The 72089-nt window shown below is 42.9% G+C and overlaps 2 protein-coding genes and 1 non-coding gene across 3 annotated transcripts in view; 2 read left to right on the forward strand and 1 right to left on the reverse strand.

The window, feature by feature from the left end:
• Positions 1–3635: 3635 nt before the first annotated feature.
• On the reverse strand, positions 3636–3751 carry LOC115144628 (U5 spliceosomal RNA). The gene has a single exon (XR_003865848.1). It is a non-coding gene; the product is annotated as a U5 spliceosomal RNA (small nuclear RNA).
• A 7921-nt stretch (positions 3752–11672) lies between these two features.
• LOC115143929 (serine/threonine-protein kinase BRSK2-like) lies at positions 11673–40258 on the forward strand. The gene is made up of 19 exons (XM_029684403.2): positions 11673–12680; positions 13754–13848; positions 14819–14904; positions 15549–15689; positions 16246–16362; positions 16460–16493; positions 16692–16760; positions 17080–17226; positions 17729–17760; positions 17928–18092; positions 19884–19981; positions 24913–25066; positions 25293–25353; positions 26620–26890; positions 30080–30128; positions 30309–30432; positions 35658–35868; positions 36204–36287; positions 37968–40258. The coding sequence occupies exons 1-19, from the start codon at positions 12596–12598 to the stop codon at positions 38177–38179; spliced, it is 2235 nt and encodes a 744-aa protein (XP_029540263.2). The 5' UTR covers positions 11673–12595; the 3' UTR covers positions 38180–40258.
• A 15247-nt stretch (positions 40259–55505) lies between these two features.
• LOC115143930 (potassium voltage-gated channel subfamily C member 1-like) overlaps positions 55506–72089 on the forward strand; it is a 28426-nt gene continuing 11842 nt past the window's right edge. Inside the window, exon 1 of the mRNA XM_065002297.1 lies at positions 55506–56042. Coding sequence (XP_064858369.1) covers positions 55506–56042 — 537 coding nt within the window. The remainder of the gene's footprint in view (positions 56043–72089) is intronic.

The raw sequence follows: 72089 nt of genomic DNA on the forward strand, positions 1-72089 counted from the left end.
TAAACGGTCTTAGAAATACATCAAAATGCAAATGTTGAAGCCCCCTGCAAACTAATATCAACATTTACATTTCGTTTGCATAATAAATCCTAGAGGATTTAGGGAGAAGAGGCGAGAGGGATGAAGTGAAGGAGAGACTGTTATTGAGAAAATAAGGTAGTTAAAGGGACAGTGTTCAACAGGAATCTGCCTTCTGTAAGTTTAAGAAATACTGCCTTGTGTCTTGTCTTTCTGTTACCCAAAACCCACATATCTTTGATATATTTTTGAATTTCTCTCCCTCGTGAGGAGAGAGGGTTATGAGTGTTCACAGAAGTAACACAAAGGTAGACCTACCAATGAGTTAGTGTTTTTACTGATAAGAATTTTGTTTATTAATTATTAAGTGATTGAAACACATTACTCTGATACCAAATTGTTAGCACAGTCAGTGACCAAAAAATCTGTAACAGAAGGACTGTAATTGATTTGGCCACAATAGGAAATCATAGTAGTCAAACCACAGTTGCAGTAGAGAACAGTACAGCACAGTACAGTAGAGCACATTAGAGTACCATACAGTAAAGAAAAATAGAATATAGTACAGTACAGTAAAGGACACATGAGTAGACTAGAGTTCAGTATAATGTAATATACTCTACTGTTCTTTACTGTACTCTACTCTTCTGTGATGTACGTTGCTCTACTGTACTGAATTATACTATACTCTATTTTTCTCTGCTCTACTGTCCAAACTTGTGAAACATAAACATAGTCCGGACCAAGCAAATTTGGTCATGTTTGGGGGTGGCGCTCATTAGAATAATGGCCCGTGTGTAGAATAATACCCAAACATGATAACATTATCTACCGTTGTCTACCTATTCAGGATACATCACCATGAAGAGAATGACATTCATAATTATGCATTTCTATATATGCTGAACAAAAATATAAAAACAACATGCAACAATTTCAAAGATTTTACTGAGTTACAGTTCATATAAGAAAATCAGTTCATTGAAATAAATAAATTAGGCCTTAATCTATGGGTTTCTCATGACTGGGCAGGGGTGCAGCCATGGGTGGGCCTTGGAGGGCATATAAGCCACTGGGGAGACAGGCCCTGCCAATCAGAATTTAGTTGGATGGAGGAGCGGCTTATGGTAGAGAAATTAACATTTGATTGTCTGGCAAAAGTCTGGTGGACATTCCTGCAGTCAGCATGCCAATTGCACGCACCCTCAAAAATGTTGACATCTGTGGCATTGGGTAGTGTGACAAAACAATCTGTTCCCGGGTTTTGATCCACTTCACTAACTGTAGGTCAATAACAAATATATATATTTTTTCAAACTCAAGGGGTCATATCATAGCTGACATCCCATTCTTTGAATCCTAATTCAGAGTAAATATTTAACAGAGTTTTTGGAAAACGTGGTCACATAAAAACCTGATGATTTTACCGTCAATCTGTTACCAAACATTGCATCTGCACTGTTCCTCTAGTAAATGTGTTTTAGTGAAATTGTCAATCAGTAGAACCTGTCCCGACCTTCACCTCTCCCGAGTCCTTTAGGGGAATTGCAGCAGTGGAAGCCTGGAACGGACCGAGTGGGGCAGCGGTCTAAAGCACTGCATCTCAGTGCTAGAGGCGTCACTACAGGTCCTGGTTCAATTCCAGGCTGTATCACAACCGGCCGTGATTGGAAGTCCCCTTATTACTATTTTCTACATTGTAGAATAATATTGAAGACATCAACACTATGAAATAACACATATGGAATCATGTAGTAACCAAAAAAGTGTTAAACAAATGAAAATATATTTTATATTTGAGATCCTTCAAAATTAGCCACCCTTTGCCTTGACATTCTCTCAACCAGCTTCATGATGTAGTCACCTGGAATGCATTTCAATGAACCTCTCTGGGATATGTGGGAGCATCCCACCTAGCCAAAAGCCAGTGAAAATGCAGAGAGCCACCAAATTAAAGCTACACGTGTTGTGAATCCAGCCAACATGTCAGATTTCAAAAAGGCTTTTCGGCGAAAGCATAAGATGCTATTAGCTGAGGGTAGCACCTCCGTAAACAAAAGAGAGAAAACATATTTCAACCCTGCAGGCGCGACACAAAACGCAAAGATAAGCTTCTTTTGTTGGCACTCCAATATGTCCCATAAACATCACAAATGGTCCTTTGGTTCGATTAATTCCGTCGATATATATCCAAAATGTCCATTTATTTGGAGCACACAGGCTTCAGTGTGGGAAAGATTCCAGAAAGCTACTGCAGTTTGCCTTACCACTGACTGCTGGACATCAAGGGTAACCACTTCTTACATGTCGGTTACATGTCACTTCATTGAAGATTTTTCGATGTCTATCTGTCTTCTGGACTGCTTTGAGTTCACAGACAGACACACCTCAGAGAATGTGGCAGAGGAAGTTGCTGAAAAACTAAAGACTAAAGTCTACACAATGCCAGATGGGGATGCCTGAGCTGAGGCCCAAACAAGACTGCACTACAAGGTGGAATTCAACGTTTTATATAGGTTTCTTGAGTCAAACGATGCCATCATTTCTACCCTGGCCATTGTCAATGCACCTGTTGATGCTCTGACCCAAGAGGAATGGGAGGTGGTGGAGGAGATGAGTCCTGGAACCCTTTGAGCAGGTCACTGTGGAGATCAGTGGAGAGAGGTACAGTAAGCAGTTATTACTACATCATTATTTAATCCAGTATTATATATGTAGATGAGAATGTAGTATCAGTAGACAAAGCATGAACCTGAACTATGTGACATCCTCAAAAATGATACTCCTGTGTAAGGGTCTGCAGCGAATCACAGCCAGTCGCCAGAGAGAAGCAAATGTAACCACAGGACATGTGACAGAGTTGATGGACACCCTATCTTCATCAATGAACAGAAAGTTCCACAGAATGGAATATAATCACGTGCTATCAGAAACCGCGGCACTTGACCCCAGGTTTAAAAAGTATGGAGCAATATTCTATTATTATGCTGCTCAGATTATATTCATTTCGAAATGTTATATTTATATGCACTTTTGTTTATATACATTAAAAAGTTATACTTTAAATACACATGTGTAATAGCATCCTTCTTTCTTACATTTATTTCAATTTTGGGATGCTGCAGATTTGCAAATTGTTATTTATTTTTCCTTGATATTGTGCAATGTTCTATTTTGTTGTTCAGATTGTAATCCCTTTTGAATGGTTAGATTTATATTCACTTTGTCTATATACATTAAAAAGTTATACTTTAAAGGCAAATGTTTAATAGTATTATTTTTCATAACAAACCAATGCATTTTTAAATACATTGTGGTTAAGTTAGAGTATGATTTCACTTAATAATTTAATTGTTTTAACACCAATCACACTCAAACTATCGAAAACTGTTTGACTTGAAAAAATACAAAACATATATTTTTCAAAAGAGCCGTTTGGGAGCCAAAAGAGTCGGCTCTTTTTGGTGAGCTGAGCTGAACAAACCGGTACAATGAAAAAAGCCGGAATACCCATCACTACTTTGGATCCAAATTGAGGGTAAATCATCTAGACAATTTGGAAACCACACCACCTAGAACAAATAGAACGTCAATATTTTTCTTCCACAATGAAAGGAAGCCCCGCCGTAAAACAGGGCATCAAAAAATTAGTTAATACTCATAATGTTCCTCTCCACGGAAATCTTTAGTAAAAGGCGAAAGATTTATGCGATCTGAAGAGAAACCAGAGTGTACTACTTTTAGAAAAGTCAAACTGGATAGGGATTCACGGACATGACATTCCCTATAGCGATAATATTAATATCGGCACCCCGAACCAAATATTGTGTCCCGTTCAACGTGTCCAGTCATAACCATGTATTGCATAGTATTAGGATGGTATAAATATATTCCTGTTTTAAAATATGATAGTAAAGAAATAACATTATTTCACGTCAAGTGCATGATGGGTAACGTCGTACGCATGCGCAGTTGAATTTGCACTAGTGAATCTTGTCAGTAGGTGGCACTCTGGTGCTGATTTCGCCTTGGATTACATTAGAGCGTGAAAAAATTCCCTGTTTTAAGTCAGTTAGGATCACCACTTTATTTTAAGAATGTGAAATGTCAGAATAATAGAAGATAATTATTTCTTTCAGCTTTTATTTCTTTCATCACATTCCCAGTGGGTCAGAAGTTTACAAACACTCAATTTTGTATTTGGTAGCATTGCCTTTAAATTGTTTAAATTGGGCCAATGTTTCAGGTAGCCTTCCACAAGCTTCCCACAATAAATTGGGTGAATTTTGGCACATTCCTCCTGACAGAGCTGGTGTAACTAAGTCAAGTTTGTAGGCCTCCTTGCTTGCACACGCTTTTTCAGTTCTGCACACACCTTTTCTATAGGATTGAGGTCAGGGCTTTGTGATGACCACTCCAATACCTTGACTTTGTGGTCCTTAAGCCATTTTGCCACAACTTTGGAAGTATGCTTGGGGTCATTGTCCATTTGGAAGACCCATTTGCGACCAAGCTTTCACTTCCTGACTGATGTCTGGCTTTTTTATGTCTGCCTTTTTTGTGAGGTGCACCAGTTCCTCCTGCAGAAAAGCACCCCTCACGTGCTTCACGGTTGGGTGTTCTTCGGCTTGCAAGCCTCCCCGTTTTTCCTCCAAACATAACGATGGTCATTATGGCCAAACAGTTCTATTTTTGTTTCATCAGACCAGAGGACATTTCTCCAAAAAGTACGATCTTAGTCCCCATGTGCAGTTGCAAAGCGTAGTCTGGCTTTTTATGGCAGTTTTGGAGCAGTGGCTTCTTCCTTGCCGAGCGGCCTTTCAGGTTATGTTGATATAGGACTCGTTTTACTGTGGATATAGATACTTTCTTACCTGTTTCCTCCAGCATCTTCACAAGGTCCTTTGCTGATGTTCTGGGATTGATTTGCACTTTTCGCACCAAAGTACATTGATCTCTAGGAGACAGAACGTGTCTCCTTCCTGAGCGTTATGATGGCTGCGTGGTCCCAAGGTGTTTATACTTGTGTACAGATGAATGTGGTACCTTCAGGTGTTTGGAAATTGCTCCCAAGGGTGAACCAGACTTGTGGAGGTCTACAATTTTTTGATTTATTTTGATTTTCCCATAATGTCAAGCAAAGAGCCACTGAGTTTGAAGGTAGGCCTTAAAATACATCCACAAGTACACCAATTGACTGAAATGATCTAAATTAGCCTATCAGAAGCTTCTAAAGCCATGACATCCTGTTCTAGAATTTCCCAAGCTGTTTAAAGGCACAGTCAACTTAGTGTATGTAAACTTCTGACCCACTGGAATTGTGATACAGTGAATTATAAGTGAAATAATCTGTCTGTAAACAATTTTTGGAAAAATTACTTGTGTCTGCTGTGGTGAAACCCCTTCTGAAGAAAAGTAATCTAGATTCTTAAACTCTAAGCAATTTACGGCCAATCTCCAACCTTCCATTCCTAAGCAAAATTCCTGAGAAATTGTTTTCAAATAGCTGCATTTTTGTACTGTATTTTAAAAAAACAATACCAATCTGGTTTTCGTGCCCACTGAAGCACAGAGACAGCCTTGGTTAAAGTGGAAAATTGTCTTAGAGCCAACACAGATGCCAAACAGTTCTCTGTCCTACTATTGGATTTAAGTGCTGCATTCTGGACAGACTGGAGAGGTGGGTTGGCCTCTCCGGTCCAGTTCTAAATTGGTTTAGGACCTTTTTAACCGGTCCAGAGATTTTGTCGCCCTTGGTGAACATAACTCAGAAAAACTAGATATCACATGTGGCGTTCCACAAGGTTAGATTTGGGGTGCAGCAGTGTTCAGATTATATATGGTACCCCTTGGCAGCGTTCTTATAAAGCTGTATTCTGATAAGGCTGTATTAGTTATTTAAATACTTGGATGGCTGCTTCCTCCAGCTAAATCAAGATAAGACAAAGGTACTTATTATTGGAGCCAAAGCACAGAGAGAGAATCTGTCCACACATTTTAAATCATGGGCAATAAAGATAAAATACCTGTTAAAAAAACCTAGGTGTCATTTTAGACTCCGAACTCAATTTCGAATCACACATTAGGATTGTGACCAAAATACATTTTTACCACCTGAGGAACATTGTCAAGATGCCACCATTTCTATTTCAGGCTGACACAGAGAGACTCATCCATGCTTTTATTACAAGCAGGCTTGACTACTGTAATGCTCTCCTATCTGGTCTAGAAAGCTGTTGGTCAACTGCAAAACATACAGAATGCTGCAGCACGGGTACTGACCAAGACCAGACGGAGAGAACACATTACACCGGTGTGAAAGTCTCTGCACTGGCTGCCTGGGAGTTTTAGATCCTTTTAAGATTCTTCTATTGGTTTCTGAGTCACCAGACATGCTTTTGAGTAATGTACCCATTAGGTCCCTCAGGTGCTCTGGCACTGACCTTTTAAACTATCCCAAAGCCTAGGACCAAGAGACATGGAGAGGTAGTCTTTAGTTACTATGCCCCCCAACTCTGGAATAGCCTGCCAGAGAACCTGAGGAGGGTGAAAAACTGTGGACATATTTAAAAGACATCTTACAACACACCTTTTTAGCTTTGCTTTTCTTAGGGTTGTTTTTTAGTCTTTCAGTTTTTATTGATAATTCTTTTTTTTTTATCCTCTCATGTTCGTTGTAGTAAATATTTTTTTATTTTCACTGTTTTTCATTAGCTTCTTTCTGTGAAGAGCATTGAATTGCATTCATGTCTCAAATGTGCTATATAAATAAAGCTTGATTTGATCATTTGCAGTGATTTGGTGAGGAGGATCCCTCAATTAAGAAGGCAGAAGGAGACTCCGTGCCCTCATGCTCCAGGGTTAAGCCATGGGAGAGACCAATATTATTTGTTGGCTTACGTTGTAAAGAGTCATCCTCACCATCATTACTTGGTGGCTTGTGCTGCGTTTGAGTCTTTTGCTTCTTGATAGCAGTGGCACAGGTTCTTCTGGTGTGTTGGGGAATATGTTGGTGGGGACTTGGGTAGACCTTTGCCTGAAAATTGTAATACAACATCCTGTCACACCCTGACCATAGTTTGCTTTGTATGTTTCTATGTTTTGTTTGGTCAGGGTGTGATCTGAGTGGGCATTCTATGTTGGATGTCTTGTTAGTCTGTTTCTGTGTTTGGGCCTGATATGGTTCTCAATCAGAGGCAGGTGTTAGTCATTGTCTCTGATTGGGAGCCATATTTAGGTAGCCTGTTTTGTGTTGGGTTTTTGTGGGTTTTATCTCCTGTGTCAGTGTTTGTACCACACGGGACTGTTTCGGGTTTTCATGTATAGTTTCATTGAAGTGGAAGAAGACTTAGAAAGTCAACCTAAACACATTACCAAACTTTAAACCAAAATTCTACAACGTTCCAAAGTTAACCCAGCAAACGGGACGTCCTGAGGACATTCAGTGAGGTTCCCATTAGGTCCCTTAAGGGTTTTGGCGTGACGTTATCCCACTGACATTCTGAGAAATACCATATATATATATACTATAATATACTGACAACAATATCAATGCATCATGCAACAATTTCAAAGATTTGACTGAGTTACAGTTCACAGAAAGAATTTATTTCAATTGACTGATTTCCATCTATGGATTTCACATGACTGGGAAGGGGTGCAGTTGGGATGAGTTTTCCCCAACAAAAGGGTTTTATCCTCAGACAATCCCGCAGGTGAAGAAGGTTGAGGTCCTGGGCTGGCGTGGTTACACATGGTCTGCGAAGGCTGGTTGAATGTACTGACAAATTCTCTAAAATGACTTTGGAGGTGGCTTATGGTCGAGAAATGAACATTCAATTCTCTGGCAACAGCTCTGTTCGACATTCCTGCAGTCAGAATGCCAATTGCACACTCTCTCAAAACTTGAGAAATCTGTGTCATTGTATTGTGTGACAAAACTGCACATGTTAGAGTGGCCATTTATTGTCCCCAGCACAGGGTGCACCTGTGTAATGATCATGCTGTTTAATCAGCTTCTTGATATGCCGGACCTGTCAGGTGGATGGATTATCTTGGCAAAGAAGAAATGCTCACTAACAGGGATGTAACCAAATTTGTGCACAAAATTTGAGAGGAATAAGCTTTTTGTGCGCATGGAACATCTCTGGGATCTTTTATTTCAGCTCATGAAAAATGGGACCAACACTTTACATGTTGCTTTTATATTTATGTTCAGTTTAAGTGGAGTGTCTCCGATTTAGGTATAGAATAATATGAAATGCTCTGAGACCAGGTTGTGTGAATGGATCAGTTGTTCACCAATCAGGGCCTTGATGCGCTGGTCAACAGTAACAAGGGTAGACTAGGGTGCACGTGACCTGGGTACAACAAACGTTCATTTGCGCGCATCAGGTGATGTCCCCGGGACAAACCGGGAGCTAGACAGAACATCCCAAGAAAGTTCAGGGGAATATGACACAATGTCCCAAGAAAGTCTTAAAAACATACTTGGGTACATCCACGGGAACTAGACAAAACCTTCAGGGGAACATAACACAACGTCCTGACGACTTTAGGCGACCATTTTGTGATGTCCTAACTACTCATTGTTGTTTGCAGGAAACATGGGGTGATTCTGTCTGGGTTGAGGCTACCTTCCCACTAGGCACACACTTGTAGATTCAAACAGATCAGTTAAAAGTAATATGGTTAAAGGTTCTCCCAGTTCAGTGGCTAGGGTTTAGGGCAGGGTTTCCCAAACTCATCAAGCTTAGATAATTTGAATCAGCTGTGTAGTGCTAGAAAAAAAAACATGCACCGTGTCCCTGGTCTGTCATTGAAAGAGGTGTTCCTAATGTTTTATACATACACAGTATATTTCTTATTTAGTCATACAGAACGTGTGTCACATTGCGGGAAGTTTAAAATGCATTCTGTTATTACTAAATGTGTATTGTGATATTTTTAACAAAGAAAACATTTGATTCATAAATGATTTAATCAGTCGTCTTCCTCAAATGAAGGGGATGATGGGAATCTGATTTAATTGGTCCCCAACTCACAGCTCAGTCACTTCATTCAGGGTAAGTGAAGTTAACTGTGACTTGGCCTGCCCTGGAGCAGGTTAGTTCTGTAGGATTCATTGCCGTAGAAATGTACCTGGCTAAAAGGTGAGCCACTTTCGTATGACCGATTATCCCTAGTTGAACTCAAAGTTGACCAAAGAGTACCGAGCTAACTCCTCAAACCTGCTTTTCAGGGTCAGTAGCGGTGCGTGGGTAAAATCACAGAGGAAGCTAAGCCAGGAAAAATAGTCATATTACAACCTATGTGTTGTGATAAATATGTTGTTTGCTTTATAACCTGTTATATCCCTTGCCACATGATAGATAAGCCTAAAGCAGAGACAATGAGAAGACACAGTAGCAGAATCAATTTGACTACACCTTTGTTTCATCACAAAGCCGGAAAGCAACATCTGTCAGCTGAAGTCCATAGGTACTGACCTACTACAGCATGGTCAAGCAAGTTAATGTTTCTGACATTTTAAATAAATGTAAACAACTACTGGTTTAGAACTACGGGAGTTACCGCAAGTCACCAAGAAAACCGGAGCTGCCTCCACTATTCCAGCACCATTTCAACTTCAATATTTCAACATCAATTTCACCTATGCTTAGTCTAATACAGCGACAATTAAAATACCCCAAACCATTTCCAATCAACATAAGCTAAATATCATATGGATGTCCATGGTACTTCATTCTGTGTGTGTGTGTGTGTGTGTGTGTGTGTGTGTGTGTGTGTGTGTGTGTGTGTGTGTGTGTGTGTGTGTGCAAGTAGAACGAATATGTTGACTCACCCAGAAACGCCAATGCCCTCCTCCTCTCTTTCATGACTCTGTCATACAGTACATGCTTTTAGTTTGTGTTGTCTACCTGGCTAAATTGCTTGCTCGCAAGTCTAACTTCCTTTCATGGACAACGATGTGCCAGGCCAGCTAGATCTAGCTGCATATTGAACTTAGGCCAGGGGCACAATGTATGAATTCATGGTTAGATCAGAATCGCAATTATAAGCATTGGCCAGTATGGAGAATTAAGTAAAACCACAGCAAAATCATTATCTCCATTCATGGCTAACTTAGGAAATGGACAATTTTAGCTAGCTAGCTAGCCACCAGAGGACAACGACATAACGAGATAAAACAATTCAGTTTTTTTTCTGTAAATGACATTTGGCTAGTGATTGGTGTGAAGCCAAATCCAAACTGGCTTCCCTTGACACATTGTTTTCCACCATAATTTGCAAATAAATTCATTAAAAATCCTACAATGTGATTTTCTGGATTTTTTTCTTCTCATTTCGTCTGTCATAGTTTACCTATGATGAAAATTACAGGCCTCTCTCATCTTTTTAAGTGGGAGAACTTGCACAATTGGTGGCTGACTAAATAATTTTTGCCCCACTGTATATTTTAAACAAATATCAGGGAAGGCATATGCTCTCTGTCTTTCCTTGTATTCAATGCTATGGGTGGCAACAATGTCACTCTTTTGGACCTGACAGCATCAGATAGCACCCCTTAGTATGTGTAGGCCATCTGTTTCGCTCACTAGGATTCTTCCTCCGGTAATATAGCCAGCCTCTTGCGAATTGAGAGACAATTATGAAACACAGTGAGAGGAAAGATTAATAATTGTATTTTTTTCTTTAAAAAAATTGGGGACAGCCTGGTTTCCCTTGGCATCCATGAATACACGGCAGTGCGTAGGATACCCCTCATCAATCCTCTGAAAGTAGCAAAGATACATCAAACATCAGAAAACAAAAATTCTGCAAATATTCAGTTGTTGATACAACACTTTAGATAGAACATCTGTACTTCAGTAAAGTTAAAGGGGCAATCTGTGTAACCGATAGCTATTTAGTGGTGGTGCGCGCCAATAGCATTTCAATCGGTGACGTCACTTGCTCTGAGACCTTGAAGTACTGGTTCCCCTCGCTCTGCAAGGACCGCGGCTTTTGTGGCGCGATGGGGTGTTAGTTGTCTATGTGTGCAAGGGTCCCTGGTTCGAGCCCGGTTGGGGAACGGACTAAAGCTAGACTGTTACATCTACAAACAATAACAAAGCCACCGACATGCAATAAAACAGTGTAATTGTCCAATACAATAGGTATGTTGTTCATTAGGTCAGTAAGGAGAAATTTGGTGCAAAGAAAGATTATCTTTATAATCCTGGTAAGAATTTATTCCATAATTCCGTGAAAATGTGCTTGAAAAAAGGCAGTCGCGCATACGGTGTATGTGTTGAATTTAGAGAGAGAGCCCATTGAATTGAGAGAAAGACGCGTATTTGACGAATATGAGAGGGAAGGGTGGAGAGAGGAGGGAGTGGGACCCGGATGCTGATGCAAATAAGGCAAAGGAAGAGGAGAGAGAATATATCGATTTACGGCAAGAAAAGCAAACGGACTATAAACGGGGAGGCCCTCTCACGCAACGTGTGCAATTATATAAAAATGAGTATATCTAGTCAAATGTCAATACATATGTAGTTATTTTTCACTAGCAAATCGTTGAATGATTGAAATTGGAACCGACAAGGGAGACATGTCAAAGGAGAGAGAGAAGATGCTGTGATACGCCTACTGGCTGTGATAGAGCAAGAGGGAGGGAGGGAGGGGGTGATACGGTAAAGATGGTTGTTTTGCAAGGGGTGCATCTTTCTTCAAAACAAATCGCTACAATGTAGCTGTTGAACGTAACATATATTTTCACTTTACAAAGAAACTTCAAAATGATCCGTTTTTGACAGACGTGGATAGATACAGGCTAACCACAGTGTATGGCAGCACTTGTGCGGCTAACTCGAAGAAAACATGCTGCTCCACTTGTGATAACCGGCCTGACAGTGAATACCATTTACATCAGTCTTTATTGAACTATAAGGACGTTTTATGTTGCAATACATTGTTTGAATGAATGGATGTAGCAGGTTGAATATAGACAAGAAATGGTGCAGTCAACACGAACGTTGATAAATATCTATAAATGATTGTTGCTGTCAAACTGAAATAGCAATTAGTACTTGTTATGCTATGTGGATTGACCAATGTATCATAAACGAAGCTAGTTAAAACCTGAAAACTGACATATAGGCCAACCATGTTATCAATCTTGTCATACTTGTTATCATGATAGGTGTCGCTATTTTGAGTTTAGGCTAGTGCATAACATGATATTTGTTCCATCCAATCCATTTACTCAGCTGTTGATTGTTCAGTTTCAATATAAGACGTCTATATTCACTAAGAAGTAAAACCTCACAAATCAGTGGAGGTAGTAGGTTTTGTCTGGGAAGGTGAAATATATCCCACAATTCTTAATTCAGGATTTATCCTGCCTTTAACTCAGACTGGAGTTATAGGTCTACATCTCAAAGTAGCATAGCAATCTTTTCCTAACCATTACTTGCCATTGTTATACAGACTTCCTTTTTTATTTGGGGAAAATAATTCGTGAAATTCACCAAGATATAGAGCTAGTTATCAACATTGGTCACTATAAGTTCTAGTCGATAGTTAGAGCAGTATGAGTAAGGAACTGTCACTAAGTCAGACAGCTCAATATGTTGGGCCATATCGAATGGAAAAAACACTGGGAAAGGGCCAGACAGGTGAGTTCTGAATTGTTCGGCTCAAAGTGGCTCACTTGTAAATAATAATGTGTTTGTGTGTGTTCATCATGGGATGGAGGGCTGGATGACAGGTGGGTGGGTGAATAGATAGATGGATGTAATATACACTCACCGGCCCGTTTATTAGGTACACCCATCTAGTACAGAGTTGGACCCCCTTTGCCTCCAGAACAGCCTGAATTCATCTGGGAATGGATTATTCAAGTCGGAAATGTTCCACAGGGAAAGTTGGTCCATGCTGACGCGGTGGCATCACACAGTTGCTGCAGATTGGACTGCGGTACACCACCGCCACCAGCCTGTACCGTTGACACCGGGCAAGATGGGTCCATGGACTCATGCTACTTACATCAAAATCCTGAATCTGCCATCAGCATGACACAACATAAACTGGGATTCCTCCTCAATTGTCCAGTGTTGGTGATGGCGTGTCCACCGGAGCTGTTGCTTCTTGTTTTTAGCTGATAGGAGTGGAACCCGGGGTGGTCGTCTGCTGCAATAGCCCTTCCGGATTGACGAGTTGTGCATTCAGAGATGCCGTTCCGCACACCACTGTTGTTCTGAGACATGATTTGTCTGTTTGTGGCAAGCCTGTTAACTTGCACGATTCTTGTAATTCTCCTTTGACACCTCTCATCAACAAGTTGTTTTCACCCACAGGACTGCCGCTGACTGGATGTATCTTTTTCTTCTTCGACATTCTCGGTAAACCCTAGACACTGTCATGCGTGAAAAGCCCAGGAGGGTGGCCGTTTCTGAGATACTGGACCCGGCAAGCCTAGCACCAACGATCATACCGCACTCAGTCACTTAGGTCACTCGTTTTTCTCATTCTAACTCGTTTTAATCGAACAGTAACTGAATGCCTCGATTCCTGTCTGCCTGCTTTGTATAGCAAGCCACTGCCACGTAACTTACTGTCTGTAGGTACGATCCATTTTCGTGAATGGGGTGGTGTATCTAATAATCTGGCCGGTGACTGTATATGTTTTCTGACTGTGTTATGAATGCATAATACTTATATTAAAAGGGTGAACATGTGACTCCCTCAGGCTTGGTGAAGCTTGGAGTTCACTGCATTACAGGACAGAAGGTGGCCATCAAAATAGTCAACAGGGAGAAGCTGTCAGAGTCAGTTCTGATGAAGGTAAGACGTTGATGATGATGATGATGATAATAATTATGATGAAAATAAGGATATCCCAGTATGATGCCTACTTTTCTAGACTGACAATTTCATGATTAACTGTCTGTTTGCAATAGTTACAATAGGCGATGTACATAGTAAAGACAATTTCAAATTGTAATGAAATGATATGCATACATTGGCTTTCTCACTCTGTAGCAAGACACGTTTCATCAAGTATGCCTTAATAAGAGTGAACACTGGAATGTAAATTCCTCTCAAATTACAATTTGTATATCTTTCTCTTCCCCCTCTCTATTTATATTCCCCTCTCTTTCTATCCCCATCTCTTCTCTCTCTCCCTCTACCCTCTCTTTCTATCCCCATCTCTTCTCTCTCTCCCTCTATCCCCATCTCTTCTCTCTCTCTCCCTCTACCCCTCTCTTTCTATCCCCATCTCTTCTCTCTCTCCCTCTACCCCTCTCCTTCTATCCCCATCTCTTCTCTCTCTCCCTCTACCCCTCTCCTTCTATCCCCATCTCTTCTCTCTCTCCCTCTACCCCTCTCTTTCTATCCCCATCTCTTCTCTCTCTCCCTCTACCCCTCTCTTTCTATCCCCATCTCTTCTCTCTCTCCCTCTACCCCTCTCTTTCTATCCCCATCTCTTCTCTCTCTCCCTCTACCCCTCTCTTTCTATCCCCATCTCTTCTCTCTCTCCCTCTACCCCTCTCTTTCTATCCCCATCTCTTCTCTCTCTCCCTCTACCCCTCTCCTTCTATCCCCATCTCTTCTCTCTCTCCCTCTACCCCTCTCTTTCTATCCCCATCTCTCTCTCCCTCTACCCCTCTCCTTCTATCCACATCTCTTCTCTCTCTCCCTCTACCCCTCTCTTTCTATCCCCATCTCTTCTCTCTCTCCCTCTACCCCTCTCTTTCTATCCCCATCTCTTCTCTCTCTCCCTCTACCCCTCTCTTTCTCCCGCTCTGTCTAGGTGGAGAGGGAGATTGCCATCCTGAAGCTGATTGAGCATCCGCATGTGTTGAAGTTGCATGACGTTTACGAGAATAACAAATATCTGTGAGTTCATTCATTGTACCTTCAGGAGCGACCCTCTGTTCTGCCTGTACCCTATAGCTCTAGAAAGAGGACTGTATTAATCCGCTCTGTCTGTCTCTTGAAGTCTGTGTAGATTTCTGTTATCAAATCTCCTATTGATCTCAATGTATGTTCTATGCAAAAATCCTGATTACACAGGCCTATCCTCAGGTTAGGATTCAACCCACTTGAAATGCTTGCTCAATTCCTCTCTCTCTCTCTCTCCTCAACCTTCACCCCTTTCATTGTATTTCTTCCGCTCACCCCTCTCTCTCCCCATCTATACCACCCATCACTCTCTATCTCTCTCTTTCTGTCTATCACCCGTCTGTCTCTCTCTGTCTCGCTCTCTCTCTCTCTCTCTCTCTCTCTCTCTCTCTCCCATCTGTCCCCCTCTCTCTCTCCCGTCTGTCCTCTCTCTCTCTCTCTCTCTCTCTTTCTGTCTATCACACATCTGTCCCTCTCCGTCTCTCTCTCTCTCTCCCGTCTCTCTCTCTCTTTCTGTCTATCACACGTCTGTCCCTCTCTGTCTCTCTCTCTCTTCTCTACTCTCTGTCTCTCTCTCTCTCTCCCGTCTCTCTCTTTCTGTCTATCACCCGTCTGTCCCTCTCTCTCTCTCTCTGTAGGTACCTGGTGTTAGAGCATGTGTCAGGTGGGGAGTTATTTGACTATCTGGTGAAGAAAGGTAGGCTGACACCTAAAGAGGCCAGGAAGTTCTTCCGACAAATCATATCGGCCCTGGACTTCTGTCACAGTCATTCTATCTGGTAAACGACTATATTCATGTACAAAATCATTGTGAGTCTGTGAGGGGCCTGCGTGGTCGAGCGGTTAGAGCTGCTGACCCTGGCACACATTATGCCAGAGTTGGCATGGTTTTGAATCCGGCCAACTGCTCTTTGACTCATCCACCCCCTACCTCCTTTCCTGTCTTTCCTCTACGATCCTATCTTTTCAATAAATGCACAACAAACCTTAAACAGTTGGGACTGCCCACTTTAACAATTTGTATCAGTTTTTTCTTCTTTCAAGTAAATTAGTGGCACCTGATTGAGCTTGCCTGGTGCAATGGGACCACTGGAATTGTCCAAAAATGCAATCTCCGACCATATAACACTACAGGCAGGCTCAATCAAATGGTCTGGTGGGGTCTAAATGTCTTTATGCTTCCTTAATTATTAAGTCATTATATTCTATACATCCGCGGTCTCAGTGTTGTACTTACATCCGTTGATAATTCAATATCTCACTAATAAAGTCATTATATTCCAATGTATTCTATCCTGCTCTTCTCTAATCTACTTTATTCACTCCATCCTACAGTCACAGAGACCTGAAGCCGGAGAACCTGCTCCTGGATGAGAAGAACAACATCCGCATCGCAGACTTCGGCATGGCATCCCTACAGGTGGGGGACAGCCTGCTGGAGACCAGCTGTGGGTGAGTATGCTGTGTGTGCGTGCGGGTGTGCGTGTGTGGGTCTTATGTGCTGGTAAATGCTTACATCTTCTCAATGCCTCATTTCTAACCATTTCAGATCCCCACACTATGCCTGTCCAGAAGTGATCCGGGTAGGTTCCTGATCATCTTCCCTTTTCATAATTCTAAGTGGCTAAGATCATTTAACCAAGTGAGATAGAAATGTAATGATTGGTAAGACATAAGAAATGTAAGTATTTGAGTTGGCTATTACCAACAATGTGTAAGTAAGGAAATATACATGTTGGATAGTTAACTGTTGTTGCATAGTTGACATCTGTCTCTCTTAGGGAGAAAAGTATGATGGTCGCAGGGCAGATGTGTGGAGCTGTGGAGTCATCCTTTTTGCTCTGCTGGTGGTGAGAAAGTATCTTCTGATATTATTTGCCTTATGCCCTAACATCTACCTTGGGTGGAGGTGCTAGGGGTCAATTTGGAATTTAGTATTCATGGAGTTGGGTTATAACCTTGTGACCCAACATTACTGCTTGCTTTCCTTGACACAGATTAAGCCTCGTCCTAGACATGTTCAATGGAGATTTGCCATTGAAGCTGCTTCTTAGTCCAGGACTAGGCTTAATCTGTACGGAAAACCAGCCCTACGTGTTCGTAAGTGTAGTCCTGCCTCCCATTCTTTGTAAAAGGGCTTATTAAACAGTAACATTCTCTTCTCTGTAGGGCGCCTTACCATTTGACCATGACAACCTGCGTCAGCTCCTTGAGAAGGTGAAGAGCGGGGTGTTTCACATGCCTCACTTCATCCCACCAGACTGCCAGGCACTGCTCAAAGGCATGATCGAGGTTGACCCCGACAAGAGACTTAAGGTACAAGAGAGGGGGATAGGGAGGCAGAGGGGAGGGAGCAGTCAACCCTGACAATTTTTGTATTTATTTTTACCTTTATTTAACTAGGCAAGTCAGTTAAGAACAAATTCTTATTTACAATGACAGCCTAGGAACAGTGGGTTAACTATCTTGTTCAGGGGCAGAAAGACAGATTTTTTACCTCGTCAGCTCAGGGATTCAATCTTGCAACTTTTCGGTTACTGGCCCAACACTCTAACTACTTGACTACCTGCCATCCCAAGATAAGAGACAGGGCGGGTCGGGGTAGGGCAGGGGGAGCCATTTGGGGATGAATAGGGTGCCATTTGGGGCACACTAAATAAGATTTAGATGCCCAAAATGTATGCAAAACTGATGAGGATGTATTTTCCAATTGCAAAAGTCAGTCAGCCTAGCAGGAATTGTTTACACCTTGTGCTAGCAGACATCTGTGTGTGAACAGACTGGCCTAATTGCTCCATCTGCCCTCTCGCCCTTCCAGCTAGATGCCGTCCAGAAGAACTCCTGGTATCAGTAAGCATAGATCCGTTCTGTCTGCCTTTGAATTATATTGAGAATTTGAAGTAGATGTCAAACGTTGTGTATTGTGCCCAGTTTTTGGGTCACTAACATGGGGTATTGTGTGTGTGCGCATGTGTCTGTTTGTTTTTTCTGTCTGTCTGCGTGTTTGTTTGTCTCAGGTCGGGTCGTAATGAGCCATGTCCCGAGCAGCCCCCTCCCAGGCATGTGTATATGGGGCACATCCTGTGTTTGACCGAGCTGGACCCGGACGTGCTGGACAGCATGCACTCTCTGGGCTGCTTTAGAGACAGTGGGAAACTCACGTGCAACCTGCAGTGTGAAGAGTAAGTGTGTGTCTGTTCATCTGTGTGCCCAGGTTCTTCTCTCTAATTTCTAGTTTTTCCGTTGTTTTGTCTTGCTCAGGGGTCTGCAACCGCGGCTCCCTGGCTATTTATAGATTCCCCCCCAAAAAACAAATACATATGTAACATTTTTCAATCGGAAATAGATGGGTTTGGAAAGATTGGGACTATCTGAAATAGGCTCCATTAAAATCTACAGGACAATACATGTTAAAACCTAATCTTTAAAAAAAAACAGCCTGTTCCATGTTAAGTTTCTGTTGCTGAAAGTTTGCAGACTAGGCCTGTCTGAATGGGCAAGTTTCTCATTTATTAAAGTAAAGTAAAGAAACAAACTACACTTAAAGCAGTAAAATAAATATGGATTATAATCAAACCTTCTGTTTCATTATAACACTTGTGTATCTGTGTATGTATTTCAATTATTCACTGGTGGTTTATAAATCAAAAACTAGTATCACCAGGAGTATCACTCCTGAGGCATATTTACTGTACAAGATGCGATGCTCCCTGTAACTTCACCAGACAGCTGCTGTGGCCGCTGCTCTGGGACACTGAATGTCAGATTTGAGCCGACTTCTATCCGTGGTGCTGAATATCAGATATATTGTGCTTGAAAGAGGCTCTAGTTTCTTGTGCAACTCCCTTTTTTGTCTTCTTTCTCCTTGTTTGTAACCAGTCTCGCATCTTGCTGCCTTACTCCACTTTATATTTATTTACATTTTTACCCCCTTTTCTTGCTGCCTTACTCCACTTTATATTTATTTACATTTTTACCCCCTTTTCTTGCTGCCTTACTCCACTTTATATTTATTTACATTTTTACCCCCTTTTCTTGCTGCCTTACTCCACTTTATATTTATTTACATTTTTACCCCCTTTTCTTGCTGCCTTACTCCACTTTATATTTATTTACATTTTTACCCCCTTTTCTCCCCAATTTTGTGGTATCCAATTGTTAGTAGTTACTATCTTGTCTCATTGCTACAACTCCCGTACGGGCTCGGGAGAGACGAAGGTCGAAAGCCATGCGTCCTTCGAAAAACACAACCCAACCAAGCCGCACTGCTTCCTAACACTGTGCGCATCCAACCGCACCAATGTGTCGGAGGAAACACCGTGCACCTGGTTAGTGTGCACTGCACCCAGCCCGCCACAGGAGTCACTAAAGCAATGAGACAAGGATATACCTACCGGCCAAACCCTCCCTAACCCGGACGACGCTATGACAATTGTGTGTCGCCCCACTGACCTCCCGGTCGCGGCAGGCTGCGACAGAGCCTGGGCGTGAACCCAGGGTCTCTGGTGGCACAGCTAGCACTGCGATGCAGTGCCCTCGACCACTGGACCACCCAGGAGTCCTTACTCCACATTTGAATCCTGAATTGAAATCTATGCAAATTTCTACACACATTCTCCCTTTGACTCAGTATAAAAATCAATTCATTTCTGGGTAACAATTAAGTACCTTACTGTGATTGCTTTCAATTAAAATGGTTAAAAAATAAACAAAAATAGCTTATGCGAAGCGCAATATCTCAAGCAAGAATTTTGCTAGGACTTTCTGGGAGTGGTCTGAGTGGGGCGGGAAACTAGCTGTTATTGGCAGAGCGGTTTGGAATAATTATATAAAACATAGGAAAATCACTTTGTTGACTGCAATGGGCCTTTAGTGTATGATTTTTGAGAACATTCATCTGCATATCTCAAGATAGGATTTCATTTTCTTTGAGCACTTCCCAAATCCCCTCCCCCTCTCCCTCCCTCCCCCAGAGACAACCAGGAGAAGATGATCTACTATCTCCTGTTGGACAGGAAGGAGCGTTACCCCAGTTACGAGGATGAAGATCTGCCGCCCCGAAATGACGTAGGTGAGTCCCTAGGTGGCAGGAGCGAGCCACTGACCACACTGACACTCTCCACCCCTGTCTGGTCTACTGTCTTCCTCCTGACCCCGTCTCTGTGTCTGGGCGTGTACCGCTCCCCTGCTTCTCCACTGACACGTGTGCCATGCACACTACCCGGACCCACTTTTTAAACTGCTCAATTTGGTGTCTGACAGTGTGGGGGGTGCATGTATGGGATGTCTGTGTGTGTATAGGGATATTTTTTGTATTTATGAGAGGGTTACTATTAGAGGTCGACCGATTGTGAGTTTTCAACGCCGATACCGATACCGATTATTGGAGGACAAAAAAAAGTCGATGCCTGATTAATCGGACGATTTTTATGTATTCATTTGTAATAATGACAATGACAACAATACTGAATGAACTTAATATAATACATCAATAAAATCAATTTAGTCTCAAATAAATAATGTTCAACATGTTCAATTTGGTTTAAATAATGCAAAAACACAGTGTTGGAGAAGAAAGTAAAAGTGCAATATGTGCCATGTAAAAAGCTAACGTTTAAGTTCCTTGCTCAGAACACGAGAACATATGAAAGCTGGTGGTTCCTTTTAACACAAGTCTTCAATATTCCCAGGTAAGAAGTTTTAGGTTGTAGTTATTATTGGACTATTTCTCTCTTATACCATTTGTATTTCATATACCTTTGACTATTGGATGTTCTAATAGGTACTTGAGTATTGCCAGCCTAATCTCGGGAGATGATAGGCTTGAAGTCAAACAGTGCAATGCTTGAAGCACAGCGAAGAGCTGCTGGCAAACGCAGAAACGTGCTGTTTGAATGAATGCTTACGAGCCTGCTGCTGCCTACCACCGCTCAGTCAGACTGCTCTATCAAATCATAGACTTAATTATAATATAATAACACACAGAAATACGAGCCTTAGGTCATTAATATGGTCAAATCTGAAAACTATCATTTCGAAAACAAAACGTTTATTATTTCAGTGAAATACAGAATCGTTTCCATATTTTATCTAACGGTTACATTGCACAACCTTCAATGTTATGTCATAATTATGTCAAATTCTGGCAAATTAATGACGTTTTTTTTAGGGAAGAAATGCTCTTCACACAGTTCGCAACAAGCAAGGCGGCCCAAACTGCTGCATATACCCTGACTCTGCTTGCACAGAACGCAAGAGAAGTGACACAATTTCACTAGTTAAAAGAAATTCATGTTAGTAGGCAATATTAACTAAATATGCTGGTTTGAAAATATATACTTGTGTATTGATTTTAAGAAAGGCATTGATGTTTATGGTTAGGTACACACTGGTGCTCCAAAAGTGCTTTTTTCGCGAATGAGCTTGTTAAATCACCCGTTTGGAGAAGTAGGCTGTGATTCAATGATAAATTAACCGCATCGATCATATGCAACGCAGGACAAGCTAGATAAACTAGTAATATCATCAACCATGTGTAGTTAACTAGTGATTATGTTAAGATTGATTGTTTTTTATTAGATAAGTTTAATGCTAGCTAGCACCTTACCATGGCTCCTTGCTGCACTCTCATAACAGGTAGTCAGTCTGCCATGCAGTCTCCTCGTGTAGTGCAGTGTAATTGGCCATAATTGGTGTCCAAACATGCCGATTACCGATTGTTATGAAAACTTGATATCAGCCCTAATTAATCGGCCATTCCGATTAATCTGTCGACCTCTAGTTACTATGTACAGACAGGTAAAAAATGTTTGCCACTGTTGATAAAGATGAGCAAAAATACTGTATAAAACAGAGCTGCTGGAAAACGTGTGGCAACACAGCATTTGCCCCAGTACTTTTCAATCTGCCACACCACTTTCAAAGCAGCAGCACCAAACGTGTTTACCAGACATATTCATTAGTTCACGTCATAGAAACATTTAGAAAAACGTTTTGCAACATGATAGAAAGCAGCAGTTTCTTATTGGACAAGTTGACCTGGTGCCACCCCTCAATTTCATCCCGTTTGCCACACATTTCCATGGGAAACAAGGTATGTGTTAATAACATCAGTTTAGTCATTCTCTAAAACTAGCTAGAATGACCCAATATATAGCTAACTAACAAAACTACTAATGTTCAGCTTTAGTAGCCTAGCTAGATAGCTAACAGTATTTAGCTAGGTTAATGCAACAATGTAACCAGCAGCTAACGTTCACAATTTAGACTCACTGAATAAATGTGTTTGGCGCAGGATAAAGAAGATTAAATGACCTACTGCTGCTATCCAAGGCCATACTGAAGTTTCTGAAAGGTTAGTCAGCGAGATGTCAGTCCAGTAATGTTGGAATTTTTATTTTATTTCCACCTCTGGTGTTTGTGGCGCAAATTTCACAGTCTTAAAAGTAAAAAACCTACACATTCTGTCAAAGAGCAGTCTACACAGACAATATGCACACATTTTTCCAACCATAACAGAATTGCAGAAAGATAATTTTTTGATGGTTACTACCATAACTTTCACAAATACAGAGACAGGTAGCCATCATGGTGTCAGTCTTTTTTGACTAGCTAGTGCATTAGTGACACTTACTGATATGAACTGGTAATGCAGGTTTGGTTAGAATAGATTGCAATAGAATGAATGACGTTCAATAAAATCTACTTAATGAAAAGGGGGTTATTATTTAATGAATATGTTGAAAGTAGTTGATTTAAGATTGAATATATGGATTTGACAGGAAATCAGTTCCTACAGTGCGCGCCAGGGAACCAACCTCTGGTGGGCCAGATGGAGACCAGGACAACAACACAAGTTTAGTGGTTTTATGACTTAGGCTACACATAAAACATGTTTTGTTACAAACTCTACTGTGTATATGTAAACCTGCCTCCTTACATAAAGTGTACATAATTAATAATTGCAGAAGAGTGCTGTAGTCAGACAAACAAATAATAGGTTTTATGACGTACAATTAAAATACTTTTCAACATTGAAACCTGTCTATCTTTTACATTTTTCAAAGTCCACTGCTTAACGTTGTGTGTATATAGAGTGAAATTCATATTTAAAGACATTGTAACCATTCTTTGCATAATGCTCAGCCCTGCTATAGTAGTTCACCAAACTATGTTGTTTGTTGAAGTTGTTGTCTCTAGCTCTTTTGATATCAGATTCAGAATGAATAATAACAAAGTTTGTGGTAGTTTGAAAGGGTTTGACCCACCGTAGAGTAGGAATTAAAATGACCTAACAAGAAAACCACAAGCCCTATAGTCATAGCACAGATGAAAAGGGAAGCTGTCTATAATAATAATATTTTGTCATAGTCGATGAGTAGGACCCAGAGTTTTACCTGCCCGGGTCATGAGATCAGGAAAAACTCCAGGCCCCAGAAAAGACACGTACAAATTTTGCCACACCACATTTGAACACGTGGTGCCACCTCTGGTATAAAATATATAATACAAATACTGAGCTATATTGTATGTTAAAAAAAATGGGAAAGTATTATTTTATGGGGTTACCTGGTGTGTGTGGCCGAAGAGCTTTATTTTCCTGTCATTTGACCATAGCACCGGTTCCAATCCAAATGACAATGCTGTTTACATTTGTTGGATGACATGAAAATAGAGCTGTTTGGCTATTCACACCAGTGGTTCATTTTGTATCGATAGAAAGATGCAGAAAAAGGGGCCTCCCGAGTGGTGTAGTGGTCTAAGGGCTTTAGGTGTTACTACCGACCCGGGTTCAATCCCAGGCTGTGTCACAACCGTCTGTTACCAGTAGTTCCATAGGGCGGCGCACAATTGGCATAGCGTTGTTAGGGGAGGGTTTGGCCGGGCCGGGGCCCCTCTAGCAACCCCCTGTGTCAGGCCGGGCTCCCTTTAAGCTGTCGTCAGTTGAACAGTGTTTCCTCCAACACATTGATGCAGCTGGCTTCCGTGTTAAGTGGGCGGGTGTTAAGGAGCGTGGTTTGGCTGGTCCTATTTCAGGGGACGCATGACTCAACCTTTGCCTCTTCTGAACCCGTGGGTGAGTTGCAGCAATGAGACAAGAATGTAATTGAAAAATGGGGTGAAAAAAAATAGTAACCCCACACATTCCATTTGAGTAATATAGCATACACCATTATCCAGAGCATCTTACAATACTGAGTGGTTACATTTTCATACTGGTCCCTCGTGGGAATCGAACCCACAATCCTGGCGTGGCAAGCATCATGCGCTACCAACTGAGCCACACATGCCTAGTGTAAAATATGGTGGTGGATCTTTTGGGCCCTTGTCAACGACGTCATTAACTTTACCCAGTACCAGGTCATTTTAGCCAAAAACCTGGTTGCCTCTGCCAGGAGGCTGAAACTTGGCCGCAAGTGGATCTTCCTGCTTGACAATAACCCCAAGCACACATCAAAGTCCACACTTCTTACATTTTTTTTATTGACCACAAAATCAACATATTACAATGGCCATCTCTCCGAACTTGAATCCCATTGAAAACCTGTGGTTTGAATTGAAGAGGGCAATGCATAAGCGCAGACGAAGGATATCAAGGATCTGGAAAGATTCCGTATGGGGGAAATGGTCAAGGTTCCCTCCCAATGTGTTCTCCAATCTCATAAAACATTTTAGAAAAGGCTCAGTGCCATTATCCTGTCAAGGTGAGCTATTGAAAATTTTGACCCCTATCATTTTGACCCCTATCTTTTTGGAGAAAAAAACATCATTTAACAGGTAATCTTTCTTTGAGCAATTGTATTAGTGTAAAGTAATATACTTTTCAATTTTTTGGGGAGCATACAATATAGTATTGGTATTATTTATTTTATACAGTCTTTTGCTCATCTTTATCAAGGGTGTCAAATTTGGACCTGACTGCACGTGGTATGATCCGATTTAAGGGGAAGTTGGGGTTGGTGTTACTGCATGCTGTGCTAACTCCACCCTGGTGTCCCTCAGCGGACCCCCCTCGTAAGCGTGTGGACTCTCCCATGCTGACACGTCACACCCGCTGCCGCCCGGAGAGAAAGAGCCTGGAGGTGTTGAGTGTGACCGAGCAGGGGTCTCCCACCCCACCACGCAGGGCCCTGGACACGGCCGCAAACGGCCATAGGTACTGGGGGTCTCACACACACAGTCCAGAAACACACACAAAGACTGAACATGCTTACTCTACAAACAAACATTTTTCTAGCCACATAGAATACACAGAGTACAGATTATAATACATATACTAGTAAATAAGCCAACAGTGGACCTACTTAATGGTGGAATAATTTCCTTTTCTTCACCTCTAAGATGATGACATTTAACCTTATGACCTCGTAACCCCTCTACAGGTCTCGCTCAGTCAGTGGGGCGTCCACCGGCCTTTCCTCCAGCCCTCTCAGCAGTCCCAGGGTAAGAGGCCTGTTGGCCAACACTTTTAACATCAACTCTGAAGTGATAAAGTATACAACGTTGACTCTGAACTGTCTTTTCATATGTATGTCAGTGTATTGTTTTGCAATGCTCAAAGATTCGGTTTTTATGGCTGATTGAAAATGCATTAACATTGCTTTAGCGTTCCTTCCCGAGATTGTCCATCTCACTCAAGCTTCTTGATCATTCAGAGCCATTTTACATGTAATAACACCACTCTTATCGGAACAATTCTTACTCATTGGGATTTTCTTTGTCATTTTTTCTTTTTCTGCTTCTCTACACCATACCTTCTACCATTTCCACCAACTTGATAGATGCACATTTTGTAGCGCATCAAGTAAAGTTAAACATGTTTGGTTTGTAGAATTAAGAAATATATATTTAGGCCTTCCTCTAGTTGGTCATCATTGGAAGTCGTTGTTGGTTTAAGCTTTTTGTTCAATTTGAGAAGTTGTGTTCCACTAACTGTGAAAATGTCAACATACTGGTTCAATGGTTTCTGTTCTGGATCAGCAAAAGCAGAAACCTTGTTTTACCACAGTCATAGCATCACTACTGAAAGAGGAAGTTCACAGAACAGAGTCATAATGTATTGCTTATGCCATTTTGTAGTGTTTGTCTTCCATACTGTTTCTGACATGGAGGGATTTTTGTGTACTGGGTTATCTAATATGTTAGCTTAAAATGATTTTTAAAAAAAAGTGAGATTGGAATATACATGGTTGAATTCGCAGTCAGAACTAATGATTTTTCAATTAGTTATACAAATAGCTCACACTGTCAGTGCAGTTTCTTCACCATCATACAAGAAGCACTCTTTTGTCATAACCCATAACACTCATTTCCATCCTTTTTCAATTTTTCAATTTTTCTTTCCAATCCTCCACCCCTCCCCTAGTCCTATCAGAGCCCCGTCTTCATGTTTAGCCAATCAGACGTCACCTCCGCCACCCCTCACACTAAGGACCCATCCAAACCAGGAAGGGCTACCACTTCTCGGCCGGCCCGAGCTCTCGACAAACCCAAAGTGTCGCAGAACCCTAAAACCCATACCCTGCCCACCCCCACCAAGGGCGGCCGGCCCCACCTCCAACCCATCATTTCCGTCCCCATCCACAACTCACCTTCCTGCTTGCCCTCGCCCCTCCTCTCGCCCATCCCCGCTTCTTCTTCCCCTCGCCCTCCATGCTCAAGTCGGTCACTAAGAGCTTTTACCCCAACTCTGCCCACTCTGTGTCGCAGGTTACTCCCCAGGGCTCTCCGCTGCCAACCCCCATGGGCACCCCCGTCCACCACCACCCCTCCTCCAACCCTCCCTCAAACTCCTCCTCCTCGTCCTCCTCCTTGCGGGTGGAGGGAGGCGGAGGGGTGGGCTCCCTGTCCCTGACTCCTCCCTCCAGCCCCGGAGGGGGCGGCATGGCAGCTAGCAGCTCCGCCCACTGGAGGACCCGCCTCAACTCGTTCAAGAACAACTTGCTGGGCTCGCCCCGCTTCCACCGCCGCAAGATGCAGGGTGAGAGGTCACAAGGTTTCTTTAGGTGCTTCTCCTAAAGGAAGTTGCTGTTAGGGCTGTTGCGGTGACAGCATTACCGGCACACCGGCAGTCATGAGTCATGGCCGTAGTAAAAGTCTACGTCACAGTAAATCTCCTCTTATGCACTCTGGACATGCATTAGTAATACCCAACTCGCTAGTAATCATCAGGTCGCTAATGGACTGGTACTCAGGGCTCTATTATCCCTCTAACCAATCTGACATCAATGCAAAAGCAATCGAAAATAACAAACACTTACCATAAAACAGTATGTGCTTTTAAAACTCACTTACCTCACTGTTTTTGATCAATTTGAAGATAGAAGTTCAACAAATTGAAATGGTCGCTGTGGATGTTGTTTCAAAGCCTAACACAACAAAATGGACAGCGCTTTGTAAGGTTATGATGAATTCAAAACACCCTAATGCATATTAGAGCTTATGCATAAGCATAGGCCTATATAAGAGCCCAAGCCCGAAAAAAACACCCCCGAACTAAAATAACGATTGTGCAGTTATACACAACATAGCCTACCACATATAACACATGGCAGAAAAAGATAGTGTCTTTGGTACATCATTGGTACAGTGCCTTGCAAAAGTATTCATCCCCTTTGGTTTTTATTTTATTTTGTTGCATTACAACCTGTAATTTAAATAGATTTTTTATTTGTATTTCATGTAATGGACATACTTACAATAGTCCAAATTGTTGAAGGGAAATTTAAAAAATAACTTGTTTAAAAAAATTCAAAAAATAAACGGAACAGGGGTGCGTGCATATTGTTGAAGTTGGAAGTTTACATACACATAGGTTGGTGTCATTAAAACTCGTTTTTCAACCACTCCACCAATTTCTTGTTAACAAACTATACTTGGCAAGTCGGTTAGGACATCTACTTTGTGCATGACACAAGTCATTTTTCCAACAGTTGTTTACAGACAGATTATTTCACTTATAATTCACGGTATCACAATTCCAGTGGGTGAGAAGTTTACATACACTAAGTTGACTGTGCCTTTAAACAGCTTGGGAAATTCCAGAAAGTTATGTCATGGCTTTAAAAGCTTCTGATAGGCTAATTGACATCATTTCAGTCAATTGGTGTACCTGCGGATGTATTTCAAGGCCTACCTTCAAACTCAGTGGCTCTTTGCTTGACATCATGGGAAATTAAAAAGAAATCAGCCAAGACGGTAGACCTCCACAAGTCTGGTTCATCCTTGGGAGCAATTTCCAAACGCCTGCTACCACGTTCATCTGTACAAACAATGTCATACTGTGTTCTGTCTCCTAGAGATGAATGTACTTTGTACTTTCGAAAAGGGCAAATCAATCCCAGAACAACAGCAAAGGACCTTGTGAAGATGCTGGAGGAAATAGGTATACAAGTATCTATAACCACAGTAAAACGAGTCCTATATTGACATAGCCTGAAAGGCCGCTCAGCAAGGAGGAAGACACTGCTCCAAAACTGCCATAAATAGAATACGGTTTGCAACTGCACATGTGAACAAAGATCGTACTTTTTGGAGAAATGTCCTCTGGTCTGATGAAACAAAAATAGAACTGTTTGGCCATAATGGCCATTGTTATGTTTGGAGGAAAAAGGGGGAGGCTTGCAAGCCAAAGAACACCATCCCTACTGTGAAGGACGGGGGTGGTAGCATCATGTTGTGGGGGTGCTTTGCTGCAGGAGGGACTGGTGCACTTCACAAAATAGGATGAACATTAGGTGGATATATTGAAGCAATATCTCAAGACATCAGTCAGGAAGTTTAAAGCTTGGTCGCAAATGGGTCTTCCAAATGGACAATGACCTCAAGCATACTTCCAAAGTTGTGGCAAAATGGCTTAAGGACAACAAAGTCAAGTTATTGGAGTGGCCAACACAAAGCCCTGACCTCAATCCTATAGAAAATTTGTAGGCAGACCTGAAAAAGCATGTGCGAGCAAGGAAGCCTACAAATCTGACTCAGTTACACCAGCTCTGTCAGGAGGAATGGGCCAAAATTCACCCAACTTTATTGTCGGAAGGTTGTGGAAGGCTACCCAAAACATTTGACCCAAGTTAAACAATTTAAAGGCAACGCTACCAAATACTAATTGAGTGTTTGTAGACTTCTCACTCACTGGGAATGTGATGAAAGAAATAAAAGCTCAAATAAATCTGACTTTTTTGTGAGCTCAACACGCCAATCATTCACGAGAGAAATTGGGCGCGTTTCACAGCTAAGGCAAAGCAACGCAAAAACCAATGGTTGTGTGCAACGTTATCGACTGTGTCATCGACTGACAAATTGTTATAACATATGATGTGATTAGCTGATACGTAAAATACCTATCCAGGCGTTGTAAGATCTGTCAGGCATCAGTAACATATCATCATGGAAATGCCCCAATTAAGTCAAGAACGATGTGGGACACTGAGCTGAAGGCAGTTGTAGTTTTCATTATTCAACCTAGTTCAGCGCAGAGAAATTGTAATTAACTACAGTGACCCTAATCCGCTGCGCCTGTTCTTCCCTGATTGGACAGAGACAGATAGCCTACACAGAACACATGAGAGAGGTGTGTACACAATACAACAACAAAGAGGGATAGAGACAGTTTGTGAGGTAGCACTACCCCATTGATAATTGTAGTAGTTTGTAATTAGCAGTCTTGAATGTATATGCCTATGTACTTTGAAGACCAAGTCAAATGATTTTGCAGACATCTCTGCAGAATACATAGGCTTCTAGCCAGCTAGCCAGCTAGCTACTAGCCTAGCTAAATAGGATGACAAAGACAGTACATTATGGGGAGCACAGAGATAAAGTTAGATGGTTGTCTGGCTGGCTGGCTGCTATTTTCTACCCATTGTGGACCTGACAATTAATGTTGTCATTGTTTTGGAAATTGAAGGTTCACTATTTGGAGCTTTGGAATTTCCATTAAAAAGCTCTAAAATCATTTCATAATGTATTTCATGTTTTAAACAATTATTGAATGTGATGATTTTTAATAGCCGAACAGAAACCTAACCAACCGCAAAAAGCACTAATCGCTCAGCACTAATAGCAATAGTTAACATTTATTAAAATTGAAATTGAGCAAATTAGCATACATTACTAAATGCACGTCCTGTCAACCCCATAAATCAACTATTGACCTGTTTTTTTTCAGTGCCCACATCAGAGGATATGTCCAGGCTGACCCCTGAGTCCAGCCCTGAGTAAGTCACACACACACTTATGAACATGCCTCTTAGATGCCCTAGGCCGAGGACTGACTAATTTGACCTCGCTATAACTATGAGTTTGTGTGTTAATTTCTATCCCTGTGTGTGTGTCTCTCTCTCTCTCTCTCTGTCTCTCTCTCTGTCTCTCTCTGTGTGTATGTCATGCTCCATCAGGCTGGCTAAGAAGTCGTGGTTTGGGAACTTCGTCAGCCTGGAGAAGGAGGAGCAGATCTTTGTGGTGATCAGAGACAAGCCGCTAAGCTCTGTGAAAGCAGACATCGTCCACGCCTTCCTCTCTGTAAGTATCTGGTTCCGCTTTGAACATCTTCAATTAGTCATGTTTTTTATTGAATTTTTATTGAACTATGAACTTTATTTAACTATGCAAGTCAGTTAACCTCTCTTGGCTAGCGGGCAGTATTTTCACATCCGGATGAGAAGCATTCCCAAAGTAAACTGCCTGTTACTCAGGCCCAGATGCTAGGATATGCATATAATTGCTAGATTTGGAATGAGAAAACTCTTAAGAACACTAGTTTCCTAAACTGTTAAAATAATGTCTGTGAGTATAACAGAACTGATATGGCAGGCAAAACCCAGAGGACAAACCATCCCAAAAAAAGAAAAATTCAGCCTTCCACTATTTTCAATGGAATGAATCAAACAAAAGGACCATTTGTGATGTTTATGGAACATATAGGAGTACCAACAAAAGAAGCTCGTCAAAGGTAAGGCATGATTTATATTTTATTTCTGCGTTTTGTGTCACGCCTGCAGAGTTGAAATATGCTACTCTCATTGTTTACTGTTGTGCTATCATCAGATAATAGCATCTTATGCTTTCGCCGAAAAGCCTTTTTGAAATCTGACATGTTGGCTGGATTCACAACGAGTGTAGCTTTAATTTGCTATCTCGCATGTGTAATTTAATGAAAGTTAGATTTTTATAGAAATGTATTTGAATTTGGCGCTCTGCATTTTCCCTGGCTATTGGCCATGTGGGACGCAAGCGTTCCGCCTACCCCAGAGAGGTTAAATATTTATAATTCTGTAGTTTGAATTTCACGCTCTGCAATTTCACCGGATGTTGGCCAGGTGGGACGCTACCGTCCTGCCCATAAGAAGTTAAACACTGATTCCTCGTCTGGTATCTTCTCTGCACCTGGGTTCAATCTCACCACGTCATAGCAAGCTTCTTACCTCAAAATGGATCCAGCAGATCTCACCCAGATCCAGAATGCTATAACCCAACAAGGAGCACTGCTGGGGCGGCAGGAAGAACAACTCTCTCGGATATCAGAGACCCTCTGGGCACTTACCGATTCCCTCCAACCATGGCCCAACCCCAACCCAGGCGGAGACAATTCCCAAGTCTCATCACCCAGTTCTACAGACGTCGCTGTAGTTCTTCCAGGGAACCTGCACCGGGACCCAAGATCCCAGCCCTCGAGCGGTATGACAGCCATCCGGGAGGATGCAAGGAGTTCCTCACTCAGTGCTCTCTGGTGTTCGAGCTACAGTCCTGCTCATTCCACACCGGTCGGGCCATGATCACCTACATCATCTCTCTACTCTCGGGCAAGGGCCTGAGGTGGGCAATGTCTAACTCCATCAAGGATGAACTGGTTACTCGGGAACTGGGCGAGGACCTCGATTCCCTGATAACGCTGGCCATCAGGATTGACAACCGTATCTGAGAATGTGTAAGACAGCGCCTTTTTGAAAACGCATCCCAGTTTCCGGAGCACCCCAAGCCCCCGAGCCCAGCATTGAGGAGCCCAGGCAGCTGGGATGCACTCGTCTGAGCCCACAGGAATGTGCCAGGCGCCTGCGCGGGGTATGCTGCCTCTACTGCGGAGGCCTCGGCCATCTCCGTTCTACATGCCCAGAGTTGACGGGAAACACCGGGTTCTCCAGGGCAAGGGGAGACCCTGACGAGCTGTGCAGTTACACCCCAGCTACCCGGTCACCGTCTGACACTACCCACAACCCTCTATTGGGACAACCGTCAGCACCACATTCCATCCCTCTGCAGATTCAAGCACTCTATGGATGCCCCATCGGCTCCGGCCAGGGGGAATATCAGCCCATTCTACTGCAGTTTGGAATGAACCACTCAGAACCACTTAGTTTTCTTTTGAACACTGCTCCCGAGCACCCACTCACCTAGGGTATCCCTGGCTAGTGCTACATAACCCGCTATTTTCCTGGTCTATGGGACACCTACTAGACTGAGGTATTAACTGCCAGACTAAATGCCTAAGACCCCCACCAAGAGCCTCACCGTGTTCCCCGGTATCCATTGAAGACCAAGACTTTTACACTCTCCCTCCCGAGGACTTCGACCTCCGGGAAGCCTTTAGTAAGAGGCAATCTGCCACCCTCCATCCTCATCATCCATATGACTTTGCCATAGAACTCCTACCTGGCTCCACCCCTCCCCTGGGCCCTCTCGACCCCTGAAGCAGCAGTCATGGACAACTACATCCGGGAGTCGCTGGAGGCAGCTTTCATTCGCTCCTCTACATCCCCAGCTGGTGCAGGCTTCTTCTTCGCGGGAAATAAGGATGGAGGTCTGTGTCCCTGCATAGATTACAGAGGGCTGAACAAAATTACGATTAAGAATTGTTACGCCCTACTCCTGATGTCCACCTTCTTGGAGTTGGCCCATGGGGCCCAATTTTTCAGCAAACTGAACTTCTGCAAGGCTTACCACTATCTGGTGAGAATCAGGGAGGGAGATGAATGGTGGTCACTATGACTATTTAGTCATGCCCTTATTACCGAACTCACCGGCAGTCTTTCAACCATTGGTCAATGACACTCTTAGCGATATGTTGAATCGGTTAATCTTTGTTTACCTCGACGACATCCTGATCTTCTCCAAAACTCTTCTGGAACACATACTGCACGTCCGCCAAGTCCTGAGACGCCTCCTGCAGAGCCAACTATATGTCAAGGTAAAGAAGTGTGAGTTCCACATATCCCAAGTTTCCTTCCTGGGTCACATTATCTCTACCACTGGCATCCAAATGGACCCCATAAAGGTTGAGGCGGTCACCGACTGGCCCCGTGTCACCTCAGTCAAGCAGGTCCAGCGGTTCCTCGGGTTTGCCAAATTTTACAACCATTTTATACGCAAGTTTTGTGCGGTGGCAGTGCCTCTCGCGGTCCTAACCCGCAAGTTCCAGATTTGTTTATGCTGGACTCCCAAGGCTGAAAGTAGCAGGGGAGGTCCTTTCACAGCGGAACGAGGAGGACAAGAAACTGCACCCATGTACCTTCCTCTCCAAGCGGTTCTTGCCAGCGGAACACAGCTATGATGTAGGCAACCGGAAGCAACCACGAGTCACCTCATCCTTTCGTGATCTGGACGGACCATAAGAACCTGGTCTCCATTCAAGAAGCCAAGAGGTTGAACGCCTGCCAGGCTGGGTGGGCTCTGTTTTTTAACAGGTTTCGATTTCACACTAGCCTATCGCCCGAGATCCAAGAATCAGAAAGCAGACGCCCTGTCCCGCCAACACGATGTCTCTAACGAGGAGAGGGACTCCGAGCCCATCATCCTCAGTTCCCGCATTGTGGCCCCTGTGATATGGAGTATCGAGACCATGGTCCGACAAGCCCAGTCCTGAGGACCTGACCCCGGTGGGGGACCCACTAACAGACTTTACTTTCCGCAATCAGCCCGTTCCAGAGTACTACAATGAGGACACTCCTCTAAATTAACTGGGCATCCAGGGGTTAATCGGACACTGTTCCTGAGGCGGAGATTCTGGTGGCTTAACATGATTGAGGATGTGAGATCCTTTGTTGCGGCCTGTTCCACCTATGTCCAAAGCAAGTCCTCACGACAGCGACCGGCTGGGTTGCGCCAACCTATGCCCATCCCCTGGTCCAACCTGTCAGTATACTTTATCACAGGGTTACCTCCATCCCAAGGGCTTACCACTATCCTGGTGGTCATTGATTGGTTCTCCAAGGCAGCCCATTTCATTGCCTTTACTCAAGTTACCCTCATTGAAGGAGACGCTGATCTCATGATTACATCTCATGATGTCTTTCGACGACAAGGACTTCCACAGGACATGTCTCGGATCGTGGGCCCCAGTTCGTCGCACGGAATTGGAAAGCCTTCTGCTCCCTTTTGGGTGTGTCTGTGAGTCTCTCCTTGGGAATCCACCCACAGTCGAATGGGCAAACGGATCGGGCCAACTAGGAGCTGGAGAAGTTTCTCTGCTGTTTCTTCTCCACCCAGGTCAGCAACCGGAGCAAGTTCCTTGTCCTGGGCAGGGTGTGCTCATAACACACTGCCGAAATCGTCCACTGGAATGTCGTAATTTGAGGCCACCCCCCTGTTTCCTGAACAACAGGCCGAAGAGGGGGTGCCATCTGCCGAGGCGTTCATTCGACGATGTCGTCGCACCTGGATCAGAGCACGATCCTCCTTGCTCCGCTCCTCTGCCTGACACCAACACCAGGCAAACCGGCACTGAAGGCCTCTTCGGGCTCCTCTGACGGGTCAACGGGTGTGGCTGTCCACCCGTGATCTTCCCTTAAAGGTGGACTGGCAGAAGCTTGCTCCACGCTGCATAGAACCATTCAAGATCCCGAGTCGCATCAACCTATTGTCTCCAGCTTCCCAGGTCTATGAAGGTCTGTCCATCCTTCCATGTCTCCCGTCTCAAGTTGTTAAGGACCAGTCCCTTCACTCTCCCCACACCTGCCCCTTCACCCCCTCGACTTGTTGATGGTCGCCCAGCCTAAACTGTCTGGCGTCTGTTGGAGGCTCGTCGGGTCCAAGGCATCCTGCACTACCTGGTGGACTGCGAGGGCTATGGCCCTGAGGAGCGGGCATGGGTGCCTGCCCGGGATATCCTGGATCCGGGACTTGTTCGGGACTTCAACCAACTACGTGGGAGTCGTCATGGCTCTGCGGCTGGAGATGCTCCTAGAAGGGGGTGTACGGCATAGACCATCCTAGAGACATTAACGACACTCAGGTGTGTCCAATTTACTCATTATGATTTCCCTGTTGGAGGTGTGTTTTCTGTTGTCCTTTGCAGAAGCTTGAATTGTTTAGCGTGTGTGTATGTTTGTTTCCTGAGTGAGTTTGAGGCTTAGTGTTTGTTGTTTTTTCCAGTGTACTGTGATCCTGCGGCTACTGTTTATCAGTAAAGTATTTATGTTTATCCTTAACCACTGATTCCTCGTCTGGTCTCTTCTCTGCAGCTGGGTCCAACCTCACCCCGTCACACCGTCACACTGTCATTCATCTCCAGTCCTAGTAATATGTTTTTAAAGTGCTAGGAATTTTTCTTGTGAACCTTTATATTTTCATTGCAATCTGTTTTAATGACAAACATTTCTTGCTCTCTACTACCCCATCTCACACGGACTCTGTTTCTGTCTCTCCCCCTCACACAATCTTCTCCTTGGTCTCTTACTTTCTCTACCCGTCTCTCCTTTTCTTTCTTTCCATTACCCTACGCATCCTCTCTCTCCCCCTACCCCCCTTGTCAGATCCCCTCCCTCAGCCACAGCGTCATCTGCCAGACCAGCTTCAGGGCCGAGTACAAGACTTCCGGCGGCCCCTCCGTCTTCCAGAAGCCTGTTAAGTTCCAGGTGGACATTGCCTTCTCCGAGGGAGAGAGAGAGCGGGATAGGGAGAAAACCGAGAAGGAAGGCAAGAGAGAGACGGGCATCTACAGTGTGACATTCACCCTCATATCAGGCAAGTGGAACTTGGAATAGAAAGTATAACTGTTCATTCTAGTGCTGTTCGTTGGTGATTTTACAATATCTAGTTATATATGGTGGCTTGAATTGGTATAGTTCCACGAATTAATGAAAGAAAGTAGGGCAGCTTTGTTATGGTGGAAGGGTGTGTGTGTGTGTGTGTGTGTGTGTGTGTGTGTGTGTGTGTGTGTGTGTGTGTGTGTGTGTGTGTGTGTGTGTGTGTGTGTGTGTGTGTATGTGTTTGTGCACGCGCGCGGTGCAGGTGTGTGTCTCATGTGCTGGTTAAAGCTTGCATCTTCTCAATGTCTTTGTGTGTGTGTGTTTTCGCAGGTCCTAGTCGCAGGTTCAAACGAGTGGTGGAGACCATTCAGGCCCAGCTTCACAGCTCCCATGATCAGCCCGTGGGGGTCTCTGGTGAGTCATACACATTCTCTTCTACTCACACACACCAACCTCCTTACATTCGGTTACACTTTCTAATAACTGAAATTAATAATCTATCATTTGCTTTATAAATTATTGTAATTGTTATAAATGTTTGTATATGTTTACAAATAATTAAATGCTCATTTATTAATAGTATGTACACTATGTATTGATAAAGTATTCATTATTCATTAAAATTATTTATTATTATTTCCCTACATTCTTACACCACACTGGTTTCACCTACATGAATGGAGTCACTTTCCTCCAGGGTTCCCCAACTGGGGGCCTGTGGACTGAATTTGGTCCACGGCGGGTTTATTTGACACCTCAAGTTTTCTGAGCAGAATAATGCATATATACAATTTAAAAAATGCATTAAAACAATGTACACTATCGTTCAAAAGTTTGGCGTCACTTAGAAATGTCCTTGTTTTTGAAAGAAAAAAATTAATAATTGTCCATTAAAATAACATCAAATTGATGAGAAATACAGTGTAGACATTGTTAATGTTGTAAATGGCCATTGTAGCTGGAAACAGCAGATCGTTTTAACGGAACATCTGCATAGGTGTACAGAGGCACATTATCGGCAACCATCACTCCTGTGTTCCAGTGGCACATTGTGTTAACTAATCCAAGTTTATAATTTTAACAGGCAAATTGATCATTAGAAAACCCTTTTGCAATTATGTTAGCACTGCTGAAAACTGTTGTTCTGATTAAAGAAGCAATAAAACTGGCCTTCTTTAGGCTAGTTGAGTATCCGGAGCATCAGAAATTGTGGGTTTTATTACAGGCCCAAAATGGCCCATCTTAATCTTTTTTTTTTATTGGCCAGTCTGAGATATGGCTTTTTCTCTGCAACTCTGCCTAGAAGGCCAGCATCCAGGAGTCACCTCTTCACTGTTGACGTTGAGACTGGTGTTTTGCGGGTACAATTTAATTAAACTGCCAGTTGAGGACTCGTGAGGGGTCTGTTTCTCAAACTAGACACTAATGTACTTGTCCTCTTGCTCAGATGTGCACCAGGGCCTCCCACTCCTCTATCTATTCTGGTTAGAGACAGTTTGCGCTGTTCTGTGAAGGGAGTAGTACACAGTGATGTACGAGATCTTCAGTTTCTTGGCAATTTCTCGCATGGAATAGCCTTCATTTCTCAGAACAAGAATAGACTGACAAGTTTCAGAAGAAGTGCTTTGTTTCTGGCCATTTTGAGCCTGTAATCAAACCCACAAATGCTGCTGCTCCAGATACTCAACTAGTCTAAAGAAGGCCCGTTTTATTGCTCCTTTAATCAGGACAACTATTTTCAAATGTGCTAACATAATTGCAAAAGGGTTTTCTAATGATCAATTAGCCTTTTAAAATTATAAACTTGGATTAGCTAACACACCGTGCCATTGGAACACAGGTGTGATTATTGCCGATAATGGGCCTCTGTATGCCTACGTAGATATTTCATGAACAATATGCCATTTCCAGCTACAAAAGTCATTTACAACATTAACAATGTCTATGTTTTAGTCATATTGGGCTTCTTGCGGTCAATTTGCAGTCTACAAATGATTTGTAATTATATTCCGGCATACAGACCATCCTCTCAATATTTTTTTTTGTCATGTGGCTGAATCTATTTGACCCCCTACTCTCTCTTTCTCTCTACAGACCCCTTCCCAGACGAGAAGAACAATCGGCCCCACGGGACCCCCACTCTCCAGAACTCCCGCCGCTCCGAGGGCGGAGGTGATCGGTGTGAGTGGGGCGAGAGAGGCGACGGAGGAGGCATCGGAGGCAGTGAAGGGGTCCTACAACGCAGAGGCTCTGGGAATGAGAGGACCCAGCTACTGTCCTCCAACGGAACACAGTCCCAACCCTGAGAGAGAGAGAGAGAGAGAGACCAGTCGGGTAGCAGGTGTCCAAGCGCCATTGGGGGGAAAAAAGAAGACAAATTGTCAAACAAAACCTCACAACCTCACAAACCATGATATATCTCCCATTCTGCCCCGAGAAGATGTCTCAACAAGTTGCTTTAAGCCCGAACACATGCTGTCGTTTTTTTTCTGTGTTGAAATGTACATTCATTCACTGAATCAAGCAGGGATCCAATCCAGACCAGTAATAAAACGTTTTTTTAAATGTCAAAAGGGATTCATGGATGAGCTAGACACATCAAAGGTCAAACTAGGAACTTTGCAGAAGCTCTAGTTTGCATGGCAGTTAGCAAGTCATTGTGCAAAAAATATGTTTAAAAGTGGCAATATGTAACTTTTAGCGCGACCTGACCAAATTCACATAGAAATTTGAGTTATAGATCTATCATTCTACTTGGAAGCAAGTCCAAGACGCGGTAGATCTGTTCTGTGTGCAATTTCTATGCTTCCTGTTCTTAAGTTTAGTTTTTTGTTTTTGTGTCTTTTACTTTAGTTTTTTTTACTGTACACCAGCTTCAAGCAGCTGTTTAGATGGTAACATTATTCTCTACACGATACTAACTTATTTTGTCACAAACTGAAAGTTGGCAAACTGTTAGTGTTTTAGCAACCAGGAAATGGCAGAGTGATATCTGCAGAGTGCAACTTCAATATAGATGATAAGATCTGCTAGCGTACCATGGATGGTCCCGGAAATCGAAACCCACTATCCTGGCGTTACAAACGCCATACTATACCAACTGAGCTACAGAGGACCAAACCAATAACTCAAGCCAAAAGATAAGAACGCTTTGAACAATCTTGTGACGGTTCTCAAAATTACAGAACTCCCCCCTCCCCTGTACCTTTACCGCTCAGCAGCAAAGGAAACCTGATGAATACCTTGATGTGCCCAACATTGTACATACATTTACTCAAAAGACAATGAAAGATGATGGAGACATGTAGAACCCTCTTGCTTATTATCACAAACCACCCATTCCAGAAGATAGAACCTGCTGCCAATTCAGTGAATGAGTTTGATAACACCTAAAGATCCTGCTTTAAAATTGAGAAATGATGTCCTTGAAAAAAATAAATGTAAACTTTGTCTTCTGTTGTCAAGAAATACGAATTAAGCTAAATTGAATGTGAAGAATATTTTTTTATTTAGGTTTAGTTAAGATGATTTATATATTGATTTCAGGGATGTCGACACTCAGCGAAGATATAGGAGAGAAGAATGACATCGGGAAGAATTGACATCTTGGACATACAGTATCTGCTCCAGCATCTGAATGTGGAACCCAAGCCGATGGGAATTTAAAAGGTCAGAACGAAGTTGCCATTGATGTATTTTGGAATTATTTTTGTATTTTCTTTTTTCTCAGAGTCAAATACAATATAAGCAAGATTTATTCGTTGGAAACCTTTTGCTCTGAAGAAAAGTATTTTTGATTTGATGAGAAATATGAAAATATATTTGAAAAGACATGGGCAAACAGTTACATGGATTGGACCACTGTTTGTCCGTGACTCAATAAAAAGTGCATTCCTGACCTATGGATCGGACAGACTCCATTTGCTCTCTGAGCTCGTCTCATATTACCACAGTTCACATATTGAATCCAAATATAGATTTGAACATTTATTCATCGATGGATATTCTTAAAATGCTGACATATTAGTCCTTGCTATCCAAGACTTAAAAAAGGCAAACAAGTGAGTCCCGTCATCACCAATGAACCAAGTGATATATCCTCTGCACCCAAGTCCACCTTACTATCTCCACTCAACAAGCACGATGATCATGTATCACAACACTATTATGTGATAGAGACTAGACACATTTACCAGTCTTTCTTACTGCACAATATGCAACAGATGCAGAATGTTTCCTTGTGATGTATTTATGTATTTATTTACTTGTTTTATTTACTGTATGTATTTATTAATATATTATTTATTTAGGAAATTCATATTGCACCAACAAATACTGTACCAGTAAAAGTTTGGACACACCTACTTATTCCAGGGAATAATCATGAAGACTATAAAATAACACATATGGAATCATGTAGTAAGCAAAAAAGTGTTAAACAATTCAAAATATATTTTAGATTTTAGACTGAAGAATCTATATTTTGATTTGTTGAACACTTTTTTGCTTACTACATGATTCCATATGTGTTATTTCATAGTTTTGATGTCTTCACTATTATTCTACAACGTAGAAAATAGTAAATATAAAGAATAATATAACCCTTGATGAGTCGGCGTTTCCAAACTTTTGACTGGTACTGTACAGGATCTAATGCACTTTATATCTTTGATTTCTTTCTCTTTCCCATGACACCAATATTGTTTTAAGATCATGAACTTTGAACTATTACACTCCTTTCCACCTTTCTGTCTAAATGTTAGATTCTATTGTATGAGTTAGTTATACACTGAGTATACCAAACATTAGGAACACCTTCCTAATATTCAGTTGCACCCCCCCCCCCCCCCCCTTTTTTCCATGATAACAGCCTCAATTCGTTGGGGCATGGACTCTACAAGGTGTCGCAAGCATTCCACAGGGATGCTGGCCCATGTTGACTCCAATGCTTCCCACAGTTGAGTCAAGTTGGCTGGATGTCCTTTGGGTGGTGGACCATTCTTGACACACAGAGGAAACTGTTGACCGTGAAAAACCCAGCAGTGTTTCAGTTTTTGACACATACTGGTGCGCCTGGCACCTACTACCATACCCCGTTCAAAGTCCCTTAAATCTTTTGTCTTGAACATTCACCCTCTGAATGGCGCACATACACAATTCATGTCTCAATTGTCTCAAGGCTTAAAAATCCTTCTTTAACCCGTCTCCTCCCCTTCATCTACACTGATTGAAGTGGATTTAACATGTGACAATAAGGGATCATAGCTTTCACCTGGATTCACCTGGTCAGTCTATCTCATGGAAAGTTAAATAAAAATGTTTTGTATACTCAGTGTATATTTCATGCACTGTTCGGGGTCGTATTCACTAGGAATGAAATGGAAGCAAACGGGCGTTTTGTGCACACTAATGAATACGACCCAGTTTTGATAATGGGATTGCAGTCCATGTCTGAGTCGGGGGTTTATATATCAGATCTGTTGCACCACCTGTGACCAGGTTACAGGCAAAGAGATGAGAGGGACTCTCTTCAAGCATTCTGTATAAAGTCACTGAGCCAGCAATGAGCACATTTCTCTGGCAAGCTCAGCTGTCCACATTCATTGACCGACACTAGCAACCATCATCATACACCTTTCCTCAACAACATCAAAATGCTCATTCTGCTCCCATGTCTTTCTTTATCCTTTCCCCCTTGACCTGTCTGTCAGTCATCACCATTTCTACCAATCACATTGTGCAGATCACTTGATATCATTGTACAAGTTGGTGTCACTGTCGGTATTTACCCTTTGATTGTTCACTGTCATCTTCATCACCACGATCATCATATTCATCATCCTTAATCTAGCTAAGATTGTAAACTATTCTCCATTCCTAAGGGTCAGTAGAATAAGGTGTTTTAAAAACGAAATGTCTATCATAATTTCAATATCAAAGTGCACTATGATAACTATTGCCTGTGATTAAAAAAAAGTAACAATTATGGTTGAATTGATGGTCAAAATAGAGACATCCACCTTATTGCTATGATTATAATAATAAACTCTCAAATGATGTGTCCGTCCTTTGAGTTTCTTGTAGTTCCAAATTGAAAAGCATAAATCATTTACAAAATCCCCATCATTGAACCATTGGGAAATGGGGCATTTTCCCTATTGAAGCCTGTCCTGAGGCTACAGTACAGTTTGACAGCGAACCAATTGCATTTTAACGCACTGTATATATATCATCGCAGTCTACACAGCAGCCCAGAAGTAAAGGTACTTGGATGCGAGCAGAGAGGAGGGCATGATTGGAGAGGGTCTCAATGTCAGCAGAGTTGCCTGCTCGAATTTTCAGCTTCCTCATGGATTCCAGGTAGGCTAACGTCTTTAACGTTACATATTTACTGTACATGATATGTCATACATTACATATGCACATGTTACACGTTTCACCTAAGCTGTGAAATTGTTAGAAAAGCCACTTGTATTATGTTGTTTGTAAAATGGGCAGGGCGATGTCTTCTCTTGGCGCTGTCAGGCAAAGCTCACAACTGCTAACGTTAGCCAACTAAACTGCGATTATTTTGGAGTCTTTAAAAGGTTCAATGCAGCGTCTCTCGACACAACGGCATTTTCCAGAACTAGCTAAACTGTCCACAGACGTGAGTTTACAACTTGCTCACCGGGCACTATTCTCGGGATTGTGCGGTGGTGTCAATTTTCCTTTTCCTTCACCATAGTTAGATGAAAAATATTTAAGGGAGGAAAGGGTACAGCTGTGACACAGCTAACTAGTTCACAACCAAGTTAGCTGTATCCAAACAGTAACTATTTGTTAGCAAGCTAGCCACCACGCTAGCTAGCGTTTGTGGTTTTAAGTCAGCAAGAAAAGTTTTGTACTAGCTACACCAAGCTATCTATCGGAAACGGTATCCGGCCATCACACCGAGTGGCTACAAAACCATCTCCCACCCCAAACGAAGAGACGGTCCTGGGACATATCTGCTCCTGTGGAAACAAGGTATCGGCCAAAGACACCCACTCAGTGTGCTCCGCTTGCCTTGGGCTGCAACATGCCCAGGAAGCCTTAGCCTCCCCTGGCTCCTGTCAAGACTGTGCCCTCTTCACTGTGAAGAGCCACAGTCGCAGGCTAGCACGCCAAGCTAGCCTGAGTCAACAGGATGCTGACATGGGGGCCGATGTCACAGATGGCTCACCAGAGGCGATGGATATCCCCACAGGGAATCGTGGAGTGATGGCACTAGCTGGGGCAACCTGCCATTGGAGGACTCCAGCAACGACCTCGTAGCCTCCCTGCCGGGTTTCCTGATTGGAGACGATAACGACTCCACAGGGTTTTCCGACAGCCTCCTTTCGGAATCATCGGATAGAAACAAAGACTCGTTCATCCCCTCAGGCCATGCCACCAAGCCTCCTACCGGGGGAATCCGACACCAGACATGAAGGCGGGGCGGCCATCCTCACCGGTTCTCGTGTGGACCTGCAGAACGTGTGCAAATGCGCTGCAAATAAACTGGTGATTCCCTAGCCCAATGCAGTAGCAGAGACCACCACGTCCTGATACAAGGGGAAGAGGTTACCCAAAACCAAACGGGCAGCCAGGCAATTACTAACAGTCTTCCCAGAATGCATAGAGAAGGTTACCGTTACCAAGAACCCTGTCCAAGGTGGGTCGGTGTTGGACTGTGTTGGCATGGCGGGGCTTGCCCACATGCCCCCCATCGAAACCTTGGTGGCTTCTCATCTACACTCCAGCCAGAAGTCCTCCATGACCTTGACTGGCCCCACCTTACCAACCAAGTACGAGCGCTTCCAGTCCTTTGTGACAGAGAAGGTATAAAAGTTGGTTGCCACAGCAGTGAGGGCTCTCATCTCCACCTCCATGCTCTTGGCATACCAAGCTGAGCTACAGGAGGAGCTATTGGTCACACCGAAGCCAGGTCTGTGGGATGAGATCTGTATTGCCACAGACCTCAACCTACATCTGCTTAAAGCAGCTGTCCAGGTCTCAGGAAGAGCGATGGGGCTCATGATATCTCAGGAGAGGGCTCGATGGCTCAACTTATCCACGGTGTCTGATAGTGAGAAGCTGAAGATCCTGGATGCTCCAGTAGACCCTAAAAGCCTTTTCGGTCCCACCGTTGAGATGATGCAGTCAGTTTGTTATATCTGGAGTACTTCTCCTGTCCTATTCGGTGTCCTGTGTGAATCTAAGTGTGCGTTCTCGAATTCTCTCCTTCTCTCTTTCTTTCTCTCTCTCGGAGGACCTGGGCCCTAGGACCATGCCCCGGGACTGCCTGACGTGATGGCTCCTTGCTGTCCCCAGTCCACCTGGCCGTGCTGCTGCTCCAGTTTCAACTGTTTTGCCTTATTATTATTCGACCATGCTGGTCATTTATGAACATTTGAACATCTTGGCCATGTTCTGTTATAATCTCCACCCGGCACAGCCAGAAGAGGACTGGCCACCCCACATATGCTCTCTCTAATTCTCTCTTTCTTTCTCTCTCTCGGAGGACCTGAGCCCTAGGACCATGCCCCAGGACTACCTGACATGATGACTCCTTGCTGTCCCCAGTCCACCTGGCGCCAGGGGTCAGCGGCGATGTCGGCAACCCACCCGACCCGTCTTGAAACACGGACCAAGGAGTCTAACGCATGCGCAAGTCAGAGGGTTTTCTCCGAACACACCCCGTGGCGCACTGAAAGTGAGGGCCGGCGTGTGTCGGCTGAGGTGGGATCCCGGTAGTCATAAAGAGGAGACCAAGGCGCATCGTGGTCGAACATACTTATTTAATAGAAGAACAAACACTGAACAAAACTCACAAAACAACAAAACGAACTGTGAAGCAATATGGCTAGTGCAGAACAGGCAATTAAACATAGAATAACAACCCACAAAATAACCAAGGAATATGGCTACCTAAATATGGTTCCCAATCAGAGACAACGATAAACAGCTGCCTCTGATTGAGAACCAATCTAGGCAACCATAGACATATAAACACCAAGACTAGAAAAACCACTAGACATACAAAAACCCCTAGACAATACAAAAACTAAACAAACCACCCTTGTCACACCCTGACCTAACCAAATAATAAAGAAAACAAAGATAACTAAGGTCAGGGTGTGACAGCCTGAGTAAAAAAAAATCTGGTTTGGTTTTCTTTGGATTTTTTCCTACCATATCTATTGTGTTATTCTGTCCTACATTATTTACATTTCTACAAACTTCAACGTGTTTTCTTTCCAAGAACCATAGATTGTTTGTAGATCATAACATTAACACACAACTGACATTAAACGTTGCTTGACTGTAGATTGGGAAACATGTTTTAATAACATTGGATATTTGATTGGGCTTAATGTTGCGTACCATGCGGTGTTGTGCATGCCAACCATATGAGAATCACCAGAATTAACTGATACTTGATGAATCAGGTCTTCTCTACTGCTTTATCAGCCTCCCCCTTGCCCACTCCAAGCTCCTCTTCATGGTTCCCTTCTGCAAGACAATGTCAAAATAAAGCGGAAGGAATGGGAACCCTATTCCTTTGAAGCAGTAATATATAGTACTTTGTATATGCCTGAAGTTATTTTACCTTAATAAGCTTCATTAGAATATAAATATTTTACAAAACAAAGTGAACATGCACATTAAAGTCTACTGTGTTGACATGTTGTAGATGTTAGCAAAGGTTTTACAAGGTTGTCACTAGCCAAATTTGCTTTGTGAGCTTTTCAATGTCTTCATGCTAATCGCGAGCTAGCGTGGCTAATGCTAGCATTGAAATGACAGCCAGTCAGCCTGAAGAAGTTCATTACCTTCAGCTGTTGTTTTGCTTAAAAACAAGGCTTTGGGCTAGGAGTTGTCTAATCTATGTATGCCTGGCCCTGCATTCTTGCTAGTATGTCATTTACCTTGATAGTATTAACACAGTCCAATGTGTTTCCGTGGCTGTTATAGTTGACATGTTCTTTTAATAAAACACAAGACTGCTAGCAGTATGACTGGGCAAAGTTTGAGGCTAACTATTTGATATAATATGGCCGAGGATCGAGACTACCGACGTTAGCTAAATTAGCTAGCAAGTATCTGACTTAGCTTAAGCACTGCTGATCCTGGTGCTAGATTAATGTTAGCTTACTTCCAGTGCCGACAGAGATTCACGTTCCTAGGAAACTATGCAGTATTTAGTTTTTTTTACGTGTTATTTCTTACATTGGTACCCCAGGTAATCTTAGGTGTTATGTTCTGTTAATTACTGATGTCCCCTTTAAGGATGGAGCACCCTTGGTCATGCGCAGTGTTGTTCTATGTTATTCTGGCCCTAACTAGTTTTGAGTAAATGTGAAGCTCCAGTTCAATTGCTTGTATTCAGAGTCTTTCTTATTACATAATAAGTACTAAGTGTTAAGACACTACATTAGGTTTTATTACATACAGTCGGGAGGAACTACTGGATATAAGAGCAACGTCAACTCACCATCATTACGACCAGGAATACGACTTTCCCGAAGCGTATCCTGTGTTTTGCCCACCACCCAGGACAATGGCTCGGATCCCAGCCGGCAAACCAAAACAACGACGCTGTAAAATAGCCTTCCAGAGAGACATAAGACACTGTAACGTTCTTTGCTTCACGGAAACATGGCTCACTCGAGACATGCTATCGGAGTCGGTAGAGCCAGCTGGTTTCTTCAAGCATCGCACCGACAGAAACAACCATCTTTCTGGTAAGAAGAGGGGGGGGGGGGGGTATGCCTTATGATTAACGAGACGTGGTGTGATCATAACAACATACAGGAACTCAAGTCCTTCTGTTCACCTGACTTAGAATTTCTCACAATCAAATGTTGATCGCGTTATCGACCAAGGGAATTCTCTTCGATTATAATCACAGCCACATATATTCCCCCCCAAGCAGACACATCGATGGCCCTGAACAAACTTTATTTGACTCTATGTAAACTGGAAACCACATATCCTGAGGCTGCATTCATTGTAGCTGGGGATTTTAACAAGGCTATTCTGAAAACAAGACTCCCTAAATTCTACGAGCATATCGATTGTGCTACCAGGGCTGGTAAAACCCTGGATCATTGTTATTCTAACTTCCGCGACGCATATAAGGCCCTCCCCCGCCCTCCTTTCGGAAGAGCCGACCACGACTCCATTTTGTTGCTCCCTGCCTATAGACAGAGACAAAAACAGGAAGCTCCCGCGCTAAGGTCTGTTCAACACTGGTCCGACCAATCTGATTCCACGCTTCAAGATTGCTTCGATCACATGGACTGGGATATGTTCCGCATTGCGTCAAACAACAAAATTGATGAATACGCTGATTCGGTGAGCGAGTTTATTAGCAAGTGCATCTGCGATGTCGTTCCCACAGAAACTATTAAAACATTACCAAACCAGAAACCGTGGATTGATGGCAGCATTCGCGCGAAACTGAAAGCGCGAACCACTGCTTTTAACCAGGGCAAGGAGACCGGAAACATGAACGAATAAAAACAGTGTAGCTATTCCCTCCACAAGGCAATCAAACAAGCTAAGCGTCAGTATAGAGACAAAGTAGAGTCGCAATTGCAACTGGGTACTGGACATCCTGACGGGCCGCCCCCCAGGTGGTGAGGGTAGGTAACAACATCACCCCGCTGATCCTCAACACTGGGGCCCCACAAGGGTGCGTTCTCAGCCCTCTCCTGTACTCCCTGTTCACCCACGACTGTGTGGCCATGCACGCCTCCAACTCAATCATCAAGTTTGCAGACAACACTACAGTGGTAGGCTTGAATACCAACAATGACGAGACGGCCTACAGGGAGGAGGTGAGGGCCCTCGGAGTGTGGTGTCAGGAAAATAACCTCACACTCAACGTCAACAAAACAAAGGAGATGATCGTGGACTTCAGGAAACAGCAGAGGGAGCACCCCCTATCCACATCGCCGGGACAATAGTAGAGAGGGTAGTAAGTTTTATGTTCCTCGGCGTACACATCACGGACAAACTGAATTGGTTCACCCACACAGACAGCATGGTGAAGAAGGCGCAGCAGCGCCTCTTCAACCTCAGGAGGCTGAAGAAATTCGGCTTGTCACCAGAAGCACTCACACTTTTACAGATGCACAATCGAGAGCATCCTGCCGAGCTGTATCACCGCCTGGTACGGCAACTGCTCCGCCCACAACCGTAAGGCTCTCCAGAGGGTAGTGAGGTCTGCACAACGCATCCCGGGGGCAAACTACCTGCCCTCCAGGACACCTACACCACCCGATGTCACAGAAAGGCCATAAAGATCATCAAGGACAACAACCACCCGAGCCACTGTCTGTTCACCCCGCTATCATCCAGAAGGCGATGTCAGTACAGGTGCATCAAAGCAGGGACCGAGAGACTGAAAAACAGTTTCTATCTCAAGGCCAACAGACTGCTAAACAGCCACCACTAACATTGAGTGGCTGCTGCCAACATACTGACTAAACTCCAGCCACTTTAATATTGGAAAATTGATGTAAAAAAATGTATCACTAGCCACTTTAAACAATGCCACTTAATATAATGTCTACATATCTTACATTACTCATCTCGTATGTATATACTGTACTCGATACCATCTACTGCATCTTGCCATCTTTATGTAATACATGTATCACTAGCCACTTTAAACAATGCCACCCTTTACACTTGTGTAGCTAGTTAGGTAGTTGTTGTGAAATTGTTAGGTTAGATTACTTGTTGGTTATTACTGCATTGTCGGAACTAGAAGCACAAGCATTTCACTACACTCGCATTAACATCTGCTAACCATGTGTATGTGACAAATAAAATTTGATTTGATTTGAGCTGAACAACAATTTTCAAAGACAAAACCGTTACCTTGTAAAGGTTCATACTCTGCTTGCGGTGGAAAAGGACGTTCCTTCAGACTCTGAAATCTGGTTGAAAGGAGTAGAAGGGGAATTGTCTAGTAAAATTAGCATATTAAAGAATGCTTTAAGTTAGTGTGTGTAGGTGTATATTTAGCAACTGTAGACGTTAATTTGAGTGTGCAGGACTGCCTGCAGCCGTTTATTCAGCACCTGCAAGCATTTTTTGCACAAGCTTTTTTGCATATAGGCGTTAACTTAGCGCGTGAAGACGTTAACGCGTGAATGGGTTAATTTGGCGCCTGCACATGCTTACTTTACACGCCTAGCATTATGAAAGATCGCGTTTTGACCACGTGCTTTAAGACCCAATCGGCGTTCCATAACTGCATTCCAATTTAGGCGTTTATCAAATCTGCCATTTTCAACCCGTTTACGGGTACGAGTGTAATGTACCCGTTAATGTCCTTTGGACTGTTACTGGTGTCTTTTCTTCTTACCCACCAAGGGGTGCTAAAACATCCTCTCTCATAGAACGCTACATTATTTTTACTCCGTAGTCTACACACGTCCTATGGAATGCTAAAGGGATCTCAATGCCACCCACAAGGCTTTGCCGTTATTTATCTACTTAAACCTTTGTTTATGCATTGAGACCAATGTCCCTTTTGAAAGTAAGCTCTGCTTCACAAAGAGCAGTCAACAACACAAACTACACAATGAAGAACTAGTGAACACTTTGTTTTGATTATATTTCTATGGGCTAGACATGTAGATGCGACTTCGGTCTTCTGAATTTGAATTCCGTCGCTGTCTGTTTGATTAAGTCATCACACCCTTTCTGAATGACATTTGGCTCAGCACCCAAAGGCTTTGCTCAGCTCCCTATCTAAAAGACCAACCCTCTACTTCAGCTTCTCAGTCCTTCATCCCCGCGTCTATTCCTGAATATATGAATCATTATTATTATTATTAATCATTCATTTCCAGCCTGCTAAAAAGGAGAGAACCCGAAACCACCACTGTTCAGGGTGTCTTTCATACTAAAACAAACCTGAAGGGTTATAGAGCAGTTATCTTTTGGAGGGGGTTTTAGTTTACCAATATAAAGTAGAACCACAGCCCCCGGTGCTCGGGGGCCTCTGATGCTGTGGTTCTCCATGGGGATTGGCCATGAGAGGCACACCCCGGAGGTGGATGCACTGGTGTCACGTTGTAGATAAGCTGGGGCCTCTGGGAGATTTCCCAAAATTAATTTCCCTCATGCACCATTATTTGTATATTTTTATTTTATGCACAGTATTATTCCTTACAACACCTCTTGTCTTTGTGTAGCTTGACTTTGTGTTTCTATGCTGACCCAGTGGCCCACTCTTTCAAAAAGGTTCTATGTAAAACGATAAAGGGTTCTTCGGCTTATCTTTTTACACAACAAATAATATGTTTCTAACACTTTCTTTCACCCATAGCCCTTGTCCCTGTCGAACACTCCTTTTAGATGCTTTTTTCTGACAGTGTATATTATTCTCTCTCCTCTCTCTATCTTTCTACCCACCTCCCTCTTTCTCCCCCAATGCTTTCTTGTCCGTCCTCATCCATTCATACTATCTCCTGATCTCTTGTTTCCCCCAAACACTACCCACACACCTCTCTCTTACTTCTCTGATAGGGAAATACAGAATGTAGACCATTAAACACAATGACAGTTGGAGGCAGAGTGGACACTGAACTGTGACACTACACTAAAAGGGGAGGTGACTGCAGCACTTTCCTCTTTCTGCAGTGCCTCCATTTCTCCTGATGGTGTCTCACCAGTACTGGGGATTGTGAGGGAGGGAGAGAGAGAGAGAGGGTGGAGAGAGGCAGATAAATAATGAGGGAGGGTAAAAATGTAGAGAGAACAGCGAGAAACCTTGTGATGAGGAGACGGGTAGCAGAAAAAATGGCTGAACACACTCACACAATGTTTTGAAAATGTATTGAAAATGAAATACAGAAGTATCTCATTTACATCAGTATTCACACACCTGAGTCAATACTTGTAGGAGCACCTTTGGAAGCGATTACAGCTGTGAGTATTTCCGGGTAACCCTCTAATAGCTTTCCACACCTGGATTGTGCAACATTTGCCCGTTATTCTTTTCAAAATTCTTCAAGGTCTGTCAGATTGGTTGTTGATCATTGCTACACAACCATTTTCAAGACTCAGAAGTATTCAATCCCTTTGACTTTTTACACATTTTGTTGTGTTCCAGCCTGAATTTAAAATGGATTAAATTGAGATGTATTGTCACTGGCCTACACACAATACCCTGTCATGTCTAAGTGGAATTATGTTTTTAGAATTGTTTACAAATTCATAAAAATTATTATCTGAAATGTCGTGAGTCAATAAGTATTCAACCCCTTTGTTATGGCAATGCTAAATAAGTTCAGGTGTAACAACTTACTTAACAAGTCACATAATAAGATGCATGGACTCATTCTGTGTGCAATAATAGTGTTTCACATGATTTTTGAATGACTACCTCATCTCTGTATCACACACATGCAATTAACTGCAAGGTCCCTCAGTCGAGCAGTGAATTTCAAACTCAACCACAAAGACTTTTCCAATACCTTGCAAAGAAGGGCACCTATTGGTAGATGGGTAATAAATAACAAAAGCAGCTATTCAAGATCCCTTTGAGCATGGTGAAGTTATTAATTACACTTTGGATGGTGTATAAATAAACCCAGTCAATACAAAGATACAGGCATCCTTCCTAACACAGTTGCCGGAGAGGAAGGAAACCACTCAGGGATTTCACCATGTTGCCAATGGTGACTTTAAAACAGTTACAGAGTTTAATGCTGTGATACGAGAAAACTGAGGATGGATTAACAACATTGTAGTTACTCCACAACAATAACTTAATTGACAGAAAAGCCTGTACAGAATAAAAATATTCCAAAACATGCATCCTGTATGCAACAAGTCACTAAAGTAATACTGAAAATAAACTGAATACAAAGTTATGTTTTGGGCAAATCCAATACAACTCATTACAGAGTACAACTCTCCATACTTTCAAACAAAGGGGTGTTTGCATCATGTTATGGGTATGCTATTAATATTTAAGGAATTGGGATGTTTTCAGGATAAAAAGAAACAGAACAGAGCTAAGCATAGCCAAAATCCTAGAGGAAAACCTGGTTCAGTCTGCTTTCCAAAAGACACTGGGAGATGAATTCACCTTTCAGCAGGACAATGACCTAAAACACAAAGCCAAATCTATACTGGAGTTGCTTACCAAGAAGAAAGTGAATGTTCTGAGTGGCCGAGTAACAGTTTTGACTTAAATCTGCTTGAAAATATATGGCAAGACTTGAAAATGTCTGTCTAGCAATGATCAACAACCATTGAATATTTTTTGCAATTATTGTACAATCCCAGTGTGCAAAACTCTCAGAGATCCAGAAAGACTCACAGCTGTAATCACTGCCAAAGGGATTCTAACATGACTCATGGGTGTGAATACTTATGGAAACTATTTCTGTATTTCATTTTCAATACATTTGCTCAAAACGTTTTCACTTTGTCATTATGGGGTACTGTGGGTAGATACGGGTATTGTGTGTAGATGGGTAATCAATTGAATCAGTGTTAAGTTCATGCTGTAACACAACAAAATGTGGAGCAAGTCGTGACTAAGTGAATACTTTCTGAAGGCACTGTACATTTCCCTTTGAAAATGAGCTTTAAGCTATATCAAGTAGCAATTAACTTATAATGTTAAAAATAGTTCATCACTTCCATAGGAAAGGTTTATGGATTCAATAGTAAAAGTCTATAGGTCTTCTCTGCTTTCTATTCTGTCATTAAGTATCTATAATGATTAGATGTCTTTAATTACAATGATGAAATCAAAATGTTCTCACCATATGGTTGTATTGCAGAGAACCATCTTGGCTAGATAGTGTTTAGGATTTATCTGCAGTCTTAATGTTGAAGATTTGTTACTGTTCATGTAGGCTATTAATTATGACCAAATAGTGATCAGATAAACCAAAACTCTACATAACGTAGTCGAGTACTGGGACGTTAAATAACAAAGTGGGCCCAATAAAGTAAGCTAACTAAAAGTTCCTCATTTTGAGAAATAGGGTTTGAAAGAAAAACATTGGTCTATGAAGATAGTTCAAGATTCATTGGGTGCCAGAACTAGAACCATTATCTCATCCTATGCATAAACAGTGCCGCTGTCCATGGTGCTGAAATATGATCCCTCAACAATACTGTACATTGATCTACGCATATAGTTCAAGATTCATACTCCCCCTTGGGGTTTGGGTGCAGTAGAGTCTCTATCCCATCCCATGCAAATGTCAGCAGCGCTACTGTCCATGGTACTGAAATCCTATCCCTCAACAAATCATTGTTCCATCTATGCAGAAAAAATGTTTGTTTCCCCCTTTGACTTTGAGTGCACTAGAGTTTACTGGAGCCCCTGTCCCGTCCCATGCATAGGTAAACAGCAGTGTCTGCTTTCCATGATGCTGAAATGTGATCCCTTAACAATACATTGGGCTACTCACATACACTGTAGTTCAAGATTCTTTGTTTCCCATTTTGAAGTTTGGGTGCACTCGACTCAACAAAAACCTTTATCCTTCCCATGTATTGCAAAAAAGCAGCAGTATCTGCTGTCAATGGTTCTGAAATGTGATCCCTCAACAATACATTAATTGATCTATCTATTCCATGCGGATAGTTTAAGATTCTCTATTTTGCTCCCTAGGAGTTTGGGTGCAGTAGAGACACTATCCCATCCCATGCATAAGCAATGCTGCAGTCCATGGTGCTGAAATCTGATATCTCAACAGTACAAGCCCAGATAGAACAATGAGACAAAAGTTTAAAAAATTGACAATGTTGTTGAAGATAAAAAAAATGCATTAAGCTAAATGTGAATGGGTAAGAAAAAGTCCCAAAAATGAACAGGGGACAAAAAAGTAAAGAGCAAAGTGAGAGAAGCTTACTTTGTGAAATAAATACAAAATTAGGGGAAATTATTAAAAATGGGAAAAAGGATATGAAAATAAGAGTGAGGGAAAAAAGAGAACACACAAGTAAAATGCAGTAAAAAGGAGGAAAAGATAAGAGGAGTGCAGAGATGGGATGAGAGAGGGACTGAGAAAAGAAAGAGTGTGAGAGGAGGAGGAAACTGAAGTCCAGATTCCCCTTGAATGGAATGTGAATCCCTTATGCGGGATATGAGATTGAGTGAGAGAGGTGGGGAGAGAGAGAGAGCAAGAAAAGGAGATTAGTATACAGCATGTAGAGGCTTTGCAATGAAGATCGCCTCCTTTTTGGAAGCAATGATCTAGCGAGGAGAAGGAAAGAAAGCACATAACTCTAGCTTTTTACTGCAGTGGAATTCATTAACTTTTATAGCACACTCTCTCTCCCTCTGCCTGGCTTTCATCCTCTCTCTCCCTCTCTCCCTGCCTCTCATTCTCTCTCCTCTCATCCTCTCTCTGTCTCTCCCTACATCTCAATCTCTCTGAATGCCTCTCATTCTCTCTCTTACACCCCCACACACACACACACACACGCACACATACAATACAGAAGAAGCTATGGAACATCATGACATAACCGTGCTTTAGTTGAATGTAACTGGAGTAGAGGGATACAGGGATAGAGGGAAGCATGGTGCCTGTAGCAGACTGATTGAGGTGATGTAACACCTCCTGGGAAGCAATAAACACACACACACACACACATGCAGACACACAAATACACACACATCGAATGCTCCGCCACCTTACATCAGAAAAGCATTAGGGACGAGCGAAAGGAGATGTGAAGGAGCGAGTTGTATCCCCAATTTGTTATGCTATACCTCTTTCTCTTTCTCTCTCGCTTTCACTCTCTCTCATTCTCATTCCTCAGATGCTGTCCCTCTCCCCAGTGACACACACACTCCCCGCTCTCTCTCTCTCTTTTCTCGCTCTCTCTCCTATTGGGTACCGAGGCAAGCAGATAGCAGAGGAAGGGGGCGGGGGCGGGGGTTGGCTCTGTTGATGTCTTATAGTGGCCTAATTAGAGATACTATTTCAATGAATTGGGAGAAATTTGAATCATTTTGGTATCATGTACACATCATCTTACAGTAACAGCAGTAGGAGGCGTAACTAGTCAAATGAGAATGACACCCGGGTGCTGTAATATTACATGGAAGATATTTTGCTTATAGCACATTCATAACACAACATGTATTTTGAACTAAACCATCATCCTTGTTAAATCAAGTGACATTCCCCACATTTCACAAATGTATTACTGTATGTTAGTAAATTAAAATGAACTTGGCCTACACCTCTACAGTCTTCTGGCGAATATTGCTTTTCTAAACCATCTTTACGGCCAACCTGTTTATTCTACTGAAATCGTATAGTTTATGCAACTGCTGCAATGTCATTTACTACACTCTATGCACCTTACATTAGGAATCATAGCATAACTGTAGTGTAGACTATTAATTAACTATAACTTCATTGGAATTTGAATGTTTATATTTTATCCATAGATACAATTACATTCCTTTATCTCCCCGCAGACTCCTCCTCCCTCCTGCTCCCCAGTTTTCTCTCCTCCTCTCACTCACTCCGTTCATCTACGCTCAGTTCGGTCTGTGTCTCCTCTTTCAAAGGGTGCAAGAGTGTGAACAACTCGTCCAACAAAGCATGTTACACTGCAGACATGACTTGTCCGTCGGAGAGCGAGAAAATCGTGATAAACTGCGGGGGGATGCGGCATGAAACCTATCGAAGCACACTAAAAACGTTGCCCGGTACCCGCTTATCTTGGCTTACCGAGTCAGACGCCTTTAGCAACTTCGATTACGACCACAGAAACGACGAGTTCTTCTTCGATCGCCACCCATCCGTCTTTTCATTCATCCTCAACTATTACCGCACAGGGAAGTTGCACTGTCCGAAAGATGTGTGCGGCCCGCTGTTCGAAGAGGAGCTGGCATTCTGGGGCATCGATGAGACGGACGTGGAGGCGTGTTGCTGGATGAATTACCGCCAGCACAGGGACGCAGAGGAGGCGTTGGACAGCTTTGAGAATCCCGAGCCGGAGTTGGCAGAGGATGACCCAGCGCTACCAGGACATGAATGGGACATGAAAAGACTGTGCTTGCATGAGGACGGAAGGGAAAAGACTTGGTGGGAAATCTGGCGGCCCAGAATGTGGGCTCTTTTTGAAGACCCCTATTCCTCAAAATATGCCCGGGTGAGTGACTGTTTTTTTTCTTCATTGATTGCTTTAAATGTCATATTTGTCATTTCAACTGTGACAACTAACATCTGAGTTACAATAGGTTGTTAAAAGTTTATAACATTAGCTTTCCATGATCAACCTATATGCATAGTTGTTATGAATAATTCATTCTAGATTTTCATTCAAGCGATCATAATCGAGCAGGTAGGCTATGACTTCCTTGACAGTTTGCTTGTGTTAAGTATCAATATATAGACTCACGGATACAGAATAATTCATTGTGATAGCAAAGGAAAAATGATATGGCTGCTATTTTAATTTCAGACTGTAGACTATCGGCTAGCCTACGTGTTGATATTATTTCGCTATGAGGGTGCTGCCTAATCAAACAGTTGCCATCGATATTAATCACACATTTTTTTAAATTTATGATTTCATATTAATATTAGCTACATAATTTAGCCTGCTACAAGAGGTTCCATACCTGCATCCAAGCGAAATGTTTTCTCCGTTTCACTCCCGTATCCTACCTAACCTACCCAACATTCTCCATTCCATTAGCCTGTTTAATGATGCGCCTAGGTACGACCTAACCTACCCAACATTCTCCATTCCATTAGCCTGTTTTATGATGCGCCTAGGTACGACCTAACCTACCCAATTATTATTTGACCATGCTGGTCATTTATGAACATTTGAACATCTTGGCCATGTTCTGTTATAATCTCCACCCTGCACAGCGAGAAGAGGACTGGCCAGGTTAGGTCGTACCTAGGCGCAGTCCTCTTCTCGCTGTGCAGGGTGGAGATTATAACAGAACATGGCCAAGATGTTCAAATGTTCATAAATGACCAGCATGGTCAAATAATAATAATCACAGTTGAAACTGGAACAGCAGCACGGCCAGGTGGACTGGGGACAGCAAGGAGTCATCATGACAAGTAGTCCTGAGGCATGGTCCTAGGGCTCAGGTCCTCCGAGAGAGAGAAAGAAAGAGAGAATTAGAGAGAGCATACTTAAATTCACACAGGACACCGGATAGGACAGGAGAAGTACTCCAGATATAACAAACTGACCCTAGCCCCCCGATACATAAACTACTGCAGCAAAAATACTGGAGACTGAGACAGGAGGGGTCAGGAGACACTGTGGCCCCAACCGATGACACCCCCAGACAGGGCCAAACAGGAAGGATATAACCCCACCCACTTTGCAAAAGCACAGCCCCCACACCACTAGAGGGATAGCTTCAACCACCGACTTACCATCCTGAGACAAGGCCGGGTATGGCCCACAAAGATATCCGCCATGGCACAACACAAGAGGGGGCGCCAACCCAGACAGGAAGATCACATCAGTGACTCAACCCACTCAAGTGACGCACCCCTCCTATGGAAGGTATGAAAGAGCCCTAGTAAGCCAGTGACTCAGCCCCTGTAATAGGGTTAGAGGCAGAGAATCCCAGTGGAAAGAGGGGAACCGGCCAGGCAGAGACAGCAAGGGCGGTTCGTTGCTCCAGAGCCTTTCCGTTCACCTTCACACTCCTGGGCCAGACTACACTCAATCATATGACCCACTGAAGAGATGAGTCTTCAGTAAAGACTTAAAAGTTGAGACCGAGTTTGCGTCTCTCACATGGGTAGGCAGACCATTCCATAAAAATTGAGCTCTATAGGAGAAAGCCCTGCCTCCAGCTGTTTGCTTAGAAATTCTAGGGACAATTAGGAGGCCTGCGTCTTGTGACCGTAGCGTACGTGTAGGTATGTATGGCAGGACCAAATCAGAGAGATAGGTGGGAGCAAGCCCATGTAATGCTTTGTAGGTTAGCTGTAAAACCTTGAAATCAGCCCTTGCCTTGACAGGAAGCCAGTGTAGGGAGGCTAGCACTGGAGTAATATGATATATTTTTTTTGGTTCTGGTCAAGATTCTAGCAGTCGTATTTAGCACTAACTGAAGTTTATTTAGTGCTTTATCCGGGTGGCCGGAAAGTAGAGCATTGCAGTAGTCTAACCTAGAAGTGACAAAAGCATGGATACATTTTTCTGCATCATTTTTGGACAGAAAGTTTCTGACAGATAAGATCTAAACCAGGCCAGAACTTGTCCGTGTAGACCAATTTGGGTTTCCAATCTCTCCAAAAGAATGTGGTGATCGATGGTATCAAAAGCAGCACTAAGGTCTAGGAGCACGAGGACAGATGCAGAGCCTTGGTCTGATGCCATTAAAAGGTCATTTACCACCTTCACAAGTGCAGTCTCAGTGATATGATGGGGTCTAAAACCAGACTGAAGCATTTCGTATACATTGTTTCTCTTCAGGAAGACAGTGAGTAGCTGCGCAACAGCCTTTTCTAAAAAATTTGAAACGAATGGAAGATTCGTTATAGGCCGATAGTTTTTTATATTTTCTGGGTCAAGGTTTGGCTTTTTCAAGAGAGGTTTTATTACTGCCACTTTTAGTGAGTTTGGTACACATCCGGTGGATAGAGAGCCGTTTATTATGTTCAACATAGGAGAGCCAAGCACAGGAAGCAGCTCTTTCAGTAGTTTAGTTGGAATAGGGTCCAGAATGCAGCTTGAAGGTTTAGAGGCCATGATTATTTTCATCATTGTGTCAAGAGATATAGTACTAAAACACTTGAGTGTCTCTCTTGATCCTAGGTCCTGGCAGAGCTGTGCAGACTCAGGACAACTGAGCTTTGAAGCTTTGAATATGCAAATTTAAAGAGGAGTCTGTAATTTGCTTTCTAATGATCATGATCTTTTCCTCAAAGAAGTTCATGAATTTATCACTGCTGAAGTGAAAGCCATCCTCTCTTGGGGAATGCTGCTTTTTAGTTAGCTTTGCGACAGTATCAAAAAGGAATTTCGGATTGTTCTTATTTTCCTCAATTAAGTTGGAAAAATAGGATGATCAAGCAGCAGTAAGGGCTCTTCGATACTGCATGGTATTCGGAGCTAGTCGGAAGACTTTCAGTTCGGTGTGGCGCCATGTCCGTTCCAATTTTCTGGAAGCTTGCTTCAGAGCTTGGGTATTTTCTGTATACCGGGGAGCTAGTTTCTTGTGAGATATGTTTTTTGTTTTTAGGGGTGCAACTGCATCTAGGGTATTGCGCAAGGTTAAATTGAGTTCCTCAGTTAGGTGGTTAACCTGTTGCCTCTACTTGGGACGCTTGCGTCCCAACTAGAGCTCTGGAAATGCAAATGCGCTACGCTAAATGCTAATAGTATTAGTTAAAACTCAAAAGTTCATTAAAATACACATGCAGGGTATCAAATCAAAGCTACACTCGTTGTGAATCCAGGCAACAAGTCCGATTTTTAAAATGCTTTTCGGCGACAGCATGAGAAGCTATTATCTGATAGCATGCACCAATACACTACAACACAAAAGCACAGCAGGGGACGTAAACAAAATAATTAGCATTTCGGCGTTACACAAACCGCACAATAAAATAGAAAACAGTCATTACCTTTCACCATCTTCTTTGTTGGCACTCCTAGATGTCCCATAAACACTATTGGGTCTTTATTTCGATTAAATCGGGCCATATAAAGCCAAGATATCGTTATATGTAGACTGTGTGATAAACGAAAAAAACAGCGATTTCACAACGTAACGTCATTTTTTTAAATTCAAAAAGTAGACGATAAACTTTCACAAAACACTTCGAAATACGTTTGTAATGCTACTTTAGGTATTAGTAAACGTTAATAAGCGATAAAAATCATCCGTAGGCGATGTAAATATCATTAGCTGTCGTCTTGGAAAAAATTTCAGGAGAGAGCTCTTCCGGAATGATCTGGGCGGAGACCGGAGGTAAGCGGTGCCCCTCTTTCGGTTCAACCAATAATCAAAGATGATTAAATTCACAAGATACTCGACAACATGGGGATGCTGTGGGAGTTGAATGCTCGGTCTTATCTAATTCGGCTCACTGTTAACAATTGCTGGAAGTGGCGCAAGGATATTTATTTCCATTTTCTGTGAATAGGTTTTCCTGCGCTTTCCGATGTAACGCACGTTATGTAATAGCCACAGTCGTGATTTAACCAGTTTTAAAAACGTCCGAGGGTTTCCTATCCACACATTCTACTATATTCCTGGCATGAGTAGCAGGGCGCTGAAATGTTGCGCGATTTTTAACAAAATGTTCAAAAAAGTAGAGGGTCGACTGAAGAGGTTAACTGATTTTTGTCCTCTGGCGTCCTTGGGTAGACAGAGGGAGTCTGGAAGGACATCAAGGAATCTTTGTGTTGTCTGTGAATTTATAGCACGACTTTTGATGTTCCTTGGTTGGGGTCTGAGCAGATTATTTGTTGCAATTGCAAACGTAATAAAATGGTGGTCTGATAGTCCAGGATTATGAGGAAAAACATTAAGATCCACAACATTTATTCCATGGGACAAAACTAGGTCCAGAGTATGACTGTGACAGTGAGTAGGTCTAGAGACATGTTGGACAAAACCCACTGAGTCGATGATGGCTCCGAAAGCCTTTTGGAGTGGGTCTGTGGACTTTTCCATGTGAATATTAAAGTCACCAAAGATTAGAATATTATCTGCTATGATTACAAGGTCCGATAGGAATTCAGGGAACTCAATGAGGAACGCTGTATATGGCCCAGGAGGCCTGTAAACAGTAGCTATAAAAAGTGATTGAGTAGGCTGCATAGATTTCATGACTAGAAGCTCAAAAGACGAAAACCTATTTTTTTTGTAGTAAATTGAAATTTGCTATCGTAAATGTTAGCAACACCTCCGCCTTTGTGGGATGCACGGGGGATATGGTCTCTAGTGTAGCCAGGAGGTGAGGCCTCATTTAACAAAGTAAATTCATTAGGCTTAAGCCATGTTTCAGTCAGGCCAATCACATCAAGATTATGATCAGTGATTAGTTCATTGACTATAATTGCCTTTGAAGTAAGGGATCTAACATTAAGTAGCCCTATTTTGGGGGCCAAGGTGCAGGACAGCAGAAAGGCTCAGGGTCAGTGGCAGGCAGAGTAGGCAGGCGGGCTCGGAGTCAGGACAGGCAGGGGTCAAAACCAGGAGGGTGAGAAAAGAGAGACTTGAAAAAGCAGGAGAAGAGACACAAAATGCTGGTGGGCTTGAACAAACAAGAGGAACTGGCACAGACAGACAGACAGACAGACAGAAAACACACATGGTGATAAGTGGGGAAGATGGGCGACACCTGGAGGGGGGTGGAGACAAGCACAAGGACAGGTGTAACAGATCAGGGCGTGACATTAGGTTGAGGTTCGGTGATTGTGGAGGCCAGGCCATCTAATGCAGCACTCCATCACTCTCCTTCTTGGTAAAATAGCCCCTACACAGCTGTGTTGGGTCATTGTCCTGTTAAAAAACAAATGATAGTAGGACTAAGTGCAAACCAGATGGGATGGCGTATCGCTGCAGAATGCTGTGGTAGCCATGCTGGTTAAGTGTGTCTTGAATTCTAAATAAATCACATACAGTGTCACCAGCAAAGCACCCCCACATCATCACACCTCCTCCTCCATGATTCACGGTGGAAACCACACGAGGAGATCATCTGTTCACCTACTCTGCATCTCACAAAGACACGGCGGTTGGAACAAACATCTCCCATTTGGACTTATCAGACCAAAGGACAGATTTCCACCATTGCTCGTGTTTCTTGGCCCAAGCAAGTTTCTTCTTGTTGTCAGTGTCCTTTAGTAGTTGTTTCTTTGCAGCAATTTGACCATTAAGGCGTGATTCACTCAGTCTCCTCTGAACAGTTGATGTTGAGATGTGTCATTTCTTTGGGCTGCAATCTGAGTTGCAGTTAATTGTCGATTTCTGAGGCTGGTAATGAATTTATCCTCTGCAGCAGAGGTAACTCTGGGTCTTCATTTCCTGTGGCGGTCGTCATGAGAGCCATTTTCATCATAGCGTTTGATGGTTAATGCTACTGCACTTGAAGAAAGTTCTTGAAATGTTCCAGATTGACTGACCTTTTTGTCTTAAAGTAATGATGGAATGTCATTTGTCTTTGCTTATTTGAGCTGTTTTTGAAATAATCTGGACTTAGTCTTTTACCAAATAGGGTTATCTTCTGTATAGCACCCTCTAACTTGTCACAACACAACTGAATAGCTCAAACACATTAAGAAGGAAAGAGATTCCACAAATTAACTTTTAACAAGGCACACCTGTTAATTAAAATGCATTCCAGGTGATTACCTCATGAAGCTGGTTGAGAGAATGCCAAAGCATGTGCAAAGCTGTCATCAATGTCAAAGGGTGGCTATTTTGAAGAATCTCAAATATAAAATATACTTTGATTTGTTTCAAACTGTGTTGGTTACTACATGATTCCTTATATGTTATTTCATAGTTTTGCTGTCTTCACTTTTGTTCGACAATGTAGAAAAAAAATAAAAATAAAGAAAGAAATACCCTGGAATGAGTAGGTGCGTCCAAACTTTTGACTGGTACTGTAAGTATACAAATATACATCATTACATGCATTCTCAACAAAACATGCCAACATACAGAACCAAGTAGCACATACGCACACACACACATCCACCCCTGCACACGAACCCCGTCCTACACATACTGCATCTCTCTCTCTAGTACAGTCTAACCTGTCTGTAGAAACGTTGTAGCTGTCCAGGTCCAGTATCTGGTCTCTGCACAGGAAGAGCTCCGTGTCAGGGTTAGATAGATACATTAGTTTGGATTGGGTCACCTGATCTTTTCCTGTGGCTTTAATGTAGTGTAACAGGAAGTGCCTCTCTATTGGGTGCTCTCGTTGATGACGGAGACTACACGAATGGGATCGATTCCCGACCGTCACCCCTAAGTCCAGTGTTCCTTGAACCGGGACATATGGGTGACATGCTTGAACTTTTGGATCTACATATGTCTCATTGTGTGTGTATGCGCGCGTGTGTGTTTGTTGACCATGCACTGGTAGACTCAGAGGGTAGTGGATATGTGGACAGAGCTACACTGATGCACCTAGCATTTCTGATAAATGGATATACAGTAACCTTAACCTTGTCTTGCAGTTGACTGTTATTATATCTATATTCTATCTACGTGCCTCACATGTACATACTACCTCAATCAGCCTGACTAACTGGTGTCTGTATGTAGCCTCTCTACTTTTATAGCCTCGCTACTGTATATAGCCTGTCTTTTTACTGTTGTTTTATTTCTTTACTTACCTATTGTTCAACTAACACCTTTTTTGCACTATTGGTTAGAGCCTGTAAGTAAGCATTTCACTGTGAGGTCTACTACACCTGTTGTATTCAGCCTTTCACTGTGAGGTCTACTACACATGTTGTTTTCAGCATTTCACTGTAAGGTCTACTACACATGTTGTTTTCAGCATTTCACTGTAAGGTCTACTACACATGTTGTATTCAGCATTTCACTGTGAGGTCTACTACACCTGTTGTATTCAGCCTTTCACTGTGAGGTCTACTACACATGTTGTTTTCAACATTTCACTGTAAGGTCTACTACACCTGTGTATTCGGCATTTCACTGTAAGGTCTACTACAACTGTTGTATTCAGCATTTCACTGTAGAGTCTACTACACCTGTTGTATTCAGCATTTCACTGTAAGGTCTACTACACCTGTTGTATTCAGCATTTCACTGTAAGGTCTACTACACATGTTGTATTCAGCATTTCACTGTAAGGTCTACTACACATGTTGTATTCAGCATTTCACTGTAGGGTCTACTACACCTGTTGTATTCAGCATTTCACTGTAGGGTCTACTACACCTGTTGTATTCAGCATTTCACTGTAAGGTCTACTACACCTGTTGTATTCAGCATTTCACTGTAAGGTCTACTACACCTGTTGTATTCAGCATTTCACTGTAAGGTCTACTACAACTGTTGTATTCAGCATTTCACTGTAAGGTCTACTACACCTGTTGTATTCAGCATTTCACTGTAGGGTCTACTACACCTGTTGTATTCAGCATTTCACTGTAAGGTCTACTACACCTGTTGTATTCAGCATTTCACTGTAAGGTCTACTACACCTGTTGTATTCAGCATTTCACTGTAAGGTCTACTACAACTGTTGTATTCAGCATTTCACTGTAAGGTCTACTACACCTGTTGTATTCAGCATTTCACTGTAGGGTCTACTACACCTGTTGTATTCAGAATTTCACTGTAAGGTTTACTACACCTGTTCTATTCAGCATTTCACTGTAAGGTCTACACCTGTTGTATTTGGTGCATGTGACAAATACACTTTGATTTGATATCCAGTTATTATACTGTAATAACTATATTTCAGTAACTAAAACATATACATTGTATGGTAAACTATTATGTACAACACCATACATCTTTGTTGCGTATGTGCATGTGTACAACCTTACCTGCCTGCATCTCATTACACCCATATCCATCTCCATGGTTGTCTATATTTTACTGATGATGGTCTGTGTGTTAAAGCATGTCGGTCTGTGTTATATAAATCAGAGGGTAGCTCGTTGACTGTATTCATCATAACGGCCAAGATCTATTGGTGGGCTGAACACAGCCCCACCCAGGGCCAACGTTATGGCCGGCCTTAAGGGGGCCTGGCCCGCCCTACCATACCTCCTTGCCAGTCAAAATAAAATATTTAAATATTGATAATATATTAGACCAAGGTGCGTGCTGACAGAAAGATCCATCAATCTCAGATGAAGCATCCGAGTGAGCGAAATTGCCCCCTTTGTCTCAGGATGCGTAGCACATGTAACTGATGCTGTCTGGACAAAAAGAGTAGGGCATACTCTATTTATCCAGACAGCATCAGATACATGTGCTACGTGCAGTATAGTAAGACAGCTCACTCAGATGCTTTATCCCGTGAGGTAGTTTCAGCCAGGATATAGTGATGCCATAGTGCGGGGGAGCGGTGCAGGATACACAGAGCTGTAAAAAATATTTCTGAAAAATGTATTCGGATAAATCCAAAATAAATTGAATTTCTACTAAAATTCCATGAAAACGATAGAATGACAAACTAAATAAATATGTAGGCTATAGCAGCCTATAGGTATGTCAATTGTGGTTTCTTCTATGTCTTCTCTCTCACTCTCGGGGTGCAAATGATGAATAACTGTAGGCCTGTCGGTTGGAGGCGTGACCGTTTTGAGCGGCCCAAATCCGATGTTACAAGAAAAGCCACAGACAGAAAACTCTACCAAGGAGTTGCTAAAACGGCTGTCCTCAAAACAGCTTGTTATGGACTTGGGGCTCATGTACGATGCACTTGAACTCGCTCTACTGCTTAGCTTACAGAAACGCACCATCGGTATTGCATATGCAGACAACACCATACATCTTCTCATCGCATTAACCTTCTCATTACACCAACGAGATCGAGGATCCAAATTCACCACGTCTGCCACGATGTTGACAAAACTCCACGGACCCCCGCTTGCACAGTGTAACCGAGAACGATATGTGACCACTTGGTTGCGGTGTTGTCCTTTCCGGACCACGATTCAAAGGTGGCTCAAATCGCTTAAAATAATCCAAGTTCTATCCTATTCATCGCTTATTATTATTATTATCACAAATATAAGATAGCACTTCTCACAATGGTACTCGTTTAGTAAAGTTAAATCAAAGCTGAATCAAGATCACAATGATTCATTAGTATTTGAGATAACAAAACCCAAAGATAACAGCATACAGTATACTGCCTGATAGTAGGTCTATAATACTGTATGTTACACCAAAACACATCCTCAGTCATTTCTTATCTGAAGCTGAATAGTCAATTGTTTTCCCTTATGCGGCCAAAACTAAACAGCACGCCACTAGGCAGGATACAGTTGAATCCGGAAATTTACATTCACTTAAGTTGTCATTAAAACACGTTTTTCAACCACTCCACACATTTCTTCAGACTATAGTTTTGGCAAGTCGGTTAGGACATCTACTTTGTGCATGACACAAGTCATTTTTCCAACAATTGTTTACAGACAGATTTTTTCACTTATAATTGTAAGGGTTTTCTTGTGGTGAAGGAGAGGCGGACCAAAACGCAGCGTGGTGGTTATTCATGTTTAATTTATAAAGACACTATACATGAATAAACTAACAAAACAAGAAATGTGAAAAAACCAAAACAGCCCTATCTGGTGCAAACACAGAGACAGGAACAATCACCCACAAACACACAGTGAAACCCAGGCTACCTAAGTATGATTCTCAATCAGAGACAACTAATGACACCTGCCTCTGATTGAGAACCATACTAGGCCGAAACATAGAAATACCCCAAAACATAGAAAAACAAACATAGACTGCCCACCCAACTCACGCCCTGACCATACTAAAATAAATACAAAACAAAGGAAATAAAGGTCAGAACGTGACAATAATTCACTGTATCACAATTCCAGAGGGTTAGAAGTTTACATACAATAAGTTGACTGTACCTTTAAACATCTTGGAAAATTCCAGAAAATTATGTCATGGCTTTAGAAGCTTCTGATAATTGACATCATTTGAGTCAATTGGAGGTGTACCTGTGGATGTATTTCAAGGCCAACCTTCAAAAAGAGGTGCCGCTTTGCATCATGGGAAAATCAAAAGAAATCAGCCAAGACCTCCCAAAGTCTGGTTCATCCTTGGGAGCAATTTCCAAATGCCTGAAGGTACCACGTTCATCTGTACAAAATATAGTACGCAAGTTTAAACACCATGGGACCACGCAGCCGTCATAAAGCTCCGGAAGGAGACGTGTTCTGTCTCCTAGAGATGAATGTACTTTGGTGCGAAAAATTCCAATCAATCACAGAACAACAGCAAAGGACCTTGTAAAGATGCTGGAGGAAACAGGTACAAAAGTATCTATATCCAAGGTAAAACGAGTCCTATATCGACATAACCTGAAAGGCCGCTCAGCAAGAAAGAAGCCACTGCTCCAAAACTGCCATAAAAAATCCAGACTACGGTTTGCAACTGCACATGGGGACAAAGCTCATACTTTTTGGAGAAATGTCCTCTGGTCTGATGAAACAAAAATAGAACCTTTTGGCCATAATGACCATCGTTATGTTTGGAGGAAAAGTGGGAGGCTTGCAAGCCGAAGACACCATCCCAACCGTGAAGCACGTGGGTGGCAGCATCATGTTGTGGGGGTGCTTTGCTGCAGGAGGGACTGGTGCACTTCACAAAATAGATGTCATCATGAGGAAAGTAAAATTATGTGGATATATTGAAGCAACATCTCAAGACATCAGTCAGAAAGTTATAGCTTGGTCGCAAATGGGTCTCCCAAATGGACAATGACACCAACCATACTGACCCCAACCCTTGTGTCAAAATGGCTTAAGGACAACAAAGTCAAGGTATTAGAGTGGCCATCACAAAGCCCTGACCTGAATCCTATAGAACATTTGTGGGCAGAACTGAAAATTAGCGTGTGCGAGCAAGGTGGCCTACAAACCTGACTCAGTTACACCAGCTCTTGTGGAAGGCTACCTAAAACATTTGAGCCAAGGTAAACAATTTAAAGGCAATGCTACCAAATACTAATTGAGTGAAAAAAAAGCTGAAATAAATTATTCTCTCAAATATTATTCTGACATTTCAAATTCTTAAAATAAAGTGGTGATCGTAACTGACTTAAGACAGGGAATTTTTACTAGGATTAAATGTCAGGAATTGTGAAAAACTGAGTTTAAATGTATTTGGCTAAGGTGTATGTAAACTTCTGACTTGAACATCTTTGGCCTTGCCCATTCATGTTCTTAATGGCACAAATACAAAATCCATGTCTTAATTATCTCAGGATTAAAAATGCTTCCTGTCTCCTCCCCTTCATCTACACTGATTGAAGTGGATTTAACAAATTACATCAATAAGGGATCATAGCTTTCACTTGGATTCACTTCGTCAGTCTATAGTATGTTATGGAATGTTTGGCCAGGTTTTAGAACGGCTGTCATGTTAATGCCTTTATTCTCAACGTTTTGGCGATGTAGCAATATGAAAGCGCCTGCAACAATTCACTGTGAAATGAACCGCTTTAAACAAGCAAAACCGAACAGGGGATTTAACAGACTATTTATTGATTAGCATTTAGGATAATGTGTATCCAAATCTATACTGTGTTGTTGTGTCAACAAAATCCATATCTGCTTTCACTGAACATCTTATTAGGTTTTGAAAACTAACTAAATTAACAGCACAACGTGGAAGTGTCAATTGTCACTTAGCAATGACTATGGAGGGGAAAGTGGCACTCTCGGAACGTTCAGGCAGAAACTGCATAAGCCCAACTCTCTCTCTCTATATGCCTCTGGGTTACACTAATTCAAGAAATTACTTGAACCAGGCCCATTTAAAAAATAAACCATGACTTATGAGCAGGGGCGCAACTTTGGGTTTAGAAGTGGGGGGGGGATAATTCTTATTTATTTTTGTTTGTTTTTATCCAGTCGGATAAACACTCCAAACAGCCTACCTGACCACTCGGAGGCGTCCGCATGGCCCTAATGCACACCGTTGACTTGGCGGACAAAAATGTCAGAATGTTGAATAGTATGATTGTTTGTCAGTAACTACTGGTATATCTAATTTGGCGTTTATTATGTACATCATATATTTTGAACCATGGTTGGGCTCATTTAGAATTGAAGGCAGTCAATTCAGGAAGTGATACTTGATTATTTTTTGTTGTTGTAAATAAGTAGTGGCGCAGAGGTCTACGGAACTGCATTTCAGTGCTTGAGGTGTCAATACAGACCCGGGTTCGATCCCAGGCTGTGTCACAACCGGCTGAGGCTGGGAGTTCCATTGGGCAATGCACAATTGGCCAGTGTCGTCTGGATTAGTGGAGCGTTTTTGGCCGGGGGGGGCTTTACTTGGCTCACTCGGATGCTTAATCATACTCTTGTGGCGGGCTGGGCGCCTGAAGGCTGACTTCGGTCGTCAGTTGAACAGTGTTTCCTCTGACACATTGGTGCAGCTGTTTTCTGGGTTAATCGGGCGGGTGTTAAAGAAGAGCGATTTGGCAGGTCATGTTTTGCAGGACGCATGACTTTGCCTCCCAAGCCCATTGGGGAGTTGCAGCGAAGAGACAAGATTGAAATTTGGGAGAAAAAGGGGTAAAATACAACAAAAAATGAACTTTTTAAATTTTCAGTTTATTGAGGATTCTTTGAAAATAAATACCCTTTTTTAAATGATTGAATAGTCATTTTTTGTTTACTTCCTGAATTGACTGCCTTCAATTCGAATTGAGCTTAACCCTGTTTTGAACCTCACCCATACCTTTTTCAACACTATTGTGCCCTCCCATCCCAAACTATAATGGCTCTGATATAATCTTATCGCATTGTTCACTCTCTCAAGCCTCAGACATACAGTATGACTGTATGTGGCTGTGTTCGCTATATGTGTTGTTGAGGCAGCGTTGCATCCCAGTTGAGTGTTCAGACCCCCTGATCTCGTGATTCATTGTTTGCTGTTCTTTTCCACTGTGTTCAGTGTCAGAACGCAACATTGCTGTCATAAACACAAGTATGACCCAGCGCAGCACCAGAACAGGGTGTATCTAGAAAACACTGACCAGACAATAAAAAGGTAGCCTGTCAATAGGGTTTATTGGACAAAATGCTTGGGGAAGGGTTTGGGTGACTTAGCCATTTTTCAGTGAGGGACATTGCGTTCATTTTCCGGGACCTCGGGACTTGGAAGCTTGAATTATCAAAGGAGAGAATGAGCAAATGGTATGTTATTTCTGCCCTGAAGCAACTCCACCTCCTACTCCGTGCAGTCTCTGTTTGTTGCGACACGTGCTGAAGGTGACTGGGGATTGTTTGAGAGTTAGCGAATCATGGTGAGCCTCCCAGCCAATCATGGTGTGATCGCACTCTTCTCCTCTCCTCACTGCACTCACTTGGAGGAGATCCCCAAGGACCCCTGCTCTGATTTCCATGACATCAACATCCACATCATCAAGGCACTCCAGAGCCAAAGTGTCTTTCATTAAAAGGGAACCACTCACTCAAGATCTTAATTGTGACATTAGTGCTAGTACGAACTCGGACCCAGGTGCAAAAAAACACAGCAGGCAGAGGTAAGGGTACATCCAGAATATTTAAATAAGGTCTTCATAGCAAAACAACAACGCAAGGACACACAATAACACTGAACAAAACATGAGACCTGAGCACCTGTCCCAGTCCACAGAGGAACCTAAATAGTCATCCAGCAGGTGATCCCAATAACCCCAATCAGGTTCACCTGGATACTAGATGTAACCCAAGGATGCTCTCCAGTGGCAACCTCAGTTAGCACACGCAAGGGAGAAAACCTGACCTATGACAGGACCCACACCCCTCAAGGAACAGATCCCGACGTTCCACCAGAGGTAGCTGAACGTCGACGGAAGTCCCGAATGAGTCCAGGGTCCAAAATGTCCCGGGCTGGAACCCAGGAACGTTCCTCAGGCATGTAAACCCTCCCAGTTCATGAGATACAGAACTGACGACTGGAGAGGATGCATCATATCGTGTAGGCTGGCTGTCCCGCTATCATGCGAGGTAGAGGCCGAGTGGCCGGAACCAGAGGACTGAGTCTGGAGATGTGGAAGGTGGGATGAACCCTCATGGACCGGGGATTGACCACTGGATTGATGCACCGTAGAACCTTGAATGACCCAACGTACTGGGAAGCCAACTTCCTAGATTCCACGCGTAGAGGCAGATCCCTAATAGACAACCTGACCATCTGACCTGGACGCAGGAGGGGATTCGGCAGTGATGATGGTTGGGCTGTCATAGAACATGAGCTGAGGACTTCAAGAGCGCTGACCGAGCCCTCTTCCCGGTCCGGCGGCAACGAGAGATGAGGCGTTGAGCGACCCGAACCGTCAGTTCAATCTCCTGATCTGGAAACAGGAAGGGGGGGGGGATGGTGGCAACACCTGGAATGGTGACAGGCCAGTGGAGGATCACTGGAGAGTGTTGTGTGCATACTCCACCCAGGGAATGTGCTGGCTCCAAGTGGCGGGGTTGGCGGACACACAGCACCGTAAGGCGGTCTCCAGATCCTGATTCACCCGCTCAGTTTGACCATTGGACTGAGGGTGATAACTCGAGGACAGACTGGCTGATGACCCCAGAAGAGTTCAGAATGCCCTCCAACTTCTGGAGGAAAACTAGGGGCACCGGTCAGAGACTATATCCAGAGGAAGTCTGTGAAGGCGGAAAACATGCTGAATGACTAGCTGAGCATAAAATGAATGAAATGTGCCGCCTTGAAAAAGTGGTCCACAATGACTAGAATGACCGTGTGTCCCTCTGAGAATGGAAGGCCTGTGATGAAATCCATAGAGAGATGGGGCCAGGGTCGAGAAGGTGTTGGCAGCAGATGAAGAAGCCCCAGAGGCTGCTGACGAGGAGTCTTGTTCCGGGCACATGTCGGACAGGCAGCCACAAAGGTTCGACTGTTCGCCTCCGCCGAGGGCCACCAAAACCTCCTCCTCAAAAACTCTAGCGTTCGCTGTCCTCCTGGATGAGAGGTGAGATGCAACGAGTGAGCCCACTGAAGTACCTTGGACCGGGCCCCAAGAGGAACAAAAAGTCAGTTAAGTGGACAGCCGTCTGGAACTGCCTCCCTACCTTGCACCTCCCTCATTAGTCTCTATACCCCAGGACACCGGCGTGAGGATGAGCATCCTGGGGGTGATGGGTTCAAGCAGCCGATCCTCACTGGAGTTGTGGAACTGGTGAGAAAGGGCATCCGGCTTCACGTTCTTAGACCCCGGGCGGTAAGATAACGTGAATCTGAAATGAGTGAAGATGAGAGCCCAACGAGCCTGTTGGGGATTGAGGTGTTTAGTCTCCTGGATGTAGGCCAGGTTCTTGTGGTCAGTCCAAACCGTAAAGCCCTCCAACCAGTGCCTCCACTCCTCCAAAGCCAGTTTGACGCGCAAGAAGCACTCGATTGCCGACATCATAGTTCCTCTCCACTGGAGTGAGACACCTGGAAAAGAAGGCACAGAGATTAAGCTTTTGGTCTTTCGCCGAGCGCTT

Source organism: Oncorhynchus nerka, linkage group LG16 (genome assembly GCF_034236695.1).
Source record: "Oncorhynchus nerka isolate Pitt River linkage group LG16, Oner_Uvic_2.0, whole genome shotgun sequence".
Lineage (NCBI taxonomy): Eukaryota > Metazoa > Chordata > Actinopteri > Salmoniformes > Salmonidae > Oncorhynchus > Oncorhynchus nerka.

Excerpts from the sequence above, each read along its gene's own strand:
- LOC115143929 (XM_029684403.2), top strand. The coding sequence starts at position 12,596 with ATGAGTAAGGAACTGTCACTAAGTCAGACAGCTCAATATGTTGGGCCA. Across the intron at positions 19,982-24,912 it reads GCCGCCCCGAAATGACGTAG|CGGACCCCCCTCGTAAGCGT; the intron begins GTGAGTCCCTAG and ends GGTGTCCCTCAG. Across the intron at positions 35,869-36,203 it reads GACATTCACCCTCATATCAG|GTCCTAGTCGCAGGTTCAAA; the intron begins GCAAGTGGAACT and ends GTGTTTTCGCAG.